This window comes from Hippopotamus amphibius, chromosome 17, assembly GCF_030028045.1.
Source record: "Hippopotamus amphibius kiboko isolate mHipAmp2 chromosome 17, mHipAmp2.hap2, whole genome shotgun sequence".
Lineage (NCBI taxonomy): Eukaryota > Metazoa > Chordata > Mammalia > Artiodactyla > Hippopotamidae > Hippopotamus > Hippopotamus amphibius.
The window spans coordinates 56236068-56304393 of record NC_080202.1 but is presented as its reverse complement, the minus strand read 5'-3'; the positions used below and the strand labels follow the sequence as shown (position 1 = coordinate 56304393).

General features: G+C 56.4%; 4 protein-coding genes across 18 annotated transcripts in view; 2 read left to right on the top strand and 2 right to left on the bottom strand.

The window, feature by feature from the left end:
• Nucleotides 1–561: 561 nt before the first annotated feature.
• LOC130840619 (serotonin N-acetyltransferase-like) lies at nt 562–1946 on the top strand. Of its 2 annotated transcripts, none has more exons than XM_057716301.1 (3): nt 562–784; nt 1094–1248; nt 1641–1946. In XM_057716301.1, exons 1-3 carry the CDS (start codon nt 622–624, stop codon nt 1944–1946), a joined length of 624 nt encoding a protein of 207 aa, XP_057572284.1. In that variant the 5' UTR covers nt 562–621. The 2 variants fall into 2 exon arrangements, with proteins under 2 accessions (XP_057572284.1, XP_057572283.1); XM_057716300.1 differs by having other exon boundaries at nt 622–760.
• Nucleotides 1947–11645: 9699 nt separating this feature from the next.
• On the top strand, nt 11646–13022 carry LOC130839639 (serotonin N-acetyltransferase-like). The gene is made up of 3 exons (XM_057713868.1): nt 11646–11874; nt 12174–12323; nt 12712–13022. The coding sequence occupies exons 1-3, from the start codon at nt 11712–11714 to the stop codon at nt 13020–13022; spliced, it is 624 nt and encodes a 207-aa protein (XP_057569851.1). The 5' UTR covers nt 11646–11711.
• Nucleotides 13023–13829: 807 nt separating this feature from the next.
• On the bottom strand, nt 13830–40421 carry RHBDF2 (rhomboid 5 homolog 2). 14 transcript variants are annotated; one of them, XM_057716045.1, is made up of 21 exons: nt 39963–40421; nt 28250–28449; nt 26823–26973; nt 24605–24957; nt 23188–23353; nt 22279–22406; nt 21542–21737; nt 21250–21453; nt 20211–20339; nt 19724–19842; nt 19375–19569; nt 18299–18410; nt 17996–18070; nt 17653–17814; nt 17145–17254; nt 16926–16989; nt 16737–16831; nt 16430–16505; nt 16191–16291; nt 15860–16013; nt 13830–15174 (listed from the first exon to the last, which is right to left on the bottom strand). In XM_057716045.1, the coding sequence occupies exons 5-21, from the start codon at nt 23329–23331 to the stop codon at nt 14755–14757; spliced, it is 2484 nt and encodes an 827-aa protein (XP_057572028.1). In that variant the 5' UTR covers nt 23332–23353; nt 24605–24957; nt 26823–26973; nt 28250–28449; nt 39963–40421; the 3' UTR covers nt 13830–14754. The 14 variants fall into 14 exon arrangements, with proteins under 14 accessions (XP_057572028.1, XP_057572030.1, XP_057572025.1 ...); XM_057716047.1 differs by lacking the exon at nt 26823–26973 and having other exon boundaries at nt 24585–24957; XM_057716042.1 differs by lacking the exon at nt 26823–26973.
• A 26059-nt stretch (nt 40422–66480) lies between these two features.
• Nucleotides 66481–68326, bottom strand: part of CYGB (cytoglobin) — a 9872-nt gene continuing 8026 nt past the window's right edge. Inside the window, exon 4 of the mRNA XM_057717270.1 lies at nt 66481–67807. Within this exon, the coding sequence (XP_057573253.1) occupies nt 67774–67807 (34 nt within the window). The 3' untranslated portion in view covers nt 66481–67773. The remainder of the gene's footprint in view (nt 67808–68326) is intronic.

Genomic DNA, 68326 nt, shown 5'->3' with positions numbered 1-68326 from the left:
GTCCTGCTTATACAGGGAGGTGGGGCGGCTGGGGGATTAGAAATCTCTGAGATCAACATCACATGCAACACCCGTGTAGCCAGGAGTCTGGATTTTTCTGGTCGTGAGCCTGTGGACGGCCCCTGGGGGGATTGGATCTATAAAAGGAACATTGGCGTCCTTGCTCCACCGTCCTGGTAAGTGGGACCCTAGTCCCCAGGCTCCCAGAATTCAGGAACAAGAGTCCCCTGCTTGGCTCTTGGAGATGTTGGGAGAGAAGGTGGAGGAGGGAGGGCAGGGGGACATGCAGATCACGGGCTTTGTAAGGGAGAGACGGCCTCCTCTCATAGGTGCACATCTGCAGGGGGTCAGGGAGAGGGAGTAATAGTGCCCCGGGGACCCAGTGAGCAGGGACAGGGCAGAAGGTGTCTATGCCCTGCATGCCTGTTCCACCCCAGCCCCCAGACTCCCCATTCCAGTTCCCCAACAAAAGAGGCAGGATGCACCATCGCCACCCTGGACAGTCCCCTGGGAGATGGGGACCAGATCCATGACCATTGCTCCTCTCCAACAGGTGCAGAGGGGCCATCACAGAGGCCACTTCTGAAGCTGGGGTCCCCCAAGGGAACAGCAGCGGCCAGGATGTCCACACAGACCATCCAATACATGAAGCCTGTGGCTCTGCGCCTGCCACCTGGGATCCCAGAGTCGCCAAGCCGCCAGCGGCGCCATACACTCCCCGCCAATGAGTTCCGCTGCCTCACCCCAGAGGATGCTGCTGGCGTGTTTGAGATTGAGCGAGAGGGTGAGAAGCCCCCACAGGGTCCGGGACGCTGCTGAACTCTGCTGCTGTTGCCCTTGGGGAGAAGACCTTCAAGTCTCTTGTCCTTGGCAGTTGGGATTGTGTGTGTTTCTGTGCGTGTTTCTGTGCGTGTGCACAAGCACAGGCGTGTTCAGGAAAGTGGGAAGAAAAGCAGCCCTGAATCCCCTGCTTTCCTGTGGGGGAGGACTGGGGGCTGGGAAGCTGCACCCCCAGCATTGGAGCAGATGCGCAGTGGACAGTGGGCATGTGGTACGGGTGACCATGGAGTCACCACCAGTGCCCCCTCCACAGCCTTCATCTCTGTCTCGGGCGTCTGCCCCCTGCAACTGGACCAGGTCCAGCACTTCCTGACCGTGTGTCCCGAGCTGTCCCTGGGCTGCTTCGTGGAGGGCCGCCTCGTGGCCTTCATCATTGGCTCCCTGTGGGACAAGGAGAGACTCACTCAGGTGAGGACGGGGGGGCAGAGGTGCCCAGCCCTGGGAAGGCCTCTGGAAGAGAAGCCACTGGCCACTGGTCCCAGCTCCTCCTGCTCTCGCAGAGGCCAGCCAGGCTGGGGAGAGGAGCCCCAGAGGCTGGGGTCGCTTCCTGCAGAACCGAGAGGTGAGCACAGGTGTGGTCCTCTCCCAGCGCAAGAGCAGTCCTTCCGGGTCTCAAGGCCCTTGTGAAGGGACCGCCACAGGGCTGGAATGTAGGTCCCAATTTGGGATCCTCCTTGGGTGGAAGGGGGGCCCTGAATGGAGGCACTCAGGGAGCACCTGCCTTTGGCCCAGGTGGGGGTGATTTGGGGGTGCAGGTGTCCACAGAGGTGACCTCGACTTGTGTCCGTCTCTCACCCCAGGAGTCACTGACACTACACAGGCCCATGGGCCGCACAGCTCACCTGCACTTGCTGGCCGTGCACCGCACCTTCCGGCAGCTGGGGAAGGGCTCCACCCTGCTCTGGCGCTACCTGCACCACCTGGATGGCCAGCCGGCCGTGCGCCGGGCCGTGCTCATGTGTGAGGACCCATTGGTGCCCTTCTACCAGAGGTTCGGCTTCCACCCTGTGGGCCCGTGTGCCGCGACCGTGGGCTCCCTCACCTTCACGGAGATGCAGTGCTCCCTGAGGGGCCACGCCTCCCTGCGCAGAAACAGTGACAGCTGAACGGGCCACCTCCTGGAGAGCCCATGGCCGGGTGTCCGAGGTGTGGGGAGGCAGGCTGGGGGCTCTTTTGGTCCCTTTATCTCCTTGTCTGCCCTGCCTCCCCCCAGGTCCACTCAGCCAGAAGGGAGACGTCGAATTCCAGGGGGTCATACGGGAGCGGGGGGGCTAAAATAAAGAGAAGGCAGGGTGACTGCTCCCAGCCCAGGCTGCCCTGCTGGAGCCCGAGTGCTGTGTCCTCCTGTCTGTCCGCACGAGGCCTTCTGGACGCCCTGCATCCAAACTGTGCTGCATCAGCCAAAAGTATGGCCGGGGCGGTGCGCCGGGGACCGTGGGAGGCGTCCCGCAGCCCTGCCTGGGCGCCCTCACCAAAGGAGCCGGGTGCCCAGGGGACCCGTATCCCCCCAGACCCAGGGCTGCCCCTTCCTGTCCTCATCCCTGGAACGGAGGCAGCCGGGAGCAGGGAAGGGCAGGGGCCACCCCAGCTCCCCCACCACCCCAGGCACCCGGGCCCTCTGCCCACAGTAACAGTGCTTGGGCCCCATCGGGTGTGGGGTGAAGGGCTGGGGGGAGGCACAGTGAATGGGCACGTGCTGCACCCCCCACCGCCCAGCGCCGCTGCTGCCAGGACGGCCCTTCCCTCCGCCCACCCAGACCTCTGACTATCCTAGGAGGGGAGGGGAAACAGGAAGGGGGCTGTGGCCAGGCAGGGCTGGGAACCTGGTGGGAACCCCAGCCTCCTCCCCAGGAAGGGTGCACTCACAGTAACAGGGAGAGGCAACGTACCAGCAGAGCCGGGTGGGAGCTGGGCAGCAGCCCAGGACCCCAGGAAGAAAGGAGCCCACCCCAGGAGGTGGTCCCGACAGCAGGGCAGCGGGGTGACATTGGGGCCTGGGCGCCGAGCTGCGGTGGAGCACGTGCTCCGTGTCCCCCAGCCCAGGCCTGAGGCAGGGGGGCTCAGTCCCCCTAGGAACCTCCCTTGATGAGCGTCTCCCGAGGACTCAGCCTCTCCTGGGGGAGGGAGGGGTCTCTGGAGTGGGGGTGGGCGCTGTGCAGGCAGGCAGCCCGGCCCGGGCGCAGTCCCCGTGCCCTCAGCGCTGCGTGGGAGCAGCCCCGCCGGCCCCGCCGGGCAGGTGGTCAGTGCAGCACCTGGTCCAGCGCGTACTTCTCACAGAAGCAGCCGGTGAATGGGAAGCAGGTGAGGTACTTGATCCAGGGCCAGTGGATGGGGCAGAGCCAGATGATGCGAGGTGGGTGGGGAGGGGAAAGGGTCACTTCCAGGTGCCAGGTGGGAGCCTGCAGGGAGGCCTGGACACAGCCGGGCTGGAGTCCTGGAACCGAGTCATCCTCTCCGTGAGCCCCTCCCAGGGTGGGGACCCTGAACCTGAGGGCCGGCGGGCAGGGGAGGCGCAGCTGGAGCTGCCAGAACACAGCTGGACTCATTCCACTCACCCTTTCTGCAAACACTAAACACCCGCTATGTGCACGCCTGGTGCAGTAAACAGGTCAGACAGCCTGCTCCGGGCGGTGCATGAGGGGAGGGACGGACACTGAACAAGCCCCAGTGTCAGGCTGAACTGATCAAAAAGCTGCCGTTTCTTTGGGTCAAGAACAGTCGAACAGAGGCTATTTCATACGGCCCAACCCATAGCTATGGGACGTGCTGGCAGGCGGTGGTCATGGTCACAGAGAAAAAGCAGAGAAAAGGCAGAGTGAGGGGCGGGGTCCCAGCAGGGAGGGAACCTCAGAGCGTGAGTCAGGGGCACAGCAACTCCCTCTCCCCCGGGGCTGAAGGAATCAGCAGTGGGACCCTGGCGGCTGTCACACTGGAGGGAAGACAGGCAGCAGGTGGGGCCCCATTGGAGAAGCTCCCTGGGGCCCTGACACCGGGGCATCGCTCACCTGGGCCCAGGTGGAAGCTCACTGCCACCCTACACCAGGCCCGCTAGCTGCCACAGGCTCTGTGCTGGGGGTGGGAGGAGGTGGGGTAATGTAGGGGGAGACTTCTCCAAGCCCCGGACACACCAGTGGGTCACTGTACCTTTCACCAATGCCCTCTGCCCTGCTGCCACCGCTGCTTTGTCATCAGGGCCCCAACCCGCCCCGCCCCTCTCTTCTGGAAGGACTCTTAACAGCCATCAGGGAGAATCTGAGATCTCTTCTCCACTCCCGGCTGCATGAGATGCTGCTGGCCGCCCCCTCCTTGGGTTCTGGGACCTGTCGCAAACCGGGGTCTGTTCATCTCCTCACCTTTATTCCTGTTAATGTCTCTTCCCCCTTCCCCCACCCCGAGAGAACATCCCCAAGCGCGGCCCCCAGCTTCCCCGTGCAGACACGCGGAACCTCACCATGTTCTTCCCATACAGTGGCTCAGATGTCCACTCCGTCGTGAGGACAGCCAGGTCTGTACTTGTCAGCCCACCGCTATGCAGCACGAGCCGGGTGGGGGCTCAGCCGGCTCCCAGGCCAGGCTCGGCTGGGGCAGCTGCGCAGTCGGGTTCCAGGCCCTCTGGGGTTCTCTGTGCGCCCTGCACCACCTGCCTCCAATTGCCATAGACTGTTCTGGAGCCCCGGAGCTGGAGCCCAGCCACAGCCCAGGATGTGCCTGGGACCACAGAGCCTGGGGGACAGGACTGGCAGCCAGCCGCAGCGGGTACCCAGACGTGCGTAGCCCTGTCTGGTGGGCTGGGAGGCCCCGCAGGAGGCCAGGCTGGAGGGGGTGAGGGTGGGACCCCTAAAGGGGAACCATCATGGGAGAAGAAGCACAGGGTGGGGGAAGGGCAAACAGAGTCAGAGCTGGGGGTGGGGGGGCCGTGGTCGTAGTACCCTCTCAAGGGAGCTGGTGCTGGAAGGAGCTTCCTCTGAAAAGAAGACCCTGAGCCCGTATACCCACACCGGGACATCGGATGACATTGACTTTACATCCGATACCCAGCCTGTCCTCTCACCTGTATATCAGAGTGCCAGTGATGGCACCTGTGACTGCCTCTCAGCTAGGTGGCACTTTTCTCTTGCCCACTCTGCCTCCAGCCTGGGCAGAGCCCCAGGAGCCCCCAGATAGCCACGGGCAGGCGGAGCAGGCGCAAGAGAGAAACGTCATGAAATGGAAGGGAAGCCGTGTGGGGCGGGATCCCAAAGGGCGAGCGGGGCAGAGGGGGCTCTACGGTGGGCCGAGGCCTCCGTGGGGATTCCATTTCACTCTGGGGGTCCCTGTTGGGGCCCACCTCATACCGTACCCCGTTCCAGCAGGCACCTCCCGGGAACACTCACATATTCACAGCACTTCCAGCCGGGCAGCTCTTGGTCTGTCTTACACACTCGGCCTCTGCCACAGACTCCACTAGAAGAAACATCCAGGGCTACAGAGGTCTGAAGCTCCCCTGCTCTGGGCACATGGCAGGCTCCGTACCTGTGGTGGCTGACACCCGTTCTCTCCCCACAGGAAGACAGACGGGATGCAAAGTTTGGGCCAAAAGGCTGCTTGGAGCCCATGCACTTTGAGCAGCGGTTCTCAGTCCTGGTTGCACAGGAGAATCCCCTGGGGAGGGTTCACACACCTGAGGTCCTACCCTAGAACTTTAAAATCAGAATCTCTGGGGCTGGGACTTCCCTGGTGGTTCAGTGGTTAAGAATCCGCCTGCCAATGTGAGGGACATGGGTTCGATCCCTGGTCTGGGAAGATCCCACATGCCGAGGAGCAGCTAAGCCTGCGAGCCACAACTACTGAGCCCACGTGCCACAACTACTGAAGCCCGTGCGCCTAGAGCCCCTGTTCCACCACGAGAGAAGCCACCGCAACGAGAAGCCCGCGCACCGCAACAAAGAGTAGTCCCTGCTCACCGCAACGACAGAAAGCCCACGCAGCAATGAAGACCCAACACAGTCAACAACAACAACAAAAACCTCTGTGGTGACACAGGGATTGGAATGTTTTTAAGCTCTCGGGATTCCAATGTGCAGGCAGGCATGAGAACCACTGGTTTGAAGCAGAGAAAGCTGGACAGGTCCCAGTAATGGCCAGGGGCGTCAAGCCAGGGTGTATATCACAGGTTTCCCCCGCTATCCAAAAGGAGGGAGTTCTTTGTTTTTGTTTTCCTGTTTTACTTTTATGGCTGTGCCACAATGCCTGTGGAATCTTAGTTCCCTGACCAGGGATTGAACTGTGCCCCCCGCATTGGAAGCCCGGAGTCTTAACCACTGGACCGCCAGGGAAGTCCCTGTAGGGAGTTCTAATGAAACCTTTCATAAGCCAAAATGCCATAACGTGAAGAGGCAATTACCATTAATTGATATGCAAAACTTTTTGAGTGCTCCCAGACCTTCAAAATAGCCTACCAAATCATACCAAATGACACAGAAAACCTACAATGACACTAACATACAGTAAAGCAGGGATAACACGCTAATCACACAGCCCGTACAGAATCGATATATTGTATGCCCAGTGTCGTTTCCCTCACCAGAATCGGAAAGACAGCGCGCACACTGGGAGGCTGAGAGGTGGTGATGATGGTGTGCTAGGCTCAGTCATTGGCAGGCGGGCTGTGGGGAGGTACAGGAGACTGGGGTGCAGGGGAGAGAGGAAGAGGGGCCTCTGTTAACATCTCACCAGCGTCTGAATCCATCAGGGCAGGCAGGTCACTGACGTCTGTGTCTTCTCTGTCTGCCTGCCTCTATGTCAAAGGCGGTCAAGTAGCACTGTCTGCTGTGGCTGCTGTAGCTGATGCGGCTGCTGTGGCTGGTGTGGCTGGTGAGGATGGCTTGAAATAGGACAGTAAGCTTGGCTGCTCGGCCTCACGCCCTTCTCTGTCATACAGTTCTCGGTAGGCAGGCAAGCTGGAAACCGGCCCTAAACCTGTGTGCTCTCTCAGACTCGGTCCTTTTCTCCTGCAATCGTGGCAGTCCTGGCAATCACAGTGAAAATCTCCCTTAAATGCCTCTCCTTCAGTTCCTGCACACCTTCCCTTGGGCCTTTTGCCATTATGTTCAGTTTGCTCGTTGCAAAACAATCGCCAAATGCTATTTTCAGGTTTCACCTTTGTCATAAAAGCAAAAGTCCTCTTCAGGTTTCTTTTGGTTAGTGAAAACAGGTACCGAGGTAGGTCTTTCGTAGAAGTGAAGTGGCATAATGTGGACTTTGGAAAAAGGGGGGATACCTGTATGGGGTTTGGGAGCCAAGGGCTCCGGCCTGCCCAAGGCTCATGGGCCACTTCCCTGTGCCCCGGTGCAGGCCTGCAATTCTTCCCGGCTCCCCGGCCGCCCTTTCCAGGGCCCGAGCTGGCCACGCCCCTTCTCAGACCTCACAAAGAAGGTTGCCAGACAAAATTCAGCAGATCTGGGGAAGTTAGAATTTTAGATACATCCTTTTTTAGTATAAGAATGTCCTATACATTACATGAGACACAGCCATACTCAAAAAATTAGTTGTAGTTTACCTGAAATTCAAATTGCACCAGATGTCCTGCCTTTTCATTGGCTAAATCTGGCAGCCTATTCCCAACCAACATCTCCTGAGGCCACTCTCTTGGATGATGCATTCAATTACAGCCCCCTGGAGGGGAAGACCCCCGAGTAGGGAGGTGGTTGGGTGGTCTGAAATGCCTCAGCAGGGACTTTCCTGGTGGTCCAGTGGTTAGGACTCGGCGCTTTCATGGATGGGGCCTGGGTTCGATCCCTGGTTGGGGAACTAATATCCTGCATGCTGAGCGGCGCAGCCAAAAAAAACATGGTGGGGGGGGGGACTTCCCTGGTGGCGCAGTGGTTAGGAATCTGCCTGCCAATGCAAGGGACACGGGTTCGATCCCTGGTCCGGGAAGATATCACATGCCGCAGAGCAACTAAGCCCATGGGCCACAACCACTGAAGCCTGCACATCTAGAGCCCATGCTCCACAGCAAGAGAAGCCACCACACCACAACAAATAGTAGCCCCTGCTCGCCGCAACAAGAGAAAGCCCATGCGTAGCAATGAAGACCCAACGCAGCCAAATAATAAATAAAAACTTTTAAAAACAACAAAACGCCTTGGCAGATGATTACTGGACAAAGCTGGGACCAGAGATGAATGCGGTCACTCCTGATATTGGTTTCATTGCAGAGGGCACCCTTACCTTGTCCCCATCACCCCCTCTCTGTGGTGGTATATTGTCATTTCCTTCCTGCTCACCAGGAGAGAGCCCTTGGGATCACTCCCCCTGCCTTTCCTGGCCACCATGGTGGGGCCAGGCCCCAGTCCAGCAAAGTTTTGTATACGAATCGGCTTGTTCTCTGAGGATCCATGTGTCTAGAGCGGTTTCCCAGAAGGAACAGGCCCTCAGGCAGCAAAACGCACGAGGCCCATCCAACAGCCTGCATTTCTCCGCGGCGCCAGGCGTTTGTGATTGGCCGCCACGGGGCGCAGTGGAACCACAGGGTCTAAGAAGGGCAGAGGAGGCCTCTTCTGGGAGCCCCCCAGGTTGGAGGTGGGGGTGCCTAGCCCAGGTCCTGGACGTGTTCCTCCCACCAGGCCTGAAGGTCAAGGCTGAGGAGGTCTTCCGGTCCGTCTGGAAAAGTCAGTCGTGGGTCCCCAGAAAAGGAAAGATGGGACGCTGCCCAAGGGCAGGAGGGATGAGGGGCGGGGTGGGTGGTGAGCTCTGGGGGTTCTGCTGGGCTGCACGCAGCAGAGGGGCCCTGGGAGAAGGGGTGTGGGTCGTGGTCTGGGGTCACTCCAGCTTCAAAGCCATGTGGGCCCAGCAGCCCCGGGCAGGGCTGGCACTGCAGTCCCTCCCGGGTCCCTGGCGAGAGCAGGGGCTCCTTCCATGGCGCGTGGACAGGGAATCGACCCTGCTGTGTGGGTGTAGAAGCCACGTGCGCATGGGGCAGAGGGTGTGTGTCATGGCAGGACACGGCTGGGTGCTGGCAAGGGGGAGCTGAGGGCTGCAGGAGGGACGCGAGCTGGAGGGCACAGGGAAGCCAGGGCAGTCGGCGCCACTGGAGAGCGGCCGGGGGAGGGGTGAGAGGAGATGCAGGAGGCAGTTAGCAGACCTCTAGATTCCAGAGGCAAAGCTCCCGCCAGGTGCTAAGACACGCCAGGTGCTGAGACCCAAGGGCGTGGGGTGGAGCCCAGGTCACTGGTAATGGAGGAACTTTGGAGTGGACCTGTGAGGTCGAGCCATCGCTGGATAGCCAAGTAAACTTCAAGTAGAACAAACAAACACAAAAGCACACAAATTAAATTTAAGCACTGAAGTTTACATTTCCAGCACCCTCAAAGCCCCACTTGAGCAGCCACTATCCTGACCCTAACACACGGATTAGGACAGAATCCGTGGAATCTCTTGCTCTCTCTCTCTCTCACACACACACACACACACACACACACACACACACACACACACACACGTGCGCGCATGCATGAACACACCTCACTCTTGTTTTCTGGCTGTTTTCACTCACTGTCGTGCTGGTGGGCGTCCCCAGGCATCGGAGTGGTTTGTTCACTCTCGTCTGGATGACTGTCCACTTGTGGGTGTTCCACAGTCCCTTCTACGGTTGATGGTCACGTGGGTTGCTTCCAGTTTTGGAACATCCTTGCTTTTTAGTGTTCGGTGGGAATGTGATGGAGTGGGATTGCGAGTCCCAGGGTACGTGTGTGTGCAGCTTCAGGAGGTAGTGCAAGACTTCCAAAGTGGTAGCCTAGGCACCTCAGGTTATTTAAGTCCTCAGGCTAATGGCAGGCGTTGGGGACCAGGCACGGGCTGGGGTCGGCAGGAGGCTGAGTCTCTAAGGATCTTTTGCTTGTTTGGGTTGGTTTTCATGACAGATGGACAGGCATGGGTGGAACACGTGATGGAGAGCAGGCAGTGAGATGATTTGACTCCCTCCTGCGCATTTGGGGATTTTCCCCAGAGCACTCAGAAGAAGATGCACTTGGGGAACCAGACTTTGGTTACCTATACGATGGAAGAGGTGATGTATGACGGCAGGATGTACGGGGTCTGTCCAGTGGCGGAGCCCTTTCTGAGGCTTGCTGCTGTGGACACAGCAAGGTCCAAATAACACAGCCACGGCCACACCAACCTCTCCAAGCTCACCGGTCCCACCTGCCCGTCCTAGAGCCAGACCGGGGCTGACAGGTCATTCACTGGCTCCCTTTGCTTGGTAGACCCTGACTTGAGGACACAGATGACCACCAGGAGAACTGTGAAGCTATGAATTGGCTCCTTGGAAAATTTACAGGGCCCAGCAGCCCTGGCAGTAACACACTGGTTACCGAACCTCTCTGAGCTTCAGTTTCCTTCTCTCTGATATGGGGGTAATACTCACTGGGCAGGGCTGTCATGCGGATTAAAGGAGACTCTGACCCAGGGTTCAGCACGTAGCAAGTGCTAGAAATGGTAGCGCTCTGGGGCTGCTGGGCTGGAAGAACCCTCAGAGGCGGGTGTGTCCAGGCCCCCAGGGGACAGAGGGCGATGCCTTGGCCAACCGGTCAGCACCAGAGCAGGGGTTAGAACCCAACCCATGAGGCTTAACCCTGTTAAGATGTAAATGACATACCCCAGATGGAGTCCCTCATGCTGAGCCTCTGTCACCAAATTAAGGCTTCATCCCTCACCTAACTGCAATTTCAGCCTGTGTCAGGACTGTGATGTTAAAACAGTCAACCTGAAATTTGCTGGTCAGCACTAGCGAGGCAATCTGCCCGATAGACCTTCACTGCTCTTTCCTTTTTTAAAAAATGTATTTTTATTTCATTATTTAGATGTGGGGGTGGGGCTGCTCCACACAGCTTGTGGGATCTTAAGTCCCCGGCCTGGGGTCCAACCCAGGGTGCCGGCCGTGAAAGCACCGAGTCCTGACAACTGGACCACCAGGGAGCTCCCCATCTGCTCTTTCTTTGCTCCTGGCCCCTCGGCCTATGAAATTCTCCTGTTTTGTACAGCTCTTCGGAGCATCGTTCTATTTGCCAGGTGGGACGCTGCTTGATTCTTAAATCCCTGAATACACCCAATGTGATCTTACAATCGACTCAGCTGAATTTTGGGTTTTAACAGCCCCGTGTGCTCTTTTCCCCAAACTCTGGGGCCTCAGTCAGCCACTGTAATCCCCTCTACATCGTGCGTGCCACGCTGAGGTTTTACCCTCAAAGCGCAGTGACCGGGAACAGCCCTGCTGGCTTCATCCTGCCTGGTGTAACGTGGGGCATTGCATTAGAAGTCTCTGAGAACAACGTCACGTGCTGCCGGCCACACCTGCTACAAAAGCCTCCCACCCAGGAGTCCCGAATTTCACTGGCTCCTGAGCCTGAGGACGGCCTCCAGGGTAACTGGCTCTGTGGTCCTGGTGAGGGGGATCCTCACACAGGCTCCTAGAATTCAGAAACAGGAGTCCCCTGCTTGGTGCTTGGAGATATGGGGAGAGAAGATGGAGGAGGGAGGCCAGGGGGACATGTAGATCACGGGCTTTGTAAGGGAGGGACGGCCCCCTCTCATAAGTGCACATCTGCAGAGGGTAAGGGAGAGGGAGTAATAGTGCCCCGGGGATCCAGTGAGCAGGGACAGGGCAGAAGGTGTCTATGCCCTGCATGCCTGTTCCATCCCAGCCCCCAGACTCCCCACGCCAGGTCCCCTACCAAAGAGGCAGGATGCACCATCGCCGCCCTGGACGGCCCCTGGGAGATGGGGACAAGATCCATGACCATTGCTCCTCTCCAACAGGTGCAGAGGGGCCCTCCTCATCACAGAGGCCACTTCTGAAGCTGGGGTCCCCCAAGGGAACAGCAGCGGCCAGGATGTCCACACAGATCATCCACTACATGAAGACCGTGGCTCTGCGCCTGCTACCTGGGATCCCAGAGTCGCCAAGCCGCCAGTGGTGCCATACACTCCCCGCCAACGAGTTCCGCTGCCTCACCCGAGAGGATGCTGCCGACGTGTTTGAGATTGAGCGAGAGGGTGAGCAGCCCCCACAGGGTCCGGGACGCTGCTGAACGCTGCTGCTGTTGCCCTTGGGGAGAAGACCTTCAAGTCTCTTGTCCTTGGCAGTTGGGATTGTGTGTGTTTCTGTGTGTGTGCACAAGCAAGTGAGTGGAAATGAGGAAAGTGGGAAGAAAAGCAGCCCTGAATCCCCTGCTTTCCTGTGGGGGAGGGCTGGGGGCTGGGAAGCTGCACCCCCAGCATTGGAGCAGATGCTCAGTGGACAGTGGGCATGCGGTACGGTGACCATGGAGTCACCACCAGTGCCCCCTCCACAGCCTTCATCTCTGTCTCGGGCGCCTGCCCCCTGCAACTGGACCAGGTCCAGCACTTCCTGACCGTGTGTCCCGAGCTGTCCCTGGGCTGCTTCGTGGAGGGCCGCCTCGTGGCCTTCATCATTGGCTCCCTGTGGGACAAGGAGAGACTCAGGTGAGGACGGGGGGGCAGAGGTGCCCAGCCCTGGGAAGGCCTCTGGAAGAGAAGCCACTGGCCACTGGTCCCAGCTCCTCCTGCTCTCACAGAGGCCAGCCAGGCTGGGGAGAGGAGCCCCAGAGGCTGGGGTCGCTTCCTGCAGAACCGAGAGGTGAGCACAGGTGTGGTCCTCTCCCAGCGCAAGAGCAGTCCTTCCGGGTCTCAAGGCCCTTGTGAAGGGACCGCCACAGGGCTGGAATGTAGGTCCCAATTTGGGATCCTCCTTGGGTGGAAGGGGGGCCCTGAATGGAGGCACTCAGGGAGCACCTGCCTTTGGCCCAGGTGGGGGTGATTTGGGGGTGCAGGTGTCCACAGAGGTGACCTCGACTTGTGTCCATCTCTCACCCCAGGAGTCACTGACACTACACAGGCCCGGGGGCCACACAGCCCACCTGCACTTGCTGGCCGTGCGCCGCCCCTTCCGGCGTCTGGGCAACGGTTCCACCCTGCTCTGGCGCTCTCTGCACCACCTGGATGGCAAGCCGGCCGTGCGCCGGACCTCGCTCATGTGCGAGGACCCATTGGTGCCCTTCTACCAGAGGTTCGGCTTCCACCCTGTGGGCCCGTGTGCCGTGACCGTGGGCTCCCTCACCTTCACGGAGATGGAGCGCTCCCCGTGGGGCCATGCCTCCCTGCGCAGGAACAGTGACAGCTGAACTGGCCACCCCCTGGGGAGCCCACGGCCGGGTACTCGATCAGTCCCATTGTCCCCTTCTCTGCCCTGCCTCCCCCAGGTCCACTCAGCCAGAAGGGAGACGTCGAATTCCAGGGGGTCATACGGGAGCGGGGGGGCTAAAATAAAGAGAAGGCAGGGTGACTGCTCGCAGTCCAGGCTGCCCTGCTGGAGCCCGAGTGCTGTGTCCTCCTGTCTGTCCGCACGAGGCCTTCTGGACGTCCTGCATCCAAACTGTGCTGCATCAGCCAAAAGTATGGCCGGGGCGGTGCACCGGGGACCGTGGGAGGCGTCCCGCAGCCCTGCCTGGGCGCCCTCACCAAAGGAGCCGGGTGCCCAGGGGACCCGTATCCCCCCAGACCCAGGGCTGCCCCTTCCTGTCCTCATCCCTGGAACGGAGGCAGCCGGGAGCAGGGAAGGGCAGGGGCCACCCCAGCTCCCCCACCACCCCAGGCACCCGGGCCCTCTGCCCACAGTAACAGTGCTTGGGCCCCATCGGGTGTGGGGTGAAGGGCTGGGGGGAGGCACAGTGAATGGACACGTGCTGCACCCCCCCGCCCCCAGCGCCGCTGCTGCCAGGACGGCCCTTCCCTCCGCGCAGCCAGACCCCTGACTGGGGCTGCTTTCTGCTCCCACCAAATCCCCAGAAGTCCCCCCAGTTTCCACGGTGCCTTTGGGCCAAGCCTCTGCCCCCTAGCTCCTCACAGCTGACCCCACCCCCCACCTCCAATGTCAAGTTCCAGCTTTTATTCTGAGGCCTGATGTCAAAAGACGATACTTTCCTAAAGAATATCATTTAATACGTTTCAGACATCATCTGTACAGTGTTAGCGTTACTTTAAAAAAAATTAGGACCATAATATAAACTGGTTAAAAAAAAAAAAAGGAGCCTGATTGATCGTGGGTAAGCCCTAGGTACAGGTCCTTGGGGTGCCCTGCCCCCGCCTCGGGCAGAAGTAAGGCAGAGGGTGGTGGGCTGGCCAGGGTCCGTCCAGCCCCTGGAGGCAGAACACTGGAAGGCAGGGGCTGGGCTGGGAGGGGCTGCGGGGCCTGGGGGAGGTGCGGGTTCAGTCTCTGTTTACTGAGAACAGAGGAGCTTCTCAGCTTCCCAGTCTAGCTGCTTCCAGTCTTTGCTCCTTCTCTGCCCCAGACCACACCCAAAGCCTCTCCCACAAGGTTCTGTCCAGGAGCCTCACAGGCAGGCTCACCAGGCCATGGATGAATGCAGGGCGTGGACTCACAAGGCAGAGAGGGGAGGGGAAACAGGAAGGGGGCTGTGGCCAGGCAGGGCTGGGAACCTGGTGGGAACCCCAGCCTCCTCCCCAGGAAGGGTGCACTCACAGTAATGGGGAGAAGCAACGTACCAGCAGAGCCGGGTGGGAGCTGGGCAGCACCCCAGGACCCCAGGAAGAAAGGAGCCCACCCCAGGAGGTGGTCCCGACAGCAGAGCAGCGGGGTGACGTCAGGGCCTGGGCCCCGAGCTGCGGAGGAGCACGTGCTCCGTGTCCCCCAGCCCAGGCCTGAGGCAGGGGGGCTCAGTCCCCCTAGGAACCTCCCTTGATGAGCGTCTCCCGAGGACTCAGCCTCTCCTGGGGGAGGGAGGGGTCTCTGGAGTGGGGGTGGGCGCTGTGCAGGCAGGCAGCCCGGCCCGGGCGCAGTCCCCGTGCCCTCAGCGCTGCGTGGGAGCAGTCCCGCTGGCCCCGCCGGGCAGGTGGTCAGTGCAGCACCTGGTCCAGCTCGTACTTCTCGCAGAAGCGGCTGGTGAAGGGGAAGCAGGTGAGGTACTCGATCCAGGGCCAGTGGATGGGGTAGACATAGAGCCAGATGACCAGTGAGGCGAAGAGGCCGGCGAAGACCAGCAGTGACACCAGGATGAGGGCGCGCTTGCGGTACTTGTCACTCGTGCCAAAGGTGATGTAGGGCAGGAAGGCGAAGGCCAGCAGCAGGCCGCTGAGGAAGCCGAAGATGTGGGCGATGTTGTCGATCCAGGGCAGGAGGCCGCAGATGAACAGGAAGAGCACGATGGCTGACAGGTTCAGGAAGGCCTTCCAGGGCCGCTCCAGCAGCTGCCAGCTCTGGAAGAGCTCCACGAACAGGCAGGCCAGGAGGCCAAACTGTGACCCTGCCGGGCCCACCTGGGGCAGATGGGTGGGGAGGGAAGAGGGTCACTCCCAGGTGCCTGCGGGGGAGGCCTGGGCACAGCCGGGCTGGAGCCCCAGGACACCGGTCATCCTCTCCGTGAGCCCCTCCCAGGGTGGGGACCCTGAACCTGAGGGCCGGGGGGCAGGAGAGGCGCAGCTGGAGCTCCAGAACACAGCTGGACTCATTCCGCCCACCCTTTCTGCAAACACTGAGCACCTACTATGTGCACGCCTGGTGCAGGACAGACCGCCTGCTCTGGGTGGCGCACATGGGGAGGGACAGACACTGAACAAGCCCATAGTGTGAGGTCGAACGGATCGAAAAACTGCCGTTTCTTTGGGTCAAGAACAGCTGCACGAGGGTGACTTCATATGGCCCGACCTGTAGCTATGGGACATGCTGGCAGGCAGTGGTCATGGTCGCAGAGAGAAATGAAGCAGAGAAGAGGCAGGGTGAGGGGCGGGGTCCGGGAGGTGATGTCTACGCGTGACGCAGGAGCATCACTGCCCCCTCGTGCCCCGGAATGGACTAAAGAATTGGCCGGGAAGCCCCCAGCTGAGCTGTCCGCGTGCTGTTGCGCCTGACGTGGCAGGGGCTGGGCGTCCCTCTGGGCAACCCGGGCAGGAGGGGTGGAAGCAGCAGAGCAAGCCCTCCCCACCCCGCCGTCAGAGGCCCCACCTCGGCGCGGTACGGCAGGAAGATGGCACTGGCCAGGTTTCCAGAGATGCCGCTGAGGATGAAGATGATGGAGATGCGGTGCCAGCCGGCCAGCTTCTCCAGGTCCCGCAGGATGGTCATTTGGAAGATCACAGACACGAGGCAGTGCACCACGCTGGCGGGGACACACCGGCATCAGCCTCCCCGCCGTGGCCGCCAGCCAGGGACGTCAGGAGCAGTGGGGTCTGGCAGGTTACACCGCCTGCGTCCTGGCCCAGGGGCCCCTCCTCCAGTGGTCCAGGTGGGCAGGCACCACAGGGGTCTGGGGGGTGGGCAGCCAGGTGCCTCTTACCCAGCATGGAGGAAGAGAGACAGCCAGAGCCTGTAGAACTGATCCGGGACCTCGGGGTTGAGGAATGGCAGCAGCCCACACACCCTGTCCAAGCAGTGCACCTAGGGGTGAGCACACAGCAGTCGGTGCCTGGGACCTGGCTGGGTCTGAGGCCCTGATGTGGGGGGGCAGGACCGGATACCCGCTGCGGGAGAGCATGCAGACTGCCATGCCCGGGGCCCCACCAGGCCCAGCCTCACCTGGGAGCAGAGCGTGGCCTCTTCGTGGAAATAGCCGTGCATGAACTCACAGTATTCCCGAGTGGTGATCTCACAGCTGGGGGCGGGGAAGGCAAGGCGGACGTCAGGAGGCTAAGTCCTGCCCCCTCGCCCCGTGTCCAGCACCTGGCCGCAGCGGGCATCACTGGCAGGACAGGGTGACCCTCTGCAGGGACCTGCTCACACCATGGACAGCGCCCCGGGCAGGGAGGGAGGAGCCCCCCCCCCGGGTGGCGGACGGCAGGGGAGGAGCACAGGGGCTCCGGGCTGAGGGCCAGGGTCGGCTCACCTGCCCTTGGTGCCGATGCAGCAGGGCCGGCCCCGGATCTGGCAGTCCATGTGCGGGAAGCCCGAGAGGTTACTCTTGGCCTGCTCCGTGCAGATCTGCCGGGAGGGGCGCAGACGGGGGCTGGGGCTGTGCAGCAGCAGGCACGCCCTCCCTGCCCTTCCTGGACCACTCTCCTCCCTGGACACTCACTGGCCACTTGGTGATGTCGTCGGGCCAGATGTGGGCACCGCTGGAGGCCGGCTCCTCGCAGGTCCTGAGACAGAGGTCAGAGGCGGCAAAATGAGGGGCCGAAACATCCCCAGACTGCCACGCCCACTGGCCAACATCCCCATGGGTGGCAGAGGCTACAGGATACTTAGCCCCATCTTCTCAGACCGCGCAGCTGTGGGTCCCCCTGGGACTCTGTACCTGGGGTCCTGGCTGCACACGGCCCCCGATGTCCGCCTTTGGCCCAGACCGGACTTGTCCACGGGGGGCCCCGTATCATCCTGCCACTTGACAAAAGTGGCCAACGTCTCCTAGAGGACGGAGGCGGGCTGCTCATGGCTAGGGCAAGGTCACCCCCATTGGAGTGGGTAGGGGCCCCTTCTGGGCAGGGGCTCCTTCCCTGTTGTCCAGGTCTCTGGCCCATCTCCCAGACCCCCGTGCCCACTGACACCCCCAAGACCCAGCTTTTGCTTCTCTGGGGCTGGGGAGGTTGCCACCTTCCCTGTGCTGAGCCGCATGCAGGGGTGTGTGAGGCCAAGGAAGGGTGTGTGAGGCCGGGGAGGGGTGTGTGAGGCCGGGGAGGACAGAGGAAGGATGGTGGCAACATAGACACCGCTCTCGAAGGGCCCCTCCCCCAGGCTGGGGAACACGGAGATGGTGCAGGGGACCTCGGTGCGGTTGGCGGGGGTCGAAGGGCCCCTGCCCCCACCGAGCAGTCCTTCCGCTGAGTCTGGATGCAGCCCGAGTTGTCGTTCTGGACACAGCAGCCCGAGTCCCGCTCCAGGTCTCGCTCCCGCAGCACCAGCTGCTCGATTTGCCGGTCCTTCCGGATGCAGGGCGAGAACTTGGCTCCCAGGTGGATCAAGTCGATCTGGGGGGAGGGTGGGGAGGAGTGAGTTCAGGCCCGGACCTGGCTGCTCTGTTGAGAGTCTCCCCGGAGGGGTCCCCTGATGAGGGGGACTTCCAGGCGGGCCAGTCCCCTCCTGGCCAGCTGGGGGTGACAGGGGCCAGGGGCTCCCTGCAGAGATGCTGTCCCCGCCTGGGCCCCTTACCGAGCTGGGACCGATCCAGAAGTTCTCCTGCTGGATGTACTTCACGCTCTCGTACACACCTTTGTTCCTGAGTACCTGGTGCAGAGGTGGAAGGGTAGGGAGAGGGGCAGTCAGGGGTTTCTCTGTCCCAGGGAAGGGCCCCCAGGAAGGGGCTGAGAGGCAAAACAGTCGTGAGCCCAGAGCACCTTCCCGCTTGGGCCAGGTTGTTGCTGTGGGAGAGACCGGGTGCCCAAGATGCCGGCAGCTCTTGGGGGGGGAGGCTAGGACCCCGGGGTGGAGCACCCCTTCCCGAGCCCCACTCACCAGCTGGGTGGTGACGTGCTGTGCGAAGCCCACGGGCGCAGTGCCATACGTGCAAATCACCAGCAGTGTGATGAGGATGTGGACGAAGGTCAGCCAGTAGGTGAAGTAGGGCCTGCGGGCAGAGGCCTCCGGTCACAGAGCCGACTCACACCCCGCCCCCAGCCCTGCGGCACCGCTCCCAGCTCTCACCTGCATGCTACCCTCCACGGCTCCCCTCCAACCCATCCTTCCCCACAGCCACCCCTGAAGAGCACCTCTCCCAGCTTAAATCCTTTCCATGGCTTCTCGCTGCCCTGGTGATAAAGTCTAACGCTGCCCCCTCCCTCTGGCTGCAAGGCCTTGCTGTGCCCTGGCCTCCTTGCTCTCCTTCTCCTGCAGTTCCTGGAGCAAACCCCAATCCCTGACGCCCCAGGGCCTTTGCACACGGTGCTCCCTTTGTCTGGGATGCTCTTGCCATCTCTCTTCACCCAGCTAACTGCTGCTCCTGCTACACTCCTCCCCACCAGCTGTCATTCCCACTCTCTGTCCTCCTTCGCTGGGACACTCACCACACCTGCCATCACCTAACTTTTTGTCATTTAGGGCCCAGCATCTATCAGGTTGCTGCTAATCGTACACTCTTTGAGAATGCCTCTTCCTGGTCCTCTGTCTTCCCTGGTCTTTGTCCCCTCTGACCCACCCCGCCGGCCCTGCTCCGCTGTTCCAGGGCCTGTGTGGTGGTGCTCAGTGAACGCTTGTTGCCGGGCTGTTGTCTGGGAGCCCAGAGCAGGAAGCGGGCCCAAAAAGCAGGAGAAGAGGCAGCAACACCTGACAGCTCTTCCCAGGTGCTGTGAGTGCTGTAGGGTGACCCTGGGGACCCTCCCTGCTCCCCGACCCAAAAGAGGTGCTCACCAAAGGCTCGCGGAATAATAAGGGGAGCGTCGGGAGAGGGCCCAGGGGAATCCGGAAGCTCCCAGGCCCTCCTGGGTGGCTCGCGGCCCCTCTCCCCTGGGCCTACACCTGGGGGCAGCTCTCTAGAGCGGTGACCACCCTGCACTGTCACGGAGGGGGTGGGGCGCCAGGCCGGCGCGGCTCACCGGTGGCTGTCGAAGCTCTCCAGCTGGCGCTGCACGGTGCTGCTGATGCTGCGGCGGTAGCTGCGGTTCAGCCAGTTGCCCACCACGCCCAGGCCGTAGTGCCGCTTCTTCCGGTCGAAGGCAAAGTGCTTCACCTTGGAGGCGATGCGCTTGCCACGTCTGGCCACGGGCACTGGGGCTCGGTCAGACTCCTTCCTGGTGAGGACGGTGGTCTTAGCCTGGTGCCCGCCCCACATCCCACGAAGGGGATCGGGAGGGACCTGCCGTCTAGGGAAGCCCCCGGGAGGGTCGCTGGGCTTCTTCCCCGTGGTGCTGCCCCCCCTCCACCTGGGGACTGCCTAGAACTCACAGAGGGACCTGCACCCCATCGGGAGAGACCGGGGAGGCCGAGCGTGGCATGCCCCGGAAGCAGCTGGCAGAGAGCGGGGGCGACTCAAACACATCATCGGGCATGGAGCACATTTCTTCCTGGGGTGGGGGTGGAGTCGGGGACACAAAAAGAGACAGTGTGAGGAGTCGCTGTCCCCGGCACTGACGGCAACAACTCAACTAAAGGGCAGGACAAAGCCGGACAGGCTCTTTGGGAGGCAGGTGGCAGGCAAGTGTCTGTGCGCCCTGAGGGTGACTTTCCCCGCTGGCGCCCTTCCCCCCCCCAGGTCCTAGCTCTGCCAACAGAAAGACGGGGGCCTGGGAGCTCTGAGAAGCAGCACTGCCATCCCACCCACGGGGCTCTGGACGTCTCAGGGGCTCCCAGCAGAGCTTGACGGAGGCCACGTCACCTCTCCTGGCTCCTGCCCAGCCCCCCAACGCCGAGGGCCCACACACCCCATGCTTGCCTTACTAAAAAACGAGGAGTCGAATGTCTCTGCCCCATCGACCGCGTCCTCCTCCAGGAAGCTGGGGTAGGCAAAGCTGCGCTTGACCACCCGGCACCGCGGTCCCGTGGCATCCAGCACCGAGCGCCCCTGTGCCCGGCAGAGGCACGGGCGTCAGGCCCGGGTCAGGTGCCTCTGCCCCTGACACCGGAGTCTGTCAAGCCCACCCACCCAGGGAGGGGGGACCCTGCTCAGAGCACGCGCATCTGTGAGAGCGGCCAGGACGGGGCTCCAGCTCCTCCACAGCCTGAGCACAGCACTCTCCCCACGGTCGGCTGTTAACGTCTCCCTGGTGACCTCCAGGCCTCTGCCTTGGGCACCTGGCACCCACCACTCCTCCTGCACCCTTATTCCCAAGGCTCGGGCTTCCTGGCACGGCACACCAGGACCCTGCCGTTTGGATCCCATCTCCTGCCATGCCTCTTGTAACACCCTTCACTAAAACTACCTGCTACTCCCTCCTACCTCCAGGCCTTTGCATAGGCTGTTCCCTCTGCTGACAATGCTGTTCCCTTCCTGGCAAACCTTTCCTTAGACTTCTGGGCTCAGTTCAAGTGGCTTCCCTGACATCAGCCCCTCCTGTGGGCAAGATGGGGCAGCCCCTCCTCTGGGCAGGCCCCAGCACTTATCACACTGAATGGTGACATCTGCCCTCACCCGAGCCGAGGGCTCCTCCTGGGCAGTGACACTGACTCAACTCGCTCTGTAGCCCCTGTGCCCAGCATATCACAGGGGCTCAGTAAACACAGGTCAGTGAGTGGTGACTGCATGTTTCACTTCCTACTTCTCTAGCTCATGTGTCGGTGCAGAAATCAGCTGCCACACTAGGGACTACTGGAGCTAGAAGGATGTGGGTCTGGCTGCTGGGCTGTGGCATGCCCCCTCTGCCCAGGGACCCCGGGGTACCCATTGCCCTTGGCACAGAGGGAGACGCCTGGGGGAGCTCTCCGGAGATGCTCTAGGGAGAGAGAGGGAACAGGCTGGGCAGAGGCGTTCTTACCTTGAGGAAGGCCGCGGCAGCTCGAAAGCTCATATGGGCCACAGAGACCCTCTTGCGGCGGGGCAGGTGGGAGTAGCCGGAGCGGACGCTGGTGAAGGAGGTGAGGGACAGGACCCCGGGGGTCAGGGGTGGGTGCGGGGCGTGGGGCCGGTCCACCTCGTCCGGGTGGCGGAACGCCCGTCCTCGGGCCAGGGGATCCACGATCTGGACGGGAGGGAGGCGGCGGGCAGAGTCAGCTGGGCCCTGGGCCAAGTCCCCTGCTGCGCCTGCCCCCACCCCTGCCGGAGCCCACCTTGGGCATCCTGCAGGGTTTTGGAGACTCGGTGCCCTGGAAGGAGGGCACCTCTTGGCTGGGGAGCTCCAGGTCCCTCTGGCACGAGGGCTTGAGCCGGCCGTAGCGGACGCTGCAGTGGTGCAGGCTCCGGCGCTGCCAGTGCTGCCGCTTCAGCTCCCAGTCGCCGCTGACCCCGAACCACTGGGCCGCGCCCCTGCGGGAGCAGAGGCGGTGTGGGGCGGGTGTGGGACACAGGCGTGACCGCGACGAGAGCAAGAAAGGCCATGTGTGCAGGGAGATGATAAGAGAGGTGACAGGGCACGCGCATGTGCAGGGGAGGTGACAGGACACGCGCGTGTGCAGGGGAGGTGAAAGGGCACGTGCGTGTGCAGGGGAGCTGACAGGGCACATGTGCCTCCAGTGGGAGGGGTAGATCAGCTTCCCCTTGAGCCCCTGGTTTGTGCCCAGGGACCAGATGGGCAGAGGGGGAATCAAGTCCAGAGACTGAGGGCTGAGCTGGGAAGGCCCCGGGAGCCGCTCTAAGGGGCAGTGGTCCACCCCCAGCTCCTTGACCCCCTCAGCCTCCTCACTGTGGCTTCCTACCAGGCACAGAGTTGCCTGGGCCTCAGTTTCCCCGCCCAGAACATGGGCTGCCTGCCCACACCTCCTGGGAAGGGGCCCAGGGTCAAGGTCCCGAGAGTTAACTGGGTGCAGGAAGGGTGGGGTGGGGTCGGGGGCCTGGCGGGTATGCTCACTTGCGGATGCTCTGGGACAGGGAGGCCTGGCGGCGGAAGCCGGGGCGCTTCTCCGAGCTGCCCTCCTGCCATCGTGCCCGTGGCTCCTGGAGGCTGATGCTCTTCTGGAAGGCCGGGTTCCTGGGCTTCTGTAGGAGGCGGGCAGGAGGACAGGCTGTGACTTGGTGGAGCCCAGATCCCGGGCTGGCTCTGCTCTGGCTCACGACATGAAGACCCAGACAGAACAAACCTCGACCCCGGTCCACCCCAAGATGCTTTCATGCCGAGGGGCAAATCGCCATTGTCGGCGAGCCCAGCACACATCTCCCTAGCTCCCTCTCCAGTGCTCCTGCCTTAGGCCTTAGCTAAGGCTAAGCCTTGGCCTTGCCTGGCTTTGCGTGTTTGGAAGAGCCCTTGGCGTGAGTGGCTGGCACGAGACCGCCTCCCGGGGCCCCGGGCTGCACGGGGAGCCCATGCTGTTTGCAGCCGGTTCTCAGTGAGCTCTTTATGGGGCGCTGGTCCCGACTGTTGGAAATGTTGATTCATCCCCATCCTCCCCAGGAGCCGGGTGCGCGGAGGTCAGGCTGCGGGTGCTGCAGGAGCTCTGTGCCCCTTCTAAGTCACAGACAGCCCACCGCCTGCAGAAGGGCCCGGGCCCAGGCGAGGGAATGGAAACAGCTGATTCCTGGGTGGAACTGGTGAGCATTTCCTGTTTTCCCGGGCCCACCATGGGACCCTGCTGCTGAGTTCAGGGCCCACTCCCTGTGACGTTTGGGGCCAGGAAGGAGGGGGCACAGCCTACGGCAGGAGCTACAAGGCAGGGATAACTCCAGAAGGGCCCTCCTCTGGGAAGTGAAACTGCCAGAAAGGTGCCATATGGGCAAAGCAGTCGCCGGTGGCAGGGCAGCGAACGCCCAGCTGCCCCCTTACCTGGGGCAGCATACTGGTCTGCTCGCTGGGGGCCTGGGTCTCGGGCGGAGGGATGGTGATGGACAGGTTGGGTGGTTTCAGGCTCTGCAGGCGGCTGCTGGACACCGAGGAGACGCTCTCGCCATTCTTATCAGCAGAGGCCATGGTGGGTGCCGGGGCAGGGCAGCTGGGATGGAAACAGGGAGGGGGCACAGGTGTGTCAAGAGGTGGCAGGACAAGAGGGGACATGGGGACAGTCTGGGGTGTCAGGATAGTGCCAGGGCGGGCAGCCCAGACTGAGAACAACCTGCAGAAAGTTGGTTCAAGCCTAATCCTGGACACTAAACCACGTAGCAGAGACTGAATCTGGGCTGGGCGGGGTATGATGAGAAGGTCTATTTTCGTCCTTCATTTGCATTCCAGGGCACCAGGGGTCTGGGAGGTCCCCAGCTTACCACCTCACCATTTCTGGTCCCTCTGCTTCAGGCAAGGACCTCACCCAGAAAGGAACGCTGACGGCCTGGGATGCAGAGCTGCCATGATCTCGGCCATCTCATCAGCCTGGCCACAGCAGGCCAGGGGGCCAGAAGGCAGCTTCCTTGGACAAAGAGTCCTGCCTTTCTCCCTGGGGCAGGGCTTGGGGGAGGACAAAGAGAAAGGCTCCAAGCAACCCACAAACAAGGGGCCCACAGCTGTGCAGGGAATAGGTGGTTCTCAGAGGAGAGACCCCTGGTCTTTGAGTAAGGAAGTAGCAGCTCAGCCTACCAGTAGATGGGAGAGCCACAGTGCTGGTCCCTGTCCCCCAGGGCTGCCAGGTTCCTTTTTCAAAGGTAACTGAGGGACTTCCCTGGTGGCGCAGTGGTTAAGCATCCGCCTGCCAACGCAGGGGACATGGGTTCAAGCCCTGGTCTGGGAAGATCCCACACGCTGCAGCTAAACCCGTGTGCCACAACTACTGAGCCTGCGCTCTAGAGCCCATGAGCCACAACTACTGAAGCCTGCATGCCTAGAGCCGGGGCTCCGCAACAAGAAAAGTCCCCAGAATGAGAAGCCTGTGTACCATATCAAAGAGTAGCCCCCGCTCGCTGCAACGAGAGAAAAGCCCACGCACAGCAATGAAGACCCAACGCAGCCAAATAAATAAATAAATAAAATAAAAATTAAGGGGAAAAAAGGTAACTGAAACTGCCACCTACCTGGTACTTTTTTCTTTCCACAAAGGAAGGATATTATATCTTAATGATAAAGATGATATATGAGCATTGCAAAAAAATAAAATAAAATAAAATAAAAAAAGACTCAGAAGACTCCAAAGCAGAAAGTGAACTCCTGGCCTGCCTGTCAACCCATCTTCCAGGAAAGCACAGGGTGTGCACACCCCTCCAGGTGCCTCTCTGCACCTAAAAAAGGACACGTACTTAACATTTTACACACTCACAACTTGTCTTCTACAACGTGGACATCCTTCCGTCAATGCAGGTAGATAGCTCTACCTGAGCTTTCTTTTTTTTTTTTAATTAATTAATTAATTTATTTATTTGCTGTGTTGGGTCTTTGTTGCTGCACATGGGTTCTCTCTAGTTGTGGTGAGCAGGGGCTACTCTTTGTTGCTGTGCACGGGCTTCTCATTGCAGTGGCTTCTCTTGTTGTGGAGCACAGACTCTAGGCGTGTGGGCTTCCGTAGTTGTGGCTCTCGGGCTCTAGAGCACAGGTTCAGTAGTTGTGGCACACGGGCTTAGTTGCTTCGAGGCATGTGGGATCCTCCTGGACCAGGGCTCGGATCCGTGTCCCCTGCAATCACAGGCGGATTCTTACCCACCGCACCACCAGGGAAGCCCTACCTGATCTTTCTTGAAGACTGGGAAGGTTTCACTGAGTGGAATGTACCAAGATTTACTTAATTCCAGACTGATGGTTGTTTAGATTCGTGTCCAGTGGTAACGAACACCCTCGCCTACACTGTGTGTGCCTGTCCCAGGATTACCACAAGGCAAACTTCTAGTACAGTTGCTGGACTGAAGAGTAAGAGCATCTTGAATTTCAATGGATCTTTCTGTCAAATGGCCCAGCCAGGAGGAAGCAGCAATTTACCCCCACCTGGGGCTTTTCCATCCTGGCGTGTGCCACCGACCCCCACACCCCCTGTAACCCCCCAGAACTAACACCTCTGCCTTGTCCATTCTCTCCATGTCATCTCTCACTCTGTCCGTGACCTTCTTCTTGCTAAAATCCTTTGCTATTTCCTCTCCCCATGTCCCAAGGCTGCTGGGGCAGCTTTGATTTCTCCTCCCCTCACACAAGGCCAGGGTCCCCACATCAATCTGCTGGCTAGAGGGAGAGTCACACAGGAGCCCTCCAGCATGGGACGTGCGGCAGAGGTGTGGGACGGTAAGGCAACGCAGCTGCCACCTTTGTTCTATCCGCTCCCCCATCTTGGCCCGGCCCCAACGGGAGCCACCATCACCCCTCATCTGAAGGATCAGAGCGGCCTCCTGACTCCTCTACCTACTGCCCCTCGAGCCCCTACCCCAGGACCATTTTCCACACGGCAGCAGAATCCACCTTTGAAAAGTGCAAATCATACCACATCACTCCTCGCTCAGCACTGGGCCAGGGTCTCCAGTTCTCACTTAAAACAAAGTCCAAACTTCCCACTGGGGCCTCTGGACCCCTCGTGGCTTTGTCTCCTCCTTGCCCGCCTCCCCACCCCAATCAGGCCACCATGGGTCCCTCACTGCCCCACACCTGCCAAGCTCTGTGGTCAAAAGCACAGACTGGAGGGACTTCCCTGGTGGTACAGTGGTTACAAATCTGCCTGCCAGAAATAGACACACAGATGTCGAGAACAAACATATGGACACCAAGTGGGGGTGGGGGTGGGGGGGTTTGGGGTGGGATGAAATGGGAGATTGGGATTGCCATATATACATTACTAATAAGAAAAAAAAATCAAATTGTACACTTTAAATATATGCAGTTTATTGTATGTCAATTGTATCTCAATAAAAGTTCTTAAAGGAAAAAATAAATAAATAAATAAAAGTGGACCCAAAAAAAACTTAAAAAAAAAAAGAATCTGCCTGCCAATGCAGGGGACATGGGTTCGACCCCTGGTCTGGGAAGATCCCATATGCCGCAGAACAGCTAAGCTCGTGCGCCACAACTACTCAGCCTCTGCTCTGGAGCCCGAGAGCCACACGTATTGAGCCTATGTGCCACAACTAATGAAGCCCGCTCTCCACAATGAGAAGCCACCGAAATGAGAAGCCCTCGTGCACCGCAACGAAGAGTAACCCCTGCTCACTGCAACTAGAGAAAGCCCACACGCAGCAATGAAGACCCAACACAGCCAATAAATAAATAAATAAATAAATAAAATTATTTTTAAAATTATAAAAAAAAAAAAAGCACGGACTGGAGCCAGGTGGCCAGGGCTGGGCCCGCCACTTGATCACAGGCTTACACTTGATCACAGGTCACCCAAATCCTCACCTTATGAGGGGGGAATAACCCCCTCCCCCAGAGAGGTGTCCTGGGCATCAAACGACTGCACACATGACACACACTCAGGCAGCACGTCCACAGAAGCTCATTCAGGAACGTTCACAGCGGCACGTTCATTGGGGCCCAAAGGTGGAAACAACGCAAATGCTCACCAACATACAGATGGATGGGGGAGGGGCGCGTTAGGAGAGCGGATTACCACCCACACGCTGCTGTACACAAAGCAGATCACCAACCAGGACCTGCTGCAGAGCACAGGGACCTCTACGCAATATTCTGTAAGGACCTATATGGGAAAAGAATCTGAAAAAGAATAGATACATGTACGTGTGTAACTGAATCACTCTGCTGTACACCTGAAACGGACACAACATTGTAAACCAGCTATACTCTAATGTAAAATAAATATTAAAAAAATAAGGTGTACGTAAGCCGTGAAAAAAAACCACATACAAATGGATAAACAGAACGTGCTAAATCCACACAGTGGACTATTACTCAGCCATGAAGAGAAATGCTGCGCTGAGACGGGCTACAACACGGATGAGCCTGGGGGATGTTATGCTAAGTGAAAGAAGCCAGACGCAAAGAGACCACATACTCCAGGGGTCCAAGTACAAGTCCAGAAGAGGCAAATCTATGAGTCACGGCTTAGGGCTGGGGGAGTGGGCTGGGGGGTGACAGCTAAAGGGCGTGGGTTTCACTCTGAGAAGATGAAAATGTTCTACAGTTGGCAGTGGTGATGCTTACGTACACCTGTGAATATACTGAAAACCACGCGACTGTACGATGGTTATATACACCTGTGAATATACTAAAAACCATTCAACTGTACACTTTAAATGGATGAGTTTTATGTGCATTATGTAAATGAAATGTGAACTATATCTCAATAAAGCTGGTTTAAAAAAAAAACTCTCAAGGGACTTCCCTCGTGGTGCAGTGGTTAAGAATGCACCTACCAATACAGGGGAGAAGGATTCGATCCCTAGTCTGGGAAGATCCTACATGCTGCAGAGCAACTAAGCCCACGCGCCACAACTACTGAGCCCGCATGCTGCAAGTACTGAAGCCCACATGCTTAGAGCCCGTGCCCTGCAACAAGAGAAGCCACTGCAATGAGAAGCCTGCGCAATGCAATGAAGAGTAGCCCCTGCTCTCTACAACTAGAGACAGCAACGAAGACCCAACGCAGTAGAAAAAAAGTTTCAAGCGGGTGCTCCATAAATGTTGTGCCTCTGACCCTGCTGCCCCAGATAAGATCATCACACAGCAGAGCAGGTGGCTCCTTCTCATCATTCTGGTCCTAGTTTGAGCGTCACCTCCTCCAAGAAGCCCTCCCTGGCTGCCTGAGGCAGCCTATCCGCCCCTCCCCCTGCCCCGCCCCGCCATGTGTCTCTCCATCACTTCACCCTGCTCACCTCCCTCTCTGCCTCTCTTATTCACAGCTGCATCTCCACTGCCAGAAGAGTGCTGGTCCAAAGGCAGCATCAGTATGTATTTGTTGAAAATCAGATAAGCAAGGAAACAAAACTGCTGGTACCTGGGGTCCAGCCCACTTGGCTACACAGCTTCCTACCTTTAGGGTTTAGGCTGAGCTCGCAGCTTCCTAGGTCTTGTTGCAGTGGACTTTAGAGCATGTTCTAGTCCTTTCCTCACTCTGCACAGATGCTCTGGAGTCAAGCCTCAGCTCTGCAGAGAGGTGGATGGATGCAGAGACAGAAGGAAAGATGGACAGATGGCTCGGTCAAGGAGGGCAGCTCCCTTGGTGCTCACAGCCTATAAGGAAGGGAGGGCAAGCTCAAGGGGGCATGTCAGGACCACTGCATCTTGTAATCTTCTTGATCTCAGTCTCCTCATCTATAAAATGGGGATAATTCCACCAGCTTCACAGGTGAGGGATTAAGAGATATATTCTCCTCCTCCTCCCCTGGAGTAAAGGCCCTTGTAGTGATGAGCTGGGTGCTTCAGAGAGCCCGGACACCAGTATCCTCTGGGCATTTACCTAACAAAACCACCTGAAGACCTGGGCTCTGGGCTGGGAACCATAATCAAGATGGTCCCTACTTCCTTCTCCGGTTTCTACAGAACTTTACTGGAAACATTTAATTTAAAAAAATGCAAGCATTATTGGCTATCTTCTGATTAAGGTTTGTTTTCAGTTAGAGTAAGCCAGATAGTCAAGGCAGTGTTCAAATGATTCGGAAGCTTTTTGCTGTTGTTTTGGTTCTTTAATTTTTTTTTTAGGTGGAATCCACACAACATAGAAGTATGAAAAAGTGAACAACTCCTGGGACTTCCCTGGTGGGCCAGCGGTTAAGACTCGGCGGCTCCACTGCAGGGGGCGAGGGTTTGATCCTTGGCTGGGGAACTAAGATCGTACGTGCCACTCGGTGCAAAGAAAGTGAACAACTCAAGGGCATGCCTTTGTTTCTGAGAAGTCCTGCACAGGGGACATTGCTGCAGAGCACGTGGCAGGCCCGCCTTGACAGAACCCCAAGGACCGCTGGGGGCAGGACAGGGTCAGGGCCCCACGTGGGCCAGGCCTTCCGTGGCCCTTCTTGAGCATTATCCCACTTTGTCCTCAAAACACGCTTTCAGGTAGATATTATCATCGCTTCCATTTTGTGGATAAGAATGGAGGCTCAGAGGGGTTGAGTAACTTGCCCAAGCTCACACAGCCCAGCAGGGGAGTGGCTGGAACTCAAGCCACTCTGGCTGCAGGGCCTGAAGTGTCCTCAGGGAAACAGGTACCCAGCCCTGCCAAGGCTGGGGTGTTACACTAGGGGCTGGACAGCCTCCTATTAGGGAGACGGAGCAGAGAGTCCAGCCTGGAGGGAAACTTGGTCGAGCATCTCAACACTTTGCAAACTGTGTTCCTCAGAGGCCTGAGGTTACCCAGAGGTGCCCAAGGGGCTGCTGTGGGGTGAACTGGAGGCTGAGGGAGGGTGTGGGCCCCCCTCTGAGTCCACAGGGCAGCACCCCTCTGGCTTTGCATATTAGATCGGGGCCTTTCACTTTGTTGCTGAAGTCCTCCAACTACAGGTGAGAGGAGCTCTGTGCGGAGGGGGTGCCAGAGAGGGATCTGAGGCAGAGCTGGGGGCCCAGGACGCTTCCTGCTTGAGACTCGGGCATCACCCTTCCACCCCGAAGTGTGGGGAGTTCTGACCCCGCACCCCAGGGCAGATGGGCCGTGGGTGACGAGGCCGCTCGCAGATCACAGGCAGACGGGACTTGGTGCTGAGCTGACTGGCGCCTCAGACGCCACTCTGCACCACTCTGGGGACAGCTCCAAGACAACAGCCTCCCCTGGGGCCCCTGCATGGAAAGTTTTCCAGCTTGGCCTCCTTTGGGACCAGGGTGCAGTGAGAGGGCACGAGGCGGGCACTGCCCTGGGAAACCGGCACCAAGGAGGGAGGGAGGCAGTGGAGGAAGGCTGGTGGTGAGCGCAGGGCTGCCAGGCCGGAGCTCAGGTAAGGCCACCACGCAGGTAGGATCCTTCCGAGCTGATTATATCTCCCCAGAGTCAACACCACTGCCCTTCAAAACCTGCCCCACACCCCACCAGACACACCACGCCCCCCACAGTTCCCCAAGCTCCTGCTTCCTCTCATCTGAGGCCCTGACCTGGCACGCCAGGCTCCATCCCATCTACCTGGCCAACACCTACCAGCTGCTTTAAGGAGGATAAAGTGTCACCTCTTCCAGGAAGCCTGCTGTGTTACCATCAGCCAAAAATCAACCACTTTCTCATGGATCTTGCAGAGACCTGCCTACACGTAGGTATCCCCCACCCACCCCTGGCAGCACTGGGTCCAGAACCAGTTAGCCCTGCTACGGGCCAACTAGATGGAAGGCAGGTGGAGAGAGTGGGTGCATGCATGGCTGCTGATGGTCAGTGCACACTGACCCTGAACAGAAACTGTCTTCCACAATCCCGCAGCCAGCCTGGGAACTGACTCATTCTGGAAGGCTCTACCGAGAGCTGCTTGCCCCACCTCTGCTCTGTGAGCACTGACCAGCCAAGGATGGAGGAGGCTGTCCCAGGATGAGTCCCCAGAGGACCTCCTGTTTCCCCTCTTCTCCAGCACAGCCCAGATTCTCCCACTGGCCCTCCCATCCCAAGGCCATACCACCTCTGGCTGGGACCCCTGGCCCAGGACCCACTGTGCTGCTGGCATCTGTGCCAATCTCCTGACAGGAAGAAGGGCAGACTCAATCCAAGGCTGAAGGACTGGGAAGACTGGCCCAGCCCCAGGGAAATTCTAGGGGTCCCAAGGAGCAGTGACCAGGCCTGAAGAGCAGCAGCGGGGCTGGGGCGCATTTTCCCGGGGAGTCATTTATCCATCTTCAGAGGGCAGGGCCCAGAGCCCTGGCCTGTAAGCAGCACTGACCCCCACAGCATCAGTTTCCTTCTCTGTTAAGCGAAGGCACTGGACAAGGTGACGGTCCAGTTTTGACACCTGTGAGGCCCACAATTTGGCATAAAGACACCACGTTGGGGACTTCCCTGGTGGTCCAGTGGTTAAGATGCCACGCTTCCACTGCAGGGGGCGCAGGTTCCATCCCTGGCTGGGACACTAAGATCCCCCGTGCTGCAAGACATGGCCAAAAAGCAAAACAAAACAAAAACAAAAACACCACTTTGCCCCAGCCACGCTCCACCACAGAGGGGAGGGCCTGTTCCTGAGACCGTGTGCCCCCAACGGACACAGAAATGGTGAGCAGGGGCACCAGAAGCCCAGCCCCTGCCTTTGGGCTCAGGGAGGGTAGGGGTGGGGGGGGGGTACCCAGGGCAGATGCAGGGCTTGTTGGACCCACTCTGGGTGCTTGCGTAACCCAAGGCCAGGGCGTGGAGCAGCCCAGACGGCAGAGACCAGACAGAAACAAGCGCTGGGACGCTGGGAGCGCCCGCCCCGCCCAACCCTTATCTCCCGCGCCCCAAAAGTGCTTGCTCACTGCAGAGGAAATTGTGACATCCTGGGACCAAGCTTCCTCCTGGCCCAGTCACATCCGCTGCTCTCTGAGACCCCCAGGCCTGCGGCAGCGCCCAGCCCGTGGGTGGGGGGGAGGTTTGAGGGCCTGCTCCACCCGGCGGGGCCCCTGCCACTTGCCCATAGAAATTTGGGCCTTGGTAGGGCCTTCCCTGAAAAGGGCCTTCAGCCCCAGGGTACCTAGGAGACCCCAAAGGGGCCTGGGTAGAGGGAGGGGGTCCAGCACAGGGTGGGCGGTGCACAGCCAAAGAAACAGTGCAGCAGAGTTCAAATCACCCCACGGTCCCCACGGGTTGAGACCCACCCAGGGCCTGAACCCCCACCTCCCCCACACCCAGGAGCAGCAGCCGGCATTCGGCCCATTCGGCAGAAATGCAGAACTCAGAAACCACGTGCTGGTGCTGCCAGGGAACCCGGTTTCCCCACAAAGGGTGGGGCTGGGCACGGCCAGCTGAGCCCTGGCCCGGCAGCCACAGCCAGGGCAAGCCGGACCTCCCCGGGGGGTCCCCTGCCGGAACACCACCAGGGCGCACGCAGGCAGGCTGCGGCAGGGTGCCCCCTCCCCAGGCTGCATGGGCCCTCTGTCCCCTCCCCACGCGCCCCCGGGTGCGGGTCCACCATCCAGAGGAGCCTGGTGCCGGTGCCCTCCGTTCTCCACCTGCCCGCCACTGACACACTGGCAGGTATCTGAAGGCTCCCCTGGTCTGACTAAGGGAGGATGGGTTCTCCACACCCCAGGCTCCGAGGGCCTCATGAGCCCGAAGCAGACAGGCAACTGAGGGAGGACTCAGCCCGCGTGTGGTCAGAAATGGGGACAGAGGGGAGGGAGGGGCCCTTGGAGGAGGGGCAAGCAGCCCCTCCAGAGAGGAAACAGGCTTTCTGAACCACGAGATACAGTCAGGAAGTTTAGGGGACCCCCCGACGGGGAGGGCCTCAGGCCCTCTGAACAGAGGAAGGGAAGAAACCACCAGCTGGTTCCACCCAGCTGGTGGCAGGCGGGCCATCTGGAGGGAAGGGAGGCAGTTGGGGCTGCCGGGACCTGCCTGTCCCCTGCTGAATCACAGGATGTCGGGGTGAGGGCGGTGGGCAAGGAAGTGGCCTCTCCCCCCTGCTTCCCTGTCACAGACACCGAAACCCGATTTTTCCCTCCCCACAGCCCTTCTGGGAACTGGGTCGTTTTTAGAAAGCGTCAAGGAGGAAGCTGGCCCTCGCCCAGTGTGCAATCCCCGGCCGAGCCCCGGGTTCTGCTGACCTCGGGGAGCCGCTGTGCCTGCCACGAGGCCCGGCAGGAGCAGCTTATGTAAAGGCTGCCTCCTCGCCCTGGGCTCCCTACACGCGGCCCCACGCTGGCCCGCACGGCCGGTGACTCAGCCCAGATGCCTCCCTGCCCTGGCAAGAGCCAGAGGGGATGGGAGTGCCGGGCAGGAGGGAGCAAAGAAGGCCAGCCGAGGGTCAGACAGGAAGACAAAACATGGACAGACGAAAAGGGAGGGACGCAAAGTGTCCCCGGTGGAGGCTGCAAACCCAATCATGGGCGTTAGAGAAGGGGGGGATGCTGATCTGTCACCAGAGGCCACTGGGACCCCTCCCTTGGGCCCCCTCCCTCCCGGCAAGCACCCACTTCCCAGAGGTGCCAGTCGGCAGGCACACTTCACAGGCTGCCCCGGCGCACGCTCACCGTGCAGCCCAGCTGCCCCCGACAGAGAGGAAAAATGAAACCACCTGTGGGTTTGCATCCCAACCACAGAGGGCCCTGGCCCGGGGAGGCCCCGACTTCTCCTCCACCTGCCAGGGCTTTGCTCAAACTCTAGAAGATTAAGAATCTGGGGACAGGTTCAGGGACCTGGTGACCTTCCCCATCAGACCCCAGGCTCTGGGCTCCCCGGGACCCAGTTAGAGTGCCTTGGGTGTCACGGCCGACCACAGACACGGGAAGTGGGTGCTGGGCACGTGCTCTTGGAGGCAGCCTGGAGCCCAGTGCCCGCCAAGAGCGTGTGGGGGCGAGGAGGACAGGTTGCCATGTTCCCAACCCCCCTCTGTATCACCCGGAGACTTTCTCAGGACCACACACCAGCGGGACTGGCAGAGATGTGAATACCCTATCTTCTGCGGGGACCACAATTCCAGAAAGCCAGTTGGGAGTGCCTGAGCCCCATGTCCCCACATCCTAAGGTGTGGGAGCTGCTGCCAACATACAGGGACAGGCATTACTGGAAGTGCCACCGATGTCCCCAAGTGACCACAATGTTGGGCCCTGCCCACCACGGTGCCCGCCCAGAGGCCCCTCTGGAATCTCTGGACTCCAGAGCTGCGGATGGACGCAGCCGAGCACATACCTTCCAGACCCCAGGCGGCAGCAGCTTCCAGATGGCACTGCTTAAGAACAACAGGAAGGGAGGCCGATGGCAGCTAAGGACAACAGCAGGAAGGGAGCGGAGTAGCCGGGTCCTGGGGTGCTCTGCCCCGCAGCCCGGTCTCCTTTGGGAAGGTGGCCTATTCTGTCCCAGTTCTGCTGTTCCCTGAGCACTGCTGTGAAGGAGAGGAGTCAGAAGTGGCCCTAGGGGTCCGGAAGCCTCTCGTCCTTCCAGGCCAGACCCCAGGGCACCTGGAAAGGGCTCATGCACTGCTGGGCACCACACGGACCCAGGCTTGGTGTGACCCATGCTTTGCTCCAAACATGCACGACAATTTGCCTCTCTCGGGATCTTGGGGTCCTGGGAGTTGCGTTTCCACTGGTCCTTGGAACTGGCAGAGGCCTAGCACATGCGTAGTGGTGGCGGGGGGAATGGGGTGCAGCATGGATGGGGGAGCAGGGGAGGCCCACTTCACTCCTGCTGGGGGCTCCCGGACACCGAGGTGTGAACAGGCTGTTTCCAGACACGACCAACCTCGGCGCACAGAGCAGGCCTCTGTCTTGTGCTCGCAAGGATGGGTCCACCCAATTTCCACCCACTCCTCGTGACCTGGCTCCAGACAATGAGAACACTGTCCAGCTGGGGAGACAGGGTCAGAGGACCAGCCCTAAGAGCTGTGTGATCTCGGGCAAGCCACTTGGCATCTCTGAGCTTCAGTGTGTTTATGCAGAAGATGCTAAGGAACCTCCCAGGGGTCTGAAATCTAGGTGGTTCTGTCACCATTAGCTAGGGGTCACCCTGGGAGCACGGGCAGCTGAGGGACAATGTCTGACTATCTTTCACAGAGAGGTAAGGACCTCGCCCAATGTCACTCAGCCAGAAGTCAGGCCCTGGGCTGCCTGGGTCCCTCACCTGGACACAGACAGGGCACTGGGTGCCCCTCACTTCTGGAGGTCCAGGGCAGCTGTCAGCAGGGAGGGAACATGCCAGGCAAACACTTTTCAACTTGAAAACACTCATTAAGGAGCTAATAAACCGGACTTCCCAGAATCCTGCCCTGGGGCTTGCTCTTCCCTGGGAGAGGCTGGCCCTAGCCACAACGGCTGCGGTGAGGGCTTCGGGACACGTGGACTTGAGCCACCCAGGCCACTCAGACCAGGGGAGCCCTCGGCACGTGTCACCAACCCCCATTCCCCCCCATCTCGCTTAGGAGCTGTATGGGTTCTCTTGTTGAGGAATGAGGGCTGGGGAGCCAGACACAGGGCTTAAATCCTGGCTTGGCCACCTGCCCACTGGGAGACTGGGTAAGTTATCACTTCTGAGCCTCAGTTTCCTCTGCTGCGAAATGGGGTGATGCAGCCCCCATCGCCAGGCATCCTACAGAGACGACACGAGATCACGAGTGCACAGCGCCTGCGACCCTGCTGGCGGCCGGTAACTGGAAGCTTCTTTTATTCCCGGCTGACCTCTGCCACCATCGCTCACTTGGTTTCTACATCTGAGCCCAGAGCCCCAGAGGTGACAGATCTCTGTTTGACAGGTGGGGAGACTGAGGCTCAGAGAGGTGAAGTCGCCTGTCCAAGGCTACGTAGTTAGGTGGTGGAGCTCTGGCCTCCTGCCAGCTTGGAACTGGTGAGGCAAAGTGGCAAAACAACTCAGGTGCTGGGGGTGAGGTTTGGGTGAGCAGGCCTTTGACTCACGAGGCCCTCCCCGTCCCCCCAAGCAGAAATGCTATCACCTAACGCATGATGGCACTTTCCAGCTTATCTGAGGGCTCTCACAAACATTCTCCCATCCTTGTCCTTATCTCACGATTGTCACTGGCTGATAAAGCCATGAGCTAACAGCCAGGGCTCAGGCCAGACTGCAGTCCCAAGTCCTGCTTCTGCCCAGTCCCACGGCAGATCCCCCACCTTCTCTTCCAGGCCTTCCGGGGCCCACACTGGAGGCGTGACCTGGAGACAGCCACCAGAGAGGGAAAGGGGGCTTCTTGCTGGCAGCCGGGCAGGACCACCCGAGGATCCCCTTGGCACTGGCTCCGGGGACACTTGGGAGGCAGAGAAAACCGAGCTTACTAGGCTCCCAGCTCCAAGGAGTCCAGCCAGAGGGAGCAGGGCTGAGGGTCACGGCCCCCACGACCACCCCCCACCATGACGACGCACGAGCTGGAGGACGGGGGCCAGCAGCTCACAGCCTGACCCTCCACTCCCAGATCCAAACACCCCTCCATACCTGTGGCCGCTATGGCGCTGAGGTCCGCCCATCCCTACCCCGCCCCAGGCCCTGCCACTTCTACAGGATCGCAGCAGTGCTGCCATTCTGCAGCATGTTCTCACCTCGTTCCCCCAACAGCCCATGAGGTGAGACCTCTGGCATCACTGCAGTCTGTGCCAAGGGCACACAGACACATTCCTGTTATGGTGACGGCTCCCTCCCCACGCTCCTAGTGCAGCCGGGCACCTGCCCAGGCTCTGTGTGAATCACCACTGGAATCCTCACAGCAACCCTCCCAGGCAGACTGCTGTGACCCCGAGGAGGAAACCAAGGCACGGGCTATTTCTGTGACCCCCATCCTACTGACCACACTCTCATAGCCCAGGTGCCTGCCAGCCTCTAGGCCTTGCTTCCTGGCTCCCCAAGCTGGGAATCACCCCCCCTCCCACCACGACCCCCACTCTCCAGGCCAGCATCCCTGATGGGCCCAGCTCATCTGCCCTGTCCAATTAGGTCCAACCACTTTGCTACAGGGTCTTGGAAGGCGCCTCCCTGCAGCTTTGAGACCTCAAGCCTTGCATCTGCGTCCCTAGATAAACTTACCGCGTGAGGGAATGTGGACACGGGGGCTGTCTGTACTTCTGAAGTTGAGAAGAAACTGTTTTCTTTATGCCAGTCCTGAGAGCTGCCGCTGCCTGGCAGCCTCCCTGCCGTGGTCACCACGCGCCAGGTCAGTCTGCACTGACGTCCCTGCCACTCCTCCCCCAGCCCGGCCCAGCCGGATGGGAAACCGGGAGCAGAGGCATGAGCTCACTCTGGAAATCCCCACGGGTGGCCAGGGCAACACTGAGGCCTGGTCCGGGTGTCACAGAGACCCGAGGGGAGCTGCAGCCTGCAGAGTACCTCTCCCCCGACGCTGCACCAGGTGGCAGGCAGGAGGCCGGGGCCACCCCAATCCCACCACCGCCCATCTCGACCCAAAGGGAAGCACCAGGGGGCTCATCCAAGTCACATGCACAAACACACCCCCCCTCTGACTTCCCTCTCTCACCTGGGGTCTCACCTGGGGAAGAGTTTACACAGCAAGTCAACAGGAACCCTGAGAAAAGCTCTGGCCACAGTGAAAATACCACCACTGACCCAGGGATGGGCTCAGACCCCAGTGGCCCCAACAATGTATTTCTGGTGTGACTAATTCCTCCTCTTTGAGGGCCAGGAGGCCCCTCCTGGGCAGAGTGTGTGTGCCTGGGTGCATGTGTGTTACACCAGGTATTGCTGCAGCTCAGAAATGAGCAAATCAGGTAGGAACCACCTGGTACTCTGTTGCCAGCAGGTGGCATGAGGTTTTAGGGCTGGGCCTGGGAACAGACAGCCCAGGTTCAATATCAGGCCCTGCCGATTACTTCCTGAACAGCTTTGTGCAAGTCTTAATGCTGCCTTGTGCCTTGAGAGGCACACAACAGATGGGGTCACTATCATGGGGTTGTTGGTTTTTTTTCAGCTCAAAAAGTGAAAGTCTCGCTCCAGCCTTTTAAAGTTAAAAGACCAAAAGAAGCCCCAAAGCAAAAAAAGTCAAGCCAGACCAGAAATTGCCACCTGTCTTCTGACCCCATCAGGGTTCCCAGGTCAGGAGCCCAGGGTCCAGAAGTGAACAGGATGGTAGGTGTGGGGGGGAACGGACATTGGCAGGAAGTGGGAAGGGAGGGCAGCGAGGTGGCCTGGGCTCTGGGGCATGAAAGGCTGCTTCATCCCATCCTGCCACTCTGTGACAGCCCCCCGCCTCAAGTCCCTACAAAGCTGGAGTGCACTCCTTGAGCCCAACCCAAATAATTCAGAGTCATCCCTACTGGGGGCACCCCCTGGCCTGTGGCTCTGCTGTTCTCCATCTCTCACTGGTGCTCAGCTAACACCACGAGCAGGGGGCGCGCCTTGCTCCACTAGCGGCTGTGCCCACCCTGGGCTTCTTGTCTCACCCAGGGTTCCCACAGCCACGGTGGAACTTTCTACTGTAGGAGGGAAGGAGACTGGGGAGCCACAAGGAATTCCTTGGGTGTTATTTTCCTGGTGTAAGTGACTGAGGAGTTACGTATGGGTTCAGAAGGGAAAATTACAGCCGGTTACATGGCATCAGGAGTCCAGGCCCACCTAGCAATGCAGCGTTGGGAAAATCTATGAGAACAGAGCTCCCCACCTCCGCACCGTGGGACTATGTGAACTCCGGGCCGCCCTGGCTCACCCTGCGTGGGAGGTGCCCTAGGGGTGAAGCACTCCAGGACAGAGCTGTGAGAGGGCCCCTGTTCCCAGCCCTTCCCCCACAGCACGCAGAACTGCTTCCTGCAGGGCCCGTAGTTTACGCAGGGAAGAGGCAGGCTTGTGGCACCAAGGAAGGCCTACTGCTAGGGCAAAACTGCCCTCACACCTCCTTACTGCTTATCTCATTTAGGCTTAACTGAGGCAGGGAGGGGCTGTCCATGAGAAGTAACTTGATGGATTGGATACTGCCCGGGGTCACTTGACCTCAGCACAGCACTGCGGACACTTTGGGCGGGGTAATTCTTTGTGGTGGGGGCTGTCCTGTGCTCTGCAAGATGTTTAACGGCATCCCTGGCCTCTACCCATTAGAGGCCAGTCGCGACATCACTCAGCCCCCTCCCCCAAGTTGTGACAACCAAAATGTCCTAGACTCTGCCGAATGTTCCCTGGCAGGCAAAAATCACCCCCAGTTGAGGACCCCTGCTTTTCACTTTTCACGGTTCGCTCTGCCATACCTATAGCGAGTGATAGTAACATAACAGACTCTGGGCTCATTGTATTACCAGCAGATGCCAGCCACACAGGGTCCTAAATCTAGCCATTGGGAAAGAGCAGCCAGTCCACATCGGGGGCGGGGGCGGGGGGGGGGGCGATCCCGCAAGCCCTCCCCTCCCCAGACCCTCCCTCTCAGGGGCTCCAAACTCTACGCCTTCTCCCTTGGCCTTTCACCCAGGCAGGCTGCGACCTGGGCTCCCCTCAGCCCTGGGGTGCGGGGTTTATATTCTAGAGACATACGCCTCTCTAACCCAACGCAGTGCCCTGGGGGAACCGAGGCGGGGCAGCCTTCTCAAGCTCCTCTGTCCATAAGTCAGGACTCCTGGGTCCAACTTCTGAGCTCTGGTGCAGCCTGGCTGCGAGCCCACCCTCCCGCACCTGTTTCCACCTCTGCGAAGCTGAGCGTTGAAACTCCGCCCTGACCACGGCTGCTCGCCCAGGAGAAAGGCGAGGGGAAGGTATGAACTCCAGGCGCTTCTGGGACGGCGGCGGGACTGCGCGGTCCTGCCCTGGGGCTGTCCTCTCTCTTCCTCCCGGGACTTTAAACTTCTGCCCGATCGTCGTGCCCCCTCCTCTGGTGACCCGCGGCCCAGGGACCCTCAGGCGTCTGGTCGGAGCCGAGCCCCAGCGGCCCCGTCCGAGTCCCGCCCCGGCCTCTGGCCTCGGCCCACGTGGAGCCCGAGTGCTCCGAAGGGCCGGTCCCTTCGCCTGCCGCGCACCGCCGCCCCAGGCCACGCTCGGGCGCGACCCCGCGGCCCCTCCGGCGCCCGGAGCCCGGCTGCCGCGAGCCCGGCCCCGCCCGTCGCCCCGCGCTCACCTCCCTGCGGCCCCAAGTCCCCGGCAAGCAGTTCCGCGCGGCGCCGGCCGGCGCCCGGGCTGTGGCTCCTGGGGGCGGGACCCCGGCGCCCCGCCTCTTCCCTACCTGCGCGCGGGCGGCGGGGGCGGGGCCTGGCGCCCGGGGGCGGGGCCCCGCTCGGTCCCAGACGCCAGCGTCCTGCTCCGCGGCTCGGGGGTCGCGCTGCCCTTCCGCGGTCGGTCCGGTGGCGTCCCCGCCTGGGCAGAGCCCTGTTTTCCGGCGGAGCTGGTCTCTTCCGGGCGCCGTCCTCTCCGCCCGCGACGAACCGTATACTCTAGGTCTCAAGTGCCATCATCAGGTCAACCCCCGAGAAGAACCACTGCGAGAACAGCCACCTTCCACACCGCCCCCTCCAGAGCCTCCATCCTTAGGCCCAGCGGGCCTGTTCCCTCGGACCTTCAAGCCCCCACCCTTTCCCTGAAACACATTTGGAGGGTCTCGCCCACAAGTCCCGCTGCAGCCCCCGCCTCCGGGACGCCTTTCTCCGATCTCCGCCGCTGCCCTCAACTCTCCTATACGGCGAACGCGCCCTCCTCCACATCCTCCCGAGGCGGAGGCTCCTTCCTACGCTGAGACCCGGTCTTACTCAACTTCCCCCGCCCCCACCCGCCCTCGGCACTAGGTCCAGAGCTGGCGCCGCTGACAGAAGGGTACCTAGGGTTTGCTACTGGGCGAGGCCCTCACTGCATGCCTTTGTGGGCGGCTGGGGTCTCTGGAGGAGTTACAAGAATCTCCTTTAGGGCAGACCCGGTAAAAACCCTCGTCACCTCTGGCCCGAAGACACAGAACCTTCCTGATGGGGCAGAACCTTGGTTCACACGGGTGCCTGCAGCGGACGCAGAGGAAAGCACTCAAGATCTGGAGATTCGGTTGCGGGGTCAGCCTCCAGGAGGAGGTCGCCTGGCTCAGGCCCTAGCCTGTCTGAGCCTGTTCTCAACAAAGTAGCGACCCCTGTCCGACCTTCTCACCTGTGAAATCGGGGCAGTGGGGTCTCTACCACCAGAGTTCAGATGCTGGCTCTCCCATTTACTATCCATACCTATGTGGCTTTGGACACATCCTTCAACCTCCCTGGGCCTCAGGCTTCCTCCTCTTTAAAACTGGGGTAAAGGGAACTCCCTGGCTGTCCAGTGGTTAGGACTCTGCGCTCCCACGGCTGGGGGTCTGGGTTCCATCCCTGGCTGGAGAACTAAGATCCCACATGCCGCTCAGAGCAGCCAAAAACAAATAAATAACTAAATAAAAGGGGGCTAAAACAGGCCCCGTCTCTTGTAAGAAGCCCCTTGAAGGACAGGCACTCACAACTGTTGTAGCTGAGATTGTAACTGTGGGAAGACATTCAGGAGTCTTTCTGAAACCTTGAAAATGTTAAAGTATGTGGGCCGAGCGATGGGATTCAGAATGTCCTGCTTGAGCAGTGGAGGATGACTGGTTAGCCAGAGACGGGTAAGATTCCTCAAGGGAGGAACAACCTAAGACAGGCACAGTCGCAGAGGGGCCAACAGGGGTGGGGCACAGACCCCTAATATCTGAGAGAGGTCTCCTGCCCCCAGGGCTGTTTTGCTCTCCATGCCGAGCTCAAATCCACACCTGCTCAACTCGGACTCAGGAGGCAAACAAAGATCATTGCCCCAGTCATGTGAGGACTTTGATTGTTTATGGGATTAACCTGGGAGTGTTAGCCAAGAACTCAGTAAAAGCCACGTGGAATGAATCAGCAAGGCTCTTGATCCTAGAGGTCTTGAGCCCCCTGGTCCCATCTTTCTCTTCAGTCTGTGCCTGTGTTTTCTTCAGGCTTGCGGCACCCGTCACTCGCCTCGAGTCACCGAGCTGGTCTCGGCATGTAACCACTGCTCTTGTTACTGTTTTCACAGGAGGACCTCAATGTGTCCTCACCTTGAGCCAGTCTCTACTTGCTCTCAGCCCGGAGAAGCTCAGTGTTAATTCCTAATCTCCCTCCTCTGCTGCTCCCTCTCCCCTAGCCCTGCTGCCCCCTCTGCGGTGGGAGCAGGCATAGTCCCCTCGGCCCCCAGCGCCTGCACCTGCAGAGTCCCTCGAGTATCCGCCCTGCACCTCCCTGTACCAGAGGCATCTGTCTGCAGGACCCACCTAACTCAGACCTGCTGGATGGGTGGGCCCTGGCTGACCCCTGCTGGCACTCAGTCACTCTGTCCTCCTGTCCTTCCCACCACTTGGTTGGGGTCTGGCTGCCCAGGTGGCCCCCTCTCCCTCTTCTGGATGCTGAAGACCTGGCCTTGCTTCCTGCTTCAGACTAGAGGAACAAAACCATTGGGGGGCGGGGCTGAGATCTGGGATGAGCTCCAAGGTCCAGATGCCCCTTTCTCAGCCCTGGGCAGACTGTTATCTTCCCACCCCCCACTGCTACTTAGGGAGGCCTGGCTGGCCTGGAAGAGCAGAGTTTGAAGTGAGACTCAGGCCTGGGGGTAGGGGGGCAGGGTCTGGACCTGTTGGGACCAGAATCAGGCAGTGGTGTTGGTCTTGGGGTGGGCCAAGACCCTGGCCCTTTCCAGAGCTCCAGACCCACCCCACCCTCCCGGTGTTTATCACGGACCTGGATGGGGGTGGGAGGGAAGGAAGAGGGAAGGGGGGAGGGGCTCCAGAGTGCTGTGGGTCATCCAGAGAGAGGCATCTCTCCTCCTCCCCATCCCCCAGGCCTTGCGGAGTGGGGGGTGGGCCAGAGCTGGAGGAGTGCTCCGCGGTAGCCCATGCAGGGACCATTTATTGTGCACCCACCGCATCCGCATCCCAGGAAGCTGTGGGGTGCAGAGAGGCCTGGACCAGGGCCCACTTGCAAAGAGCTGGCACTCTGTAGGGGAGGTGGAATACATGAGGGACTATGATGGGAAGGTTAGGGCAGCCAGCCATCCCGAGTCCTTCCCCTGATCCAGGTGCTGTGATTGATTATCGCATGTTATCCTGGCGACAGCTCCAGAAGCGGTACCGTGATCATCATCTCCATTGTAGGGATGAGGAAACAGAGGCAGAGAGAGATGTAGGTGGAGCAGCTGGGATCTGAACCTAGTCGCCACCTGACTGTAGACTCTGGCAAACGCTCCACATACCTGAGCTCTGTGCTCACCCCTGGAGCTCCAAGGAAAGTTCCGTAAGAGCCCTCAGGAGGGGAGGGGTTCCTGTGGAGGCTGATGTCATGGATTTGTCCCATGGAAACATGGCATACTTCCCGGCCATGTGGGTGCAGGAATGCTTATCACAGCCTTGGCTGCAACAGCAAGCACCTGTCCAGCCCCAGGGGAGGGTGATAAATAGAGCAGGGGGATAATTTGTGGTCATGTCACCCAGCTGTTACAAAGCAGGGCACCTACTCTCTGTGCTGGTTTGGAATACATCCAAGATACATTAAGTGGCAAAGAGCAAGGCACGTGTTCCGTATAATTCCATTTACCTACATTGAAAGAGAGCATATGTATATGTGCTGGTAGATCCACAAAAACTTTCTGGAAGCGTGTTTGTGGAGTGACCTTGCATTTGGAGGAGGGGGATGAAGAGGAGAAAAACAGATTTGCTTTTCATTTCATACCGTGGGCATGTATTGCTCTTTTTTTTTTAATGTATTTATTTACTTATTTATTTATTGGCTGCGTTGGGTCTTCCTTGCTGCACATGGGCTTTCTCTAGTTGCTGAGAGCAGGGGCTACTCTTCATTGTCGTGCACGGGCTTATTGCGGTGGCTTCTCTTGTTGCGGAGCACGGGCTCCAGGTGCGCGGTGGGCAGGCTCAGTAGTCGTAGCTCGCAGGTTCTAGAGCTCAGGCTCAGTAGTTGTGGTGCAAGGGATTAATTGCTCCGCGGCATGTGGGATCTTCCCAGAGCAGGGATCGAACCCATGTCCTCTGCAGTGGCAGGCGGATTCTTATCCACTGCGCCACCAGGGAAGTCCCTACACTTTTCTTTTAATAGGCCTAAAGATGTAGGGAGGATCTTGACAGGTCGGAAAGAGGAAAGGGAGTTTCCAGTGGAAAGAAGAAGAAGGAAGGCACAGGAGTGAGGAATCCCTGGTTAAGGCAGGGAAACTTCCGGTCCCTTCGTTTGGCTGCATCACCGAATGTGTTGGGGGGATGATGGGTGGCAACAAGCCTGGGAAGGCAGGTGGGCGTGTGCTGGAGGCTCTGATGCATTAAGATAAGGTGTTTTTATCTTGTAAGTAATGGAAGGGTTTTGTTTTTTGTTTTTGGCCGCATGGCATGTGAAATCTTAGTTCCCCAACCAGAGATCAAACTCACACTCCCTGCTTTAGAAACATGGAGTCTTAACCACTGGACAGCCAGGGAAGTCCCAATGGAGGGTTTTTTAACCTGGGAAGTTGCATCCTAATATTTTACAATCATGCAGCCCTCTGTGAAAAGTGCTTTGTCAGACATGACTACATTTGTTAATCTTGACAGCAATCCTGCAGGGTAGGTAGGGCGAGTTTTACAATGAGGAAACAGGCTTTGTGACTAAAGACCGCACACTCAGTTTTAAAATGAGAAGCTTTGTCCTTTGTAGGCACTACTTTGCAGGAAGGTGGCAGAGAGGAGCAACCACCGGCCAGTTCCCCAACGCAGCAGAATGACAGGCTTCCTTTCCTATCTGAGCAGTCTTGAGGCCCCCTCGTGACATTCAGATCAAGAAGATGAGACATCATCACCCTCAGGAAAAAAGGGCAAAGGACTTTGAAGTCATAAGTTCACACACTCAAAAAGGCTCTGATGACATACCTTTCAAGGATGTCCCTGTGTTTGTCCTGGGGAGTAAGATATTAGGGGTCTCTTTGTTAGCTGGCATTTAAAATTTTTTAGGACACAATGAAGGCTTTTTGAATGAAGGGATGCCCACTTTCTTGTCAAGGTTCAGAGAGCTTTAGGGCTGTGCCTAAGGCCACACAGCTGGTGCCCAGAGGAGGGTGCTTGACCCAAGGCCTATGCTCTTTCCAGCCATCATGGACCACACACAATATCAGAAGGGTCATTCTAGCTGTGCTTAGGACACAGTGGTTTGGACAAAGATGGGGAAGCCAGTGAAGAGGCTACTAAGGGTCCAGAGACCTGGCCAGGAGGAGGGGCCCAGGAGAGCAAAGCACAGAGGACCGTTGAGGAAGGCACCCCCTCTCTCCAGAATTTGGCCGACACAAGACCCCAGATTTCCTTTCCATTTATGCTCCAGGTTTACCTCCCCTCACCCACGGGCTCCATGGGACAAAGTCAGGAAAGAATGCACTTGGGTAGGGTGAAGCTGAGGGGTTTTCCAGAGAAGGGAACCAGTTATCTCCGCCGGTGGCAGCTGGCATTGGTGATGCAGAGTCGCCACCTGGTGTCAACAAGGAGTACTGCACCAAGGAAGCCCACCTGCGGTCCCGGGAACTCAGAGGAGCCACATTTCCTTTTGCCCCGCTACCTGCTTTCTCTGCAGAAAACCTGGCAGTGCCGTCTAAAGGTTACAGGCATCAGGCCTCGGTCTCACTCTTAAGAGGGCTTATGAGAGCCAGTAAAGTGCTAAAGCCTCTGTAACTCTCCTCCCTGCCATCGGCCTGCCTTTCAGGTTGTCATGTGACCCTCTATAGTGGCCTTTGGGTGCTACAAGACCCCAGGCACCCTGAGAGCTGCCTGCCACCCAAGGGAAGTGCTGGGGTGTCCAGTGTCCCAGGGGCTGATGTGGTCAGACTTTGGGGCCCCAGGGATACTTTTCAGCTCTGTCTCCTCCTGGTGCCGTCCCCTCCTCCATGGCAGCCTTGACATCCCCGCCTCCCTCCCAGCAACCTACTCCACACACATGCTGTTCTCACCCCTTATCAGGGTCACCCCCTGGGTCATCCTTGTCTCAGCCAGGGTTTGGTCATTCCAACTGACTTCTGGGAATGGGCTTTGAACGTTACTCCAGGGGACTTCCTTGGTGGCACAATGGTTAAGAATCCGCCTGCCACTGCAGGGGACATGGGTTCAATCCCTGCTCTGGGAAGTTCCCACAGGCCGTGGAGCAGCCACAACTATTGCACCTGCGCTCTAGAGCCCGTGAGCCACACCTATTGAGCCCATGTGCTGCAACTACTGAAGCCTGCGTGCCTAGAGCCCGTACTCTGCAACAAGAGAAGCCACCATAGTGAGGAGCCCGTGCACCACAATGAAGAGTAGCCCCTGCTTGCTGCAACTAGAGAAAGCCCGTGTGCGGCAATGAAGACCCAACACAGCCAATAAGTAAGTAAGTAAGTAAGTAAGTAAATAAATAAATAAATTTATAAAAAAGAAAAGAAAGTTGCTCCAGAGCCCACATCACCTCCCACATCCCAGCTGGGCTCAATCTGCAGACCGTGGATCACTGCTGCATCTTCCCTCCCCCTCCACCTTGGGAGGGCCCTGTGGTCTGGGGAAATGGCACTGGCTTTGGTGGAAATACTCGGGTATACCCAACTTACCACTAACTAGCTGTTTGACTTGTGACGTTAGGCAATTTACCTAACCTTGAGGCAATGAGGCCTCCCTGGGAAGACACCCCACCCAGAAGCCCCACCCAGAAGCCGTAAATAAAAGGCTGGACAGATCTGATGACATAAAAACTGCAAACTTCTGGTTGGTCAAAACCTAGAAAATAGCTCCTCACTTCATTCTGAGTAAAAGCCAAAGTCTATGGCTATACGTGATCATGCCCTCCTCCAACTTCACTGCTGTTACCTCTTGGACCTCATCTCCAGCCACACAAGTCTCTTTGCTCTTCTTTAAACATGCCAGGCACCCTCCTGCTACCACAGGGGCTTTGCTCATGCTCTCCTCCCTGCCTGGGATGCAGAAATCCACAAGGCTACTTCCCTCATCTCTGCTCAAATGTGATCTTCTCATGAGGTCATATGCTTAAAACTTTATCATAGCCCTCCATCCACCTTATCCTGCTCTCCTTTTTTGCTATAATAATTTTCACCTTCAAACATATTATGTAACATTTATTTATTGTCAGTAGAATGCAGTTTCCATAAATTCAGGAATCTTTGTCTCTTCTGCTCATGATACATCCCAAGCACCTAGAACAAAGCCTGCATATTTACATATACTCAATACTTATTGACTGAATTACTGAAATAAAATTTTGTACAACTAGCCAAAAACAAACAAGCAAACAAAAAACCCCCTGCAAACTTCTGTACCATAAAAGGTGCCCTAGGGACTTCCCTGGTGGCACAGTGGTTAAGAATCTGCCTGCCAATGTGGGGGGACACGGGTTCAAGCCCTGGTCTGGGAAGATCCCACATGCTGTGGAGCAACTAAGCCCCTGCCCCACAACTACTGAGCCTGTGCTCTAGAGCCTGTGCTCCGAAACAAGAGAAGCCACTGCAATAAGAAGTCTGTGTACCAAAACAAAGAGTAGCCCCCACTTACCACATCTAGAGAAAGCCCGTGCACAGCAACGAAGACCCAAAGCAGACAAAAAATAATAATAATAAAATAATTTAAAAAGGTGCCCTAGACAAAGTTAAAAGCCAAGCATATGGGAGAAAATATTTCCTCTGAATGGAACTGATAAAGGATCAATATCTAGAAATGAAAAAACAGGTCAACAAATCAATCTTTTTGTGGTTGTTGCTGCATGTGGGCTTTCTCTAGTTGCAGTGCGCTAGTGGGGGGTTACTCTTTTCTCACTGCAGTAGCTTCTCCTGTTGCAGAGCACGGGCTCTCCTGTTGCAGAGCACGGGCTCCCATGAAGGCTTCAGTAGTTACAGCACACAGGCTCAGTAGGTGTGGCTTGCAGGCTCTAGAGCACAGGCTCAGTAGTTGTGGCTCATGGGCTTGGTTGCTCTGCGGTGTGTGGGATTTTCCCTGACCAGGGATTGAACCTGTGTCCCCTGCACTGGCAGGCAGATTCTCAACCACTGTGCCACCAGGGAAATCCAACAAATCAATCCTAAAATTGCAAAATAATCTAAGAGAAACTTGGATAAAGGCTAGGAACAGATAATTCATAGAATAAGTAAAAATAGTCAATGAATGTAAGAGAAGAGACCCAACCTCACTGATAATTAGGGAAATGCTAATTAAAACTATGATGAGCCCTAGTGTCCGGATCTCAGCATCTAGAAGGAAGGCACCACTGTAGGAACCAGGGCTCCCTGGAGAAACAGCTGCTCCAGGTCTGGGGCAGGGAAAGTGCATGGGGAGCCTGGGACATCTTGTTTGTGGCGGAAAGCAAAGCAGCTTTCAAAGATTAATGGGGTCATGTCATTAGGACACAGGAACCAGCTGGAAGGGAGTTCCACTGGCCAAATTGTAGCAATTTGAGGCTCAAAAAGAAAAATGATTGTTGGTGATAAAAATACACTGGGCTCATGAAAAGCCACGTGCTCCTAAGGAATTCGAACAGCAGAAATCCGGAGAAACTCTTGGAACTCCATTGAGGCATTTACTAAACCAATATCTTGATGAGTACAAGGTGTGTTGAGGGAGCTGCCGGCTTCCATACGGAGTCTTGGTAGAATCAAAATGTGAAATAGAAATAGTTTAGTTAGTCCTGTGCAGTGTTTCACTGTTCTAGTGAGAATGGCAGACTGTCACACGCATGTACAAACTAGGAAATACCAATTGTGCAAGTTTAATGATTCTGCATGTGAGTTTCTTGCTCTTCCATCAGCACTGAAAAACTGGCATTGTGCAATATAAAGATGAACTGTAAAATTCGTGCTGATAATTTAAACTTTTGTTTTAATATTTTTTTTAATTTTTGGCTGTGCCACGTGGCATGCAAGATCTTGGTTCCCCCACCAGGGATCGATCCCACGCCCCCTGTAGTGGAAGCGAAGAGTCTTAACCACTGAACGGCCTGGAAAGTCCCTAAAAGTTTGTTTTAAAGTAAATGACATTCAGGGGCTTCCCTGGTGGTGTAGTGGTTAAGAATCAGCCTGCCAATGCAGGGGACACAGGTTTGATCCCTGGGCTGGGAAGATCCCACGTGCTGCAGAGCAACAAAGCCCATGAGCCACAACTACTGAGCCCACGTGCTGTAACTACCAATGCCCACTTGCCTAGAGCCCGTGGTTTGCAACAGGAGAAGCCACTGCACTGAGAAGGCCACAGCAAAGAGTAGCCCCCGCTGGCTACAACTAGAGAAAAGCCTGCGTACAGCAATGAAGACCCAACGCAGCCAAAAAATAAATAAATAATTTTTTTAAAGAAAAAAAGTAAATGACATTCACAAAGTAAATGACATTAAACAGAAAATAAAAAACACAAGGAAAAAGTTTTATATTTTAGTAACTTTAATGCTTTTTAAAGAAGAGGCCCTACATCTTTCTTTGCATTGGTCCCTGGAAATTATGTGGCCAGTTTTGGCAGATGCCTCCCTCATTTCCTTGCCATGGGGGTCTTTCCACAGGGCAGCTTACCATGTGAGCTGGCATCCATCCCAGGGACAACTGGAACAGCTAGAAAGGGCCAGCAAGATGGAAGCCTGCCTTTGTGACATCACTTTGCCCTGTTGTGTTTGTTAGAAGCAAGTCAGTAGGACCATACGCTAAGAGAAAGAAGCCAGGCACGTACTGTGTGATTCCATTGATATGAAGTGTCCAGAATAGGCAAATCCATAGAGACAGAAAGTAGATGAGCGGTTGCCAGGGGCTGGGCAGAGGGGACAACAGGGAGAAACTGCTAAATGGGTACAAGGTTTCCCTCTGGGAAAATGGGAAAATGATCTGGAACTACCTAGAGGTGGTGGTTGTACAACCGTGTAAATGTACTAAGTACCACTCAGTTGTTTGCTTTTTTTTTTATAGTTAAGACAAGTACTTAGCTGTCTTTATTATTTTTTAATTAATTAATTTTGTTGGCTGCATTGGGTCTTTGTCGCTGCACGCGGGCTTTCTCTAGTTGTGGCAAGTGGTGGTACGCTTCATTGCAGTGCGCAGGCTTCTCATTGCAGTGGCTTCTCTTGCTGTGGAGCACAGGCTCTAGGTGCGAGGGCTTCAATAGTTGTGGCATGCGGGCTCAGTAGTTGTGGCTTGTGGGCTCTAGAGCACAGGCTCAGTAGTTGTAGTGCATGGGCTTAGTTGCTCCCCGGCATGTGGGAACGTCCCGGACCAGGGCTCAAACCCGTGTCCCCTGCACTGGCAGGCAGATTCTTAACCACTGTGCCACCAGGGAAGTCCGAACTGTTTGCTTTAAAATGATTAATTTCACTTTACGTGAATTTAACTAAAAAACAAACAAAAAAATGCCCCACACACTAGGTTTAACCCACACTTCAGAGAAGGTAACATAAGAGCATCATTACGGGTTGAATTGTCTTCCCCCAAAATCATATGTTGAAATCCTAACCCCCAGAACCTCCTAATGAGATTTATTTGGAAATAGAATCCTTGAAGATGTAATTAGTTAGATGAGGTCATATGGAGTAGAGTGGGCCCCTAATCCGATATGACTGGTGTCCTTACAAAAAGGGGAAATTGGGGGAATTGCGATGCACACAGGGAGGGATGCAGGTGAGGAGGGAATTATGCTGCCCCAAGCCTGGGAACTGGGAGAGAAGCCTGGAGCCGATCCCTCCCGGGCACCTGCAGAGAGAGTGTGGTTCTGGTGATGCCTTGATCTTGGACTTCTTGCCTCCAAAACCTGGAGAGAATAACTTTGTTGGTTAAGTCACCCGGTTTGTGGTACACTGTTACAGCATCCCTAGCCGACTAATGCAGACATACATTCCAGGAAGCAGGGATCGCAGGGGCCACTTTAGAAGCTACACACCACACCAGCTGACAGATGTGGTAGCGGTCAGGTGACGATCGCCATGTCAGGTGAATGGTGGAGGGGAAATAGACATTCGTTTGGCGACAAAGCAAAACCACAAAGATTCCCTTCTGGTTCTACGTGGAAGGATCAGGCTCACATCGCCTATGCCAGGGGCCAACCTTACATCCCTCCTGGGGGGAAAACCAGATTCTCCATGTCTCCCCATCGGATATAATGGGAGGCATACAGTTTCCCTTCTGATCATTTCTGACTAGCAGTGTTTGAACTGACTTCAGACTTAAGTTTTAACTTCCAGCTTGTAGGAGATTCAGGGGCAAGAGGGATAAAATAAAGGACTTGATGACAAAGCAACCAGACCCCAGCAGTGGGATTTCTATAACCACAGGCACATGTGGTGCAGACAGGGATGTATTGGGTCAAAGGAGCCTCAAGGGACAGCCAACATGCACTCCTGGATTGCATCCTGGTTTGGAAAAACTAGCCAGAAAAATATTTTGAGGCAATCAGTGAAATTTAGTATGGATATTAGATGATACTGAGAAATTATTTTATTAACTGTGAAGATGTTATTTTGGCTATAGAGAAAAATAGTTTCACTTTTTAAAAATGAATACTAAGATTGTAAAAATAACATACTTCTTCAGTGGGTGAATGGATAAACAAACTGGTCCATCCATACTGCAGAGTATTATATTCAGGGATAAAGTGTAATGAGCCATCAAGCCACAGAAACACATGGAGGAATCTTTTTTAATTAATTAATTAATTAATTTATTTATTTATTTTTGGCTGCATTAAGTCTTCATGGCTGCACACAGGCTTTCTCTAGTTGTGGCAACTGGAGGCTACTCTTCATTGTGGTGCATGGGCTTCTCATTGCAGTGGCTTCTCTTGTTGCGGAGCATGGGCTCTATGCACACGGGCTTCAGTAGTTGTGCTTGCAGGCTCGAGAGCACAGCCTGAGTAGTTGTGGCACACAGACTTAATCGCTCCACGGCATGTAGGATCTTCCTGGACCAGGACTTGAACCCGTGTCCCCTGCATTGGCAGATAGATTTGCAACCACTGTGCCCCCAGGGAAGTCCCATGGAGGAATCTTAAATTCATGCTGCTACATGAAAGAAGCCAGTCTGAAAAGGCTATAGATTATAGGACTCCAATCATTAGACATTCTGGAAAAGGCAAAACTATAGATACAGTAAAAATATCCATGGTGGCCAGAAATTAGGGGGAGGGAAGAATGAGCAGGTGGAGCCCAGAGGATTTTTAAGGTGGTGAAACTAGTCTGTATGAAACTGTAATGTTAGATACCTGTCATTAGGCACTTGTCAAAAACCATAGAAAAACACAACACAAAGAGTGAGCCTTAATGTAAACTATGAACTTTAGTTAATAATAATGTATCAGTATTGGTTCAGTAAGTGCAACAGATGCACCACACTGAGGCACGATGGTAATAAGAGGGGAAACTACAGGCGCAGATGGTGGTGTGCGCATATAGAACTTTATGTACTCTTTGCTCAGTTCTCAGGAGTTCCCTGGCAGTCCAGTGGTTAGGACTCTGCCCTTTCACTGCTGAAGGCCCGGGTTCAATCCCTGGTTGGGGAAGTAAGATCCTGAAAGCTGTGCAGAATGGCAAAAACGAAACAATACAAAACAAACAAAACAAATTTAAAAAAAACCTATTTGCTCAATTCTGTAAATCTAAAACTGTACTAAAAAATAAAATCTATTAATTATTTTAAGAACTATGATGAGGGGCTTCCCTGGTGGTACGGTGGTTAAGAATCTGCCTGCCAATGCAGGGGACACGAGTTCGAGCCCCGGGCCGGGAAGATCCCACATGCCACAGAGCAACTAAGCCTGTGCGCCACGGCTACTGAGCCTGTGCTCTAGAGCCCATGAGCCACAACTATTGAGTCTGTATGCCACAACTACTGAAGCCCGTGCACCTAGAGCCCGTGCTGCACAAGGGAAGCCACTGCAATGAGAAGCCCATGCACAGCAACAAAGAGTAGCTCCTGCTATCCGCAACTAGAGGAAAGCCCGCATGCAGCAACGAAGATCCAACGCAGCTAATTAATAAATAAATAAATAAATAAATAAATAAATAAATAAATTTATTTATTTAAAAAAGCAATCTGTGATGAGCTATTTTTACCCTGTAAAACTAGTAAAAATTAAAACAATGTAGGAACTCTATAGGCATAACTGATTCACTTTGCTATGCACCTGAAACTAACACAACATTGTAAATCAACTATACTTCAATAAAAATTTAAAAATAAATAAATAAATAAAAATAAAACGATGTATAATTTTCAGTGCTGTCAAAGTTATGGGTAAATGGGCACCCTCATTAGCTATTGTGAGTGTAAATGGGTAAAACTTTTTTCAAGGCAATTTGAAAAACTTAAAATTTGCATACCTTTTGACTGAACAATTTACTTCTGTGACTTACGAGCACAAAAATATTCATTGCAGCATGTTTAAGAGTGACAAGTCTGACATCACATAAATGTCCTACAATTAGGGATACACACCCTGTAAGATAATAAAAATACATATATTGGTCTCGTCCCCTGGTTCCTGACACAGAGCTCCTAAATCCCTTGGAATTTCCTGGGCGATAGGAGTGTCTTTTGTTTTAATGAGGTGACTCTGGGTGGGCTCCTGGATGGTTTCGGAATGAGGGCTGATCACTGGAAAGACCAGACCACGCCTAGAAACCTTGAACTTTCAGCCCCCTCCCACCACCCCATCCACTGGGAAGGGGAGAGGGGCTGGAGATTGACTTAATGATCAATCATGCTTTATGTGATGAAACCTCCATAAAATTCCCAAAAGTATGGGGTTCAGAGAGCTTCCAGGCTGGGGAACACACCCATGTGACGGGAGGGTGGTGCACCCCAGCTCCATGGGGACAGAAAGAAGCTCCTGTGCTTGGGACCCGTCTAGACGTCGTCATTTGTATCTTTTAAAATATCCTTTGTAATCCATCGGCAACAGCAAGTAAACTGTTTTCCTGGGTTCTATGAGCCCCCAGCAAATGATTAAACCCAGAGAGGGGGTCCTAGGAACCCCCGAACTGTAGCCAAGTCAGGCCGATGTTGTAGGTAACCTAGGGACGCACAGCTTGAAACTGGCGTCTGATGTGAGGGCAGTCTTGTGGGACTGAGCCCTTGACTGGTGGGGTCTGTGCTAACCCAGGCAGTTAGTGTCAGAATTGCTTGGTGTGAAAACCCACACACGTGGTGTCAGAAGTGTTGCAAGTGTGAGTAGAAGGAAACAGTGAGTGAGTTTTTCCTAAAACACATCCATACAACGCACTACCAAGCAGCAGTTATAAAGAATGTGGTCAATCTCCACCCACTGAAGTGGAAAGATCTCTGCTATGCCTCCACGTTTGCGTCCCTCCCAATTCATCTGTTGAAACTTAACTCCTAAGGTGACGATATTTGGAGGTGGGGCCTTTGGGAGGTGAATGGGTCATGAGGGCAGAGCTCTCCCTCGTGTGTGGCATTAGGGCCCTTGTATTAAGAGGCCCTGGAGGGGCTTCCCTGGTGGCACAGTGGTTAAGAATCCGCCTGCCAATGCAGGGGACACAATTTCAAGCTCAGGTCCGGGAAGATCCCACATCTGCAGAGCCACGAAGCCCGTGCGCCACAACGACTGAGCCTGTGCACCACAACTACTGAAGCCCGCGCGCCTAAAGCCTGTGCTCTGCAACAAGAGAAATCACTGCGATAAGAAGCCCGTGCATGGCAATGAAGGGTAGCTCCCGCTCGCCACAACTACAGAAAGCCCACGTGCAGCAACAAAGACCCAATGTAGCCAATTAAAAAAAAGACAAAGAAAAAGAAGAGGCCCTGGAGAGCTCCCTCGCCCCTTCTGCTGCATGAAGACACTATGAGAAGTTTGCAAACTTCTCAACTGGAAAGAAAGATCTTTTCAGAACCTGACCGTGCTGGCACCTGATCTGGGACTTCTAGCCTCCAGAACTGTGAGTGGTACCTTTCTGCTGTTTATAAGCCCCCAGTCTATATGGTATTTTGTTATAGCAGCATGAACGGACTAAGACAGTTTCCACCACATATTAACACACTTGAAGTGAGAAAGCAAGTTGCGGAATGATGCCTCAAGTAGGATTCCATTTACCTAAGACGTGTTTGTGTGTGAGTGTGTGTGTATACACACATACACACAACTGCGTAGGAAAAGGATTAGGAGGACATGCGTGTCTGTATTTGTGGGGTTGCCTCTGGGGAAAGGAGAGAGAGTGGGAGCTGGTGAGGAGCAGGAAAAGCGGACCCTATTGAGAACGTGCCTGGTGCCAGGCACCGCCCTGATACTTTCTCCATATGGACACATTCATCTGTTCCTCACAATAGCTCATTGTACAGATAAGTACCTGAGACACAGAAAATTCAGGTCACCTGCTCAAGGCCTTGCTGCTGGCAAGTAGAGCCTGTGTTCTTGGGCACTGCTTTATGCAGCCCCTGGAGAGAGATGTCATATTTTCTGTGATCTTTTACAATGAGAATATACATAATTGGGAGGGGGGGTGGCGTGGTAGGGGTGGAGAAAACACTAAAGAAAGAGGAAAGAAAAAGAAATCCTTGGTCTGTGACTTTCTCCTGGGGGTGCTCCTCCCTCCCCCCTCCCCCACCCTCTACCATGACCTGGAGCCCTGACCCCTAGGCACTGGGGGTGGGGGGTTGTGCTGGGCACCACCTGGCTTTCGGCTCCCTGAGGCCTCTTTTGGGTTTTTTTTTGGCTGCATCGGGTCTTAGTTGCGGCATACGGGCTCTTCATTGCGGAGCGCCAGCTCTCTAGTTGTGGCACGTGGGCTCAGTTGCCCCACAACATGCAGGATCTTAGTCCTCCTACCAGGGGTTGAACCCACATCCCCTGCATTGGAAGGTGGATTCTAAACCTCTGGATCACCAAGGAAGTCCCGTCCCTGGGGCCTCTTGAAGTAACTCCCAGAGCAGACTCCTCATTCGGCAGAAGAAGGAACAACTCAAGAGACAGCAGGGCCCCAGGGGTCATCTGGCCTCTGATTTTAGGCCGTGGTAACTGAGGGTGAGACCAGCTCAGGGTTACACAGTGAATCAGGGGAGATGGAACCCGCCCGGGTCTCCTGACACTGGTCTGAAATTGTGCTGCCCACTGTCCGGCCCTGAGAAACAGCCTGGGACACTAGCTCTGACTTTCCTCACCAGAGCCCCGTGCCCTCCTGTAAAAACCCCAACTTATAAGCAGACAGGGTAGGGGGGTCCCCAGAGAAAGAGAACCAGGCATGGCCTTCTTGACAGAAGAGAAGCCGTTTTTTTAAAAGCCAAATTTATTTATTTATTTATTTGGCTGTGTTGGGTCTCCATTGCTGCGCACGGGCTTTCTCTAGTTGCAGCGAGCGAGGCTACTCTTTGTTGTGGGGCGCGGGCTTCTCATTGCAGTGGCTTCTCTTGTTGCAGAGCACGGGCTCTAGGCACGCAGGCTTCAGTGGTTGTGGCGCACAGGCTTAGCTGCTCCGCAGCATGTGGGATCTTCCCAGACCAGGGCTCGAACCCGTGTCCCCTGCACTGGCAGGCGGATTCTCAACCACTGACCCACCAGGGAAATCCCGAGAGGCCATTTTTGACCTAAGCCATTTCGTGATCTAAGCCTGTCCATAAGGCTTGCTTTTGAGCAGGTCTCAGTAAGTAATGATTTTAAGGGAACAAAAGAATGAAGGGAAAAAAACAGCTGTGATCAGGCAAGAGAAGTAACGGTAGCAAATATCATAAATCAGTTGTAAAGGCTCTGGGTTCTGTTTCAATGGTAAAGATTAGCCTGAAGCACTTTCTTGAGCTGTTTTGCAGAATTTAAACCCCCCTGGAGGGCTCAACCACCAGATCAACCAGAACCTAAAGAATGATGCTGGTGACTTTTTCTGACCCTGGTGACTTCAATCAACTAAAGCTTGGACTCTGCTGACCTTTGCTCCAATTCAATGCTTTAATTCTCCTCTGCTCAAGCCCCTTCATGAATATGCATATACCACCCCATCTCCTTCATGAATATACACGTATCCTTAGCTTAAAACGTCCCCAAAAAAAAAAAAAAAAAAAAAAACAAACAAACAAACAAAAAAAACGTCCCCAATTTTGCTGCCTCTGGAAAGATCCCCGGTGTTTTCCTAACTTGCTTCAAGTAATAAATCCTTCCTTCTCCCGCTGTTTGGCTTGGTTGTGTCTTTTGGCTTGACACCCACCAAGAGGCAAACCCAGTTTTCGGGGAACAAATTCACTGCCTCTGATCCCTGCTCAGTTCTCAGGGCCCCACCGGACCTCTTCCCCCCACTGCTTCCCCAGGCAGGGGACTCCTCAGGATTCCCAGACTGGCTCCTCTTGGGGCGACCCCTCCTCTGTTCCTCCTCCCTCTGCCCACCTGCTTCTTCTGGTCCTTTGCTGCCACCCAGCTCTGTTTTCTCCACTGCTGTTCCTAATTCATTCAGGGAATGTTTCCCAGCATCAGCTGTGGCTGGACGACGCCTCTAAACAGGATAGAAGGTCAAGGAAAACATATCCCGTCTTCATTGAATATGTTGATGTTTTTCCATCATGGATTTTGTGGGCATTAATTTCTATTTAAAAAAATATTGCAGGGCTTCCCTGGTGCTGCAGTGGTTAAGAATCCGCTTGCCAATGCAGGGGACATGGGTTCGCTCCCTGCTCCGGGAAGATCCTACATGCCGCAGAGCAACTAAGCCCTTGCGCCACAACTACTGAGCCTGCTCTTTAGAGCCTGTGAGCCACAACTATTGAGCCCACGTGCCACAGCTACTGAAGCCCGTGCGCGCCTAGAGCCCGTGCGCCACAACAAGAGAAACTACCGCAATGAGAAGCCTGCGCACCACAACGAAGAGGATTCCCCTCTCTCCGCAACCAGAGAAAGCCCATGTGCAGCAATGAAGACCCAACACAGCCAATAAATAAATTAATTAATTAAATAATTAAAAAAATACTGCAGGGGGGACGTCCCTGGTGGTTCAGTGGACTTAGCACTTTCACTGATGAGGGTGCGAGTTCAATCCCTGGTTGTGGAATTAAGATCCCACAAGCTGGGGGGGGCACAGCCAAAAAGAAAAATAATTGTATTAAAATATGATTTCTCTTCATTCTTGGGGGTTTGGGGTACCCCGTAAGCTTTGCCCCTGAGGCAAGTGCCTCACTCACCTCATCCTAATCCAGCTCTGACAGGTGAGGTCCCTGGCCTCATGGCAAGCTGTGCTAATGAGGGAAGTGGACAATGTAAAAGCGCAATATCAGGTCACAGTCAGAGCCACAGGAAACCTAGACCAGGGCAAAGAGAGAGGGACAGGATGGGGCTGCTGTGCTGGAGGTGATGTTTGAGCAGAGACCTGAGCAAAGGGAGGGACAGAGCCACGATGATGCAGAGGAAAAGCACTGTGGCACAGGAAACAGCAGATGCAAAGGCCCTGGGGCAGGAATGTGCAGTTGCCTCTCAGGAACAGCAGGGAGGCAGGTGAGGCCGGAGCACAGAGAAGAAAATAAGGCTGGAGAGTTGGGCCTGGGCTAAGTTGTGCCACCCAGTGGGCCAGGCCAGGACTCTGCATTCTGTCTGTGTTACTGTGGGAAACTGCAGAGGGTTTTGATGGGGCAGGGAGAGGGCCAACACAATCCTTTCCACACATAAAAGCACCTTCTGGGTGCTGAGTGGAGAACAGGTTGCAGGGGTCGGGAGTGGAGGCTGGAGGCGGGGTGGGGATGGGGGTGCTTGCAATTGCCTGGGAGGAGACGGTGGCCTCCTTCCCTGGGACGCTTCAAACTGGGGACCAGCCAGAATCCCTGGGAACATGTCTGGCACACATACACTGCCACGGAGTCAGCTGTCATTGTTGTCACTGTGTGACCCCAACATAAACCATTTACTCGTGTAAACTCCAAGAGGTTCCACGTAACCAAAGAGATCTCGCTGAAACCAACACGTACCATACGATCCCAACTTAATACAGAACGTGATACACGTATACCAGGTGTGATGTGTGCCAGCACAGGGAAGCGGCTGCAAGGACTTACACCAAAATGCTCACGGTGGTCGCCTCTGCTTGGAAAGATCACAGGTCATTTTTTTCCTCTCTTTGTGTTTTCCTTTTGTCCCCAAATTCCCTGCAGTGATCATGTACTGCTTTTGAAATCATGCAAAACCCCCATGAATGCTATTTTTAAAGCTATGTATAAAAATTTCAAGCATTATAACATTTCTAATGCGTACAAAAGACATCTGGAAGATTGCGTGAGGGTGATGGATTACGGGCGAGTTCTTTTCTAAATTTTCTGAAGCACTGTTAAATTCTTTTGTTTTTGCGTAACAAAATTGTTGTTTCTAACAATGAACAGTATTGCATGTTCTGTCTTTGGACTTAGACAAGGTCAAGGGCTCACTTCCCTACCTGCCCCCCGGGGGGGCCTCCTTCCCCCTCCCCTTTCCCTGACACCCCCCGCCTTCTCCCCACGTCCACATGCTCCACCCCAGCTGCTGAAAAGGGCTGAAGGAGGCAGGACAGAGGGATGGGTGTGACTGGATGGGCTCTGAGGATGTTCTGGACAGTGAGAGCCTTGCCCCTTCCATGTGACCCGTCCACGTGCAGGACCCAGGGCTAGCCCTGCCGGCCTACCCCTGTGCAGTATCTCAGGACTCACCCCTGCCTCTCGGGGGACTTGCTGTTCCTCCACGGCCCGAGGGAGAAAATGACAAAGAGCCTCTAATTCTACTCAGTCTCCCCTGATTTTTCCACTAGGCCTGACCTTTGGACTTCCGGGTTCATCTGTGTTGTCCGATCTTAGCAGGCAGCCTGCTCAGCTGGTTTAATTGAATCCCCCACAGCCTCATCCTCCACAACCCACTCCCTCCCCGGTGATGTCTGAGCCCCCCTGGCCTGACTTCAGCAAGAATCCTGTTAGGTCATTGAAGCCAGACCCGCCCCCCACCCCCACCCCACACACACACACTCCCCGATGTTGCCTGTTAGTAATTTTCCATCCACCGCCCCCTACCTCGCTCCTTGGCTGTAAACTGCCACTCGCCCACCCGGTGTTCAGAGCTGAGCTGGTTCTAAACTGGGCTCTCTTTCCCTCGACTGCAATAGTCGTGAATAAAATTTGTTTTGACTACTCTAACTACAGTTCGACTTTGGTTTTTCTTTGACAAAAGTCACCCCAGCAGGGCGCTGGCTGCTCTGCCTTCAAGTCCACAGCACACGTCTCAGTAATTGCATGCCAACCCCTAGTCCTACCGGCTTCCAGAGGAGATCCACGTTTCCCTGCTCTGAGGCTCTTCTCACCCTCCCTTTTCTCCCCAAACCCCCTCAGCACCTCATACACATTGGCTTCTCAGGTAATGACCTTGACTCATGCTTCCTGGTGAAGCAGTCAGCTCAGGATGCCCTCACCCTCCCTCATCCTCTCTCCCGCCAGCAGCACAGCCCACCTCTCTGTCTTCCCAGGCAGGTCCTCTGAAAGCCACCCCCTCCCTCAGGAGCACTTCTCTCCTGCCATCCTGCCCTGCCCCTCTCTCTCCTGAACCCAGGTCCCCTGCCACCTCTGTCCCCTGTCTCCTTCCCTCCACTCCTCCACCCCAACCCTGGTCAGGCTCCCCTGTGTCTACCTTGCATCTGTCTTCACCACTCTGGACCCTGCAGCAGCACTGACCCCGCTGACCAGGCCTCCTGAGAATACTCTCCGGACCGCGTCTAGGTTTTGTTCCCCCGCCTTCCCGCGGCTCCTTCCTGGCTCCTCCCTTTACCCTTGACCTCCAGGGCGCTGGTCTGGTCCCTCTTCTCTTCCCACACTCTCTCCCCAGTGAGCTCATCCAGTCCCAAATTTACGTCCCAGCTCTGACAGTGCCGTAGTGCTTCAGGCTGCAGCAGCCAGCTGCCCCCTGGACGCCCCACGTTTCTCGTGGACAAAGCAGAACTGTTGATGTTCTTCCTGCCAAATACTGTCCTTCCCTGGTGATTCCCCCTGGAAAATGACCACTCCACTCGCCAAGGTAAGCACACCCGAAACCTAGGAATCATCCTCACTGTCCTCTCTTCACCCCTCAAATCTAATCCACTCATAAGTCATGCTGGACCAACTTTAAAAATAAATCCGCACTGTATCTCCTCCTACCACCTCTGCTGCTACCCCGGTCCAAGGTTCCACCCCCTCTCTCTTCCCTGCCACATCTCCCCCCGGCAGCCACCATCCACTTGGCCACCAAGTCATGGCTTTGAAGATGTTCTAGGGGACTTCCTAGGTGACGCAGTGGGTAAGAATCCGCCTGCCAATGCAGGGGAAAACAGGTTCGATCTCTGCCCCAGGAAGATACCACACGCCGCGGAGCAACGAAGCCCGTGTGCCACAACTACTGAGCCCATGCACCACAACTACCGAAGCCCATGAGCTGAGAGCCCGAGCTCTGCAACAAGAGAAGCCACCGTAACAAGAAGCCCGCACACCGCAGCAAAGAGTAGCCCCCACTTTCCGCAACTACAGAAAGCCAGCACGCAGCAACGAAGACCCAATGCAGCCAATAAATAAAATAAATAAGTACATAAAATTTTAAAAATAAATAAATGGCTAGAATTTAAAAAAAAAAAAAGCGTTCTGTCATCTCTCAACCCTCTCCCAGGGAGGAAAGCGAGATTATATACTGTGTGGTCACCCCAGTGCTCACGTGGGAGGTGGTCTCAGCACACAGCGGGGCTCATTCAGGAAGGTTGTGGCAAGGAGAGGCAGGGAGCAGCCTTGAGGAAGGGCTACTGTTTCTGTGCGGGGAGATGCCGGCGGCAAAGAGGGCTGCTCCTGAGTGGGGCCGAGAGAGCCAAGGCCCGAACTGGAGAGAGTCAAGCGGTGATGGCGAGTGACCAGCAGACGAGGGCAGGGCACCCACGCCCGGGTGTGCAGCTCCCATGGCTGAGGAGCTCGGGCTGTCTTTGTGAGCAAATCTGGAGCCACTGGACAGGAACAGGACACCTTTTGTCCCCAGTAGACTGAGTCAGTGGCCGTATGAGGATGGGCTGGAGAAGGCGGGGAGGCTACAGTGGGGGTTAGGCCTGAAACAAGAGGGCAACGAATTAAAAGGACATTTGCCAGATGTGGGGGCTGGTTGCTGTGGCGCGGGGGTTTCCTGTGCGACAGAGAGAATCCAAGACCAAGAAACTGAAGCTGACAGGAAGTCGCCTGGGGATGGAGTCTCCGTCCTTTGCTAGGAAATACTGAAAGTGGTCCTTGGTGATAGTACTGAAGCAATGGCCGTGTTCCCTGCCACATGGCCATCGCTGATTGGACCACGGTTGGGCACCTCATTCAGGGCAGCCAGTGGCTTCTGCCGTGGCCTCAGAGGAGAGCTTTGTGCACAAACCCTCACCCAGAGAAGCAGGATCAGACAGCATCTCTCTGCTGGGGAGTCTGAGAGCTGGTTACTCAGCAGGAAGCCACGGAAGGCTGAGAGGCTGGGCTGAGAGGGTTGGAGCCCTAGGGACTGTGCACGCTGCAGTGGGGGTGCCCAGCCCCACACTGAGGGCCGGGAGATTATGGGGCCTGGAGCTGCCCTCTCCCAGGCCACCGCTCAGTTGCCAGGCTCCTGGGCAGCACGGCTTGGGTCCCTCCTTCCAGCGAGGCTGGGCCATGTGGTTGTTCTGATTCCTGGAGGCTTGGCTCCATTCCTCCAGCCTGTCCTACACCATATAGCCCCCTCGCTTTGCTTTTATTTTATTTTATTTATTTATTTTTTGGCTGCCGCTGTGGGGCTTATGGGATCTTAGTTCCCTGAACAGGGATCGAACCCGGGCCCTTGGCAGTGAAAGTGCGGAGTCCTAACCACTGGACCGCCAAGGAATCCCCCAGCCCCCCTCACTTTGGGAGCCTGAGTGGACCTCTGTTTCCTGCCCCCAAAACCTCCTGACCCAGTGTCTCCAACCCTAAGGGACGGCCAAAGTCTAAACTCACCCTGGTGTGGCAATTCTTTTACCAATGGTATCAGCTAAGCTGCTCTGAAACCTATTGCCTTGGGAGGTGTGGAGGGGGTGCTTTTTGAGGTCAAAGATGAGCGTTTTTCAGCTGGGGTGCCTCAAAAGGATATACTAGGAAAGGGCCAGGAATAGAGTGAGATGAATGAGGCACTTGCCTGGGGCACAAAATTGAAGAGGGAGCAGTAAGCAAAGGAAATATTTAATTTTCTACTTATTTATTTTTTTATTTTTGGCTACACCAAGCAGCATATGGGATCCTAGATTCCCCAACTAGAGACTGAACCCATGCCTCCTGTGCTGGGAGTGTGGTGTCTTAACCAGTGGACTGCCAGGGAAGTCCCAGGAAATAATATCTAAATACAATATTTTAAAAAATCTTTATTGGGAATTCCCTGGCAGTCCACTGGTTAGGACTTGGCACTTTCACTGCTGTGGCCCAAGTTCAATCCCCAGTCAGGGAACTAAGATCCCATAAACAAAAAAAACCAAAAAAACAAAAGCAAAATACCTTACTGTTAAAAAAAGATCTTTATTAAAACAAAAATATCCACGATGAACAAAACATTCAAAAGTTTAAACAAAGACAGGCCATTGTTTGTTTTAATGACCCCGCGTGTCTGCTGTGTCTCCAACTGAGTTTATAAGTGTTGACAAAGGTGAGCTAACAGCTTGGGCCATGTGGGGCTTTATGTATAGCCTTTCTAAAAATAGAGCATTTATTAACTGTTTCCACTTGGGTCAAAACAAGGGAGAATATTTTCATAGGTATACATGGGGTGCACATTTTTTCTTTTTGCCTCAGGCCCTGTTAGGGCACTACCTCCTTTAAAGTGAGGGAAGGGGGTTCCCTGGTGGCACAGTGGTTAAGAATCCGCCTGCCAATGCAGAGGACATGGGTTCGAGCCCTGGTCTGAGAAGATCCCACATGCCACAGAGCAACTGTGCCAAAACTACTGAGCCTGTGCTCCAGAGCCCTCGAGCCACAACTACTGAGGCTGTGTGTCACAACTACAGAAGCCCGCGCGCCTTGAGCCCGTACTCTGGCAACAAGAGAAGCCACCACAACGAAGAGTAGCCCCCGCTCTCAGCAACTAGAGAAAGCCCGCATGAAGCAATGAAGACCCAATACAGCCAATAAATAAATAAATAAATTTATAAAAAGGAAAAAAGAAAAAGAATCCACCTGCCAATGTAGGGAACACTTGTCCGAGCCCTGGGCTGGGAAGATCCCACGTGCCACAGAGCAACTAAGCCCGTGCCCCACAACTACTGAGCCTGCCCTCTAGAGCCCTCGAGCCACAACTAGGCACATGGGCGCCTAGAGCCCGGGCTCCACCACAAGAGAGGCCACTGCAATGAGAAGCCTGCGCTGGCTGCAGCTAGAGAAAGCTCGTGCGCACAACAAAGACCCAACACAGCCAAAAACAAACAAACAAATAATAAATCTTTAAGAATGAATGAATAAGTAAGTAAATAAGTAAATGAGTAAGTAAACAAACAAACAAATGAATGAATAAATAAATAAATAAAAATAAAGCGAGCGAGGGAGGAAGGAGCGCCCGCAGAGGAAGGAAAGTAGGAAGGTAACTTCTCCCCTTGCTCAAGGCGGAGGCTTCCCGGGTGATGTTCCTGTCGTGGCCAGCAGAGGTCGCTGTGGGGCTGCGCGGCCAGGAAGGCTCGGCGGGGAAGGAGCCTCACAGCCTCTGCACCGCCACCCCCAACCCCGCCCCGACCCCGTTCCTGACACCCTATACGTGACCCAAGGGGAGCTGACCCAGTTGCTCAGCTCTTCGGTGACAAGGTTATCCCTGACCACAGAGCACAAATCAAAACCCTGGTCACTGCTCCTGTACCCTGTAGCCCCCTGCCCCGAGCCTGCAGCCCACCAGGACACATGGGCCCCGCCCAGTATCACCTGTTTGGGCATTATCCTCCCCGCTTCCTCAAGCAGCATCCCTCACCCAACTGTAGGGTGAATCACTAATTGCCAGTGTCCCCTGTCTGGGAGGTGGACAGTGGAGAGAATCTTTCTCAAGGCCCATGTTCCAGAATGACTCCAGCTCTGAGGCCCCTTCACCACTTTCAAGCCAACCGAAGAGGAAGGAGGAGGGGTTTTTCTTCCTAGAGACTCCCCCCCCACCTCCGACCACAGATGCCCCTTCTCCTCTCAGTCCCCACAGCCCCAAGGTCCCCACCCCCTTTGGATCTGGCTCAGTCTGGAAGTCTCTTTCAAGACTCATCACTCGGACTTCCTAGGTGGTGCAGTGGTTAAGAATCTGCCTGCCAATGCAGGGCACACAGGTTTGAGCCCTGCTCTGGGGAGACTCCACAGGCCACGGAGCAACGAAGCCCGTGCGCCACAACTATTGAGCCTGTGCTCTAGAGCCCGTGAGCCACAACTATTGAAGCCCACGTACCTAGAGCCTATGCTCCACAACAAGAGAAGCCACTACAATGAGGAGCCCATGCACCACAATGAAGAGTAGCCTCCGCTCGCAGCAACTAGAGAGAGCCCGTGTGCAGCAACGAAGACCCAACACAGCCAATAAATAAATTAAATAAATAAATAAATTTATAAAAAAAAAAAAAGACTCATCACTCATCTTGGCCAGCCTTCTCTCTTCCATTTGCTGCCTCTGGTGGCCTGACGGTTACTCTGTCCTGATGGTCACTCTGTCCTGGGCATCCCCATGTCCCCAGCACTGTGGCGTTCATCCTCCACCTCCTGGTACCTGCCTTGCAAGACAGGCCTCACGTTCACTCCTATTTTAAATCACACAGTGTAGGGAGACCGTCCGTCCAGAGCCCGTGGCTCTCTCTCTTGCAGCACCGCCTCCCTGGAAAGGCCTTGCCCTCACTCTGTCCTCTCTACTCTGCAAGCCCATGTCAGTGCACACAGCTCACTCTTGGCCGCAGGTACTGGTTTTGCTTTCTAAGAGTGGTATTTATTTAGTCTCTGGCTTCCTGTCCAGCATCTTTGCTGTGCCAGGCCCAGGCGAGGAAAGCGCAGCCTGCATTCAAGGAGTTCATGGCCTGGGAGACAAGACTTCCCCTGTGTGTCAGCTGAATCTTCCCAGGCAGCCGGGAGCCCTCCTAAGGGACAGAGGCTGCTTCCTGCTTCTCCTGCAGCCCACCCGGGGGTGGTGACCTCCTGGTTCCTCCTCGGGGAGTTGATGCTGACGACTGTTGCCTCCATCACGGGTGGGGGCTGGGCTGGGCAGGCCTGGCTCGAGGCTGTGGGGTGGAGATAGAAGGGGCTGGGGGCTGAGAGCTCAGGGAAGCTATTGGGGGTTAAGGCTAGCAAGGGCAGACTTCCTTTCTCAAACACCCAGGGGCTGCCCCGCCATGTGTACCTCGAGCAGTAGGCCAGGCCTCAGCTCTCCTGGTGTGGGATGCCCAGCTCAGGTCCAGAAGGTCAAGGTCCTATCCTTGGCTTGCTTGGCTCACTAAACTATCAGGGCCTTTCTGACCATCTCTCCCTTGAGTCCTCCCTCACTTATCCTATCCATGTTTGGGAGGAGATTTCCAGAGCAGAAGATGAAACGCTCCTGGACTTTTGTAAACAAACACAGACTCCCTTCCTGCCCTCTCACCCTCATAGTCCAGCTTCCAGTCTGCAGCTCTGTGCTCCTGAGTGAACAAATGGGGCCCCCACCACAGTCCTAAGCCCCGATCAGAGGGGCCCTGCGACCAGCCAAGGCTGAGACACAGGTGAGGGGGACCCTTGGGGGGAGTCGCCCTTCAAGAAAAAGTCTTGAACTGAGGAGGGGAGACAGAAGCGAGGGGCAGGTGGCAGGAAAAGACCAAATGAGCGTGCACAGACACAGGAAGAACAAGTCTGTTTAATGACATGGCTGGGTCTGGATACAAACATCAGAAATTACGAAAGGAGGAGGACAGGCAGTTACACGGATGGCTGCACGAAGATGGGACAGGAGGGCACAGGCACAGTAACCACAGCAGCAGAACATCCTTGAGGACGATACACGTGACCAAGGGGCACACATGGGGGGGTCCCCCGCAATGCCGACCTAGATGGTTGGACGGGACATACTACCAGCCAGTGGCCCGGAGAGGCAGGGGAGGGAAGGCCCTCGGCCCTCAGAGCCCCAGGACAAGATGGAGACAGAGGCATCTGGTCTCATCGCCACTGCCCTGCTGACAGTGGTCTGGTCCCCCTCCCACCGGGGCCGTCTGTCTTAGTGGCAAAGGCGGATGGAGCTGACATCCGGGGTTTCTGGATGATGGCCCCACCCCCGCTGCAGTCATGCTGTCCAGACATCTGGCCCCCCTCTGTCTCCCTTGCCCATTTAGGAGCAAGGCAGGGAGCCCCCTCCTTTTGTGGGGGGCAGAGGTAGGGAGTGCAGATCCTTTCTGCCTGAAGTGGAAAGCAGGAATGTGGGGAACTGGTGAGAGAGAATGGGCTGGGCTTTGCTGGCAAGCTGGGTCCCCCAACCCTGCCCACACGGGCCCGGGTCCTCTCTGTGCTGATGTGGGACCCCCATTATCTCTGCCAGAGCACTCCGTTCTCTGCCCAGAAGCTGCCAGGACCCCTCGGTGGGCAGAACCGAGGCTTCACACGTGCCTCTGGGCCCCATTGATACACATTATAGATATGTATGTATATAGAGAGAGATTTATATATAGATTGTATATAGAATATATCTGTATATACGGTAGACGTGTGCGCGTGGTATTCTAGATAAGTGATGTGGAGACCTGCATGCGACCAGGCAGATAGAAACAGGCCTGGTTTGTCCCTCGAGTGACTGACTCACAGACCTGTCCCTGACTCCTGCCGGCCACTCAGCTAGGTCTCTAACAGTGAGTAGAAAAGCTAAGAAGTGTGTGCCCGGCTCTTGAAGGAGGAAGGGTCCCCCACTCCCACAGGACACCCGCCGTGCCGGCCAAGCTGGGGTCGGCATCCAGGCTGCCGGGGCCACCTCCCGGCGGCTCCAGGGGGACTGTGGCCGAGGCGGAGGCAGCCTCTTTCTGGGAAGACGAGTCAGGGATTCCTCCAGCTTCCTTGGCACCCAGAGATGGAGGGTCAAGGAGGGTCTTCAGAACTCGGCCTTCTGCTCAAGGTGCTGCCAGGGAGGGGGGAGGAGAGAGGGGGTCCTACGGCCCCGAAGAGGGCAGCGTGGGCGGTGGGCTGTGGACGAGATAGGAGATGGAGGTAACAGGTTACTAGGGCCAGAGAGTGGGACCAGGGAACCTGGGGGGAGGGGAGAGGGACCAGGGGCTGCAAGCCCGGACACTACCCGCCCAGAGACCCGTGCGGGGCCCTTGAAAGGAGCCCACTAGACCCAGCTTCTAGGTCCTCTTCTGCCAGGAACCTGCCGTGTGACCTCCACCGGCCCAGCTGAACCTCCAAGCTTTTTCTCTAAAATGTGAATCACGTCTGCGGAGCCCATCTCCGTGGGAACTGAGTGATAGAACTGCCTCAAAGTGTTTCACAAACTGCCAAGAACCATAAACACGTGAGCTCTTTTCCACTGAATTCTGAGACACACGCACTCCCTGGTTGGCCTGTAGTACCCCCTCGGGCCACCCACGGGCATTCTCTGCACGTGCAGCCCCTTTGCACTCACCACCGCCCGCAGCCCCCAACCTCCAGACTCCCCCACCCACAAAAACACACAAACACCCTGAAGCAGAGACGGTTCCGTAA

Bases quoted from the DNA above. Each gene is read 5' to 3' on its own strand.
- LOC130840619 (XM_057716301.1), top strand. From the start codon at position 622: ATGTCCACACAGACCATCCAATACATGAAGCCTGTGGCTCTGCGCCTG. The intron at 785-1,093 runs GTGAGAAGCCCC...CCCCCTCCACAG, and splicing joins GTTTGAGATTGAGCGAGAGG to CCTTCATCTCTGTCTCGGGC. The intron at 1,249-1,640 runs GTGAGGACGGGG...CTCTCACCCCAG, and splicing joins ACAAGGAGAGACTCACTCAG to GAGTCACTGACACTACACAG.
- LOC130839639 (XM_057713868.1), top strand. From the start codon at position 11,712: ATGTCCACACAGATCATCCACTACATGAAGACCGTGGCTCTGCGCCTG. The intron at 11,875-12,173 runs GTGAGCAGCCCC...CCCCCTCCACAG, and splicing joins GTTTGAGATTGAGCGAGAGG to CCTTCATCTCTGTCTCGGGC. The intron at 12,324-12,711 runs GGTGAGGACGGG...TCCATCTCTCAC, and splicing joins GTGGGACAAGGAGAGACTCA to CCCAGGAGTCACTGACACTA.
- RHBDF2 (XM_057716045.1), bottom strand. From the start codon at position 23,331: ATGGCCTCTGCTGATAAGAATGGCGAGAGCGTCTCCTCGGTGTCCAGC. The intron at 22,407-23,187 runs GTAAGGGGGCAG...CGCCTCCTACAG, and splicing joins AGACCAGTATGCTGCCCCAG to AAGCCCAGGAACCCGGCCTT. The intron at 19,570-19,723 runs GTGAGTTCTAGG...CGTCCTCACCAG, and splicing joins GATGGGGTGCAGGTCCCTCT to GAAGGAGTCTGACCGAGCCC.